General features: G+C 52.6%; 2 protein-coding genes across 6 annotated transcripts; one reads left to right on the top strand and one right to left on the bottom strand.

The window, feature by feature from the left end:
- Positions 1 to 21,585: 21,585 nt before the first annotated feature.
- Bcl9l (BCL9 like) lies at positions 21,586 to 51,234 on the top strand. Of its 5 annotated transcripts, XM_075966193.1 has the most exons (10): positions 21,586 to 22,620; positions 28,445 to 28,501; positions 38,059 to 38,160; positions 39,385 to 39,770; positions 40,381 to 40,500; positions 44,683 to 44,893; positions 45,083 to 45,167; positions 45,248 to 47,537; positions 47,851 to 48,132; positions 48,371 to 51,234. In XM_075966193.1, the coding sequence occupies exons 3-10, from the start codon at positions 38,135 to 38,137 to the stop codon at positions 49,462 to 49,464; spliced, it is 4,494 nt and encodes a 1,497-aa protein (XP_075822308.1). In that variant the 5' UTR covers positions 21,586 to 22,620; positions 28,445 to 28,501; positions 38,059 to 38,134; the 3' UTR covers positions 49,465 to 51,234. The 5 variants fall into 5 exon arrangements, with proteins under 5 accessions (XP_075822308.1, XP_075822310.1, XP_075822312.1 ...); XM_075966195.1 differs by lacking the exon at positions 28,445 to 28,501; XM_075966197.1 differs by lacking the exon at positions 38,059 to 38,160 and having other exon boundaries at positions 21,587 to 22,620.
- A 228-nt stretch (positions 51,235 to 51,462) lies between these two features.
- Positions 51,463 to 65,834, bottom strand: Cxcr5 (C-X-C motif chemokine receptor 5). The gene is made up of 2 exons (XM_075966199.1): positions 65,721 to 65,834; positions 51,463 to 54,287 (listed from the first exon to the last, which is right to left on the bottom strand). The coding sequence occupies exons 1-2, from the start codon at positions 65,778 to 65,780 to the stop codon at positions 53,220 to 53,222; spliced, it is 1,128 nt and encodes a 375-aa protein (XP_075822314.1). The 5' UTR covers positions 65,781 to 65,834; the 3' UTR covers positions 51,463 to 53,219.
- Positions 65,835 to 69,195: the final 3,361 nt, after the last annotated feature.

Here is a 69,195-nt window from a genome sequence, read left to right as displayed (position 1 = left end):
AACAGGCTTCTGGGCTGGCGGGAGGGAGAAGAGGAAGAGAGGTCTGTAAGAAGAAATGGATATTCACTAGGAAAGGAGGGAGTAGATGGAGTTCCCAGACGCCATGGTGCGTTAGGGCTGGAGAGACGGCTGAGGGTGCTTGCTGCTCTTCCACAACACTGGAGCTTCCAGGGTCAGAAAGGGAAGCTTACAATGGTGTGCCACTCCAGCTCAGGGACTCCGACTGCTCCATCGGTCCTTTGAGGGCAACCATACACATTCAAGGCACACACTCACACATGCACATAAATTGAAAAATAATTTAAATCTCTTTAAAAATGAGATGTCAGAGCCTGGTGGTGGTGGCTCTTGCCTTTAATCCCAGCACTCGGGACGCAGAGACAAATTCCAGTCAGGGCTACACAGAGAAACCCTGTCTTGAAAATCAAACAAACAAACAAAACGTCAAGTTGTACCGAAGATCAGGATTGGAGAAAAAGAGCAAAAGTATCCACTGAGCCGGGTACCTTGGGGGTTCTCCCTAACCTTGGGGAAAGCGGCTTTCTACCCTGAGGAAGCAGAAACCAGACAGCCAGACTCTAGACGTGATTGGCAGGTGAGGTTCTGTCGTCAGAACAGGGCAGATGGATCTGAAGTGCTCATGCTGCTCTTGTAGAGGACCCATGTCTGGGTCTCAGCATCCTTGTGGTGGCTCACAGCTGTCTGCAACTCCAGTTCTGGGGAATCCAATGCCCTCTTCTGACTTACAAGGGTACCACGCACACGTGTGCTACACAAATATTATACACATGTCAAAAAACAAGAATAAATAGAAAGAGCCAGGCATGGTGAGTTTAATCCCAGCACTTGGGAGGCAGAGACCGGTGGCCAGCCTGGTCTACAGAGCAAGTTCTGGGGCAGTCAAGGCTACACAGAGAAACCCTCTCTTGAAAAACCAAAGAAGCAAAACAAAACAAAAAAAGTTACCAAGAAATAAGTAGCAGTAAATAGCAAGGGGAAATATTAAAACACATGCCAAAAAACATACAGAGAAGAGATGACTAGAATTGATGGAAGTCTTCTGGAAGGTGGGGAATATGGAGCTCTGCTCAGAGGTGGCAGTGCGGGTCTCTGAGTGATGTCATCTCCCTGCAGAGGGGAGATGAGGGCAGACCTGCTGAAAGTGGCGTGGGAAAGGCAGGAGATGGGAGGCCGAGGCTGAGGGACTAAGGGGGAGGGAATCCTTCCTGAAGGCCTCTGGCTTTTCTGGTGAAATGAAAAACTCAGTGGAGAGAAGAGCTTGGGGTCAAAGAAGCTTGAAGTAGCCCTTGGGGTGCAAGATTCCTAAGGCTCCAGAGAAAGGCTGCATTGGTGGAGATCACTCAACTTTTCCCAGGGTCTACTGTCTTCGGGGACACCGACTATGCTAGGCTCTCTGAAATTGAACCAACAGGATAGATAATCTCAATTAATAAATAAAGTTTTAAAAGGGAGTTCCTGTAGCCTCAGCCTCCAGGGGACCTGGGCCTGTAGACATGCACCACACGTAGCCAGGGATCCCTGTTCTTATTTTATTGTCCTTTGCAAAATAGGAATTTTTTTCTATTTTCTTTAATTTGCCAAAGAGGAAATTTAAATGGACTGGAGTGGGGGGAGTCTGGGAGGACTTCCTGGAGGAAACAGGAAGGAAGTAGAGAGCTAAAAGTGTAGGAATTAGCAGAGAGAACTCGGAGAGAGGAGTGGAGGGAGGGAGGAGATTGCTGCAGGCTGAGAACCCACAGATTCAAAGTTAGAGAATGGAATCTGGAAAAATCGCTGAAGAAGTAGCTGAGGCCAGATGAGATTTTGACTCTTTAAGAGTTGGTCTCCTCCTTCCTTGTCCTCCTCCTCCTCCCTCTCCTTCTCCTTCCTTCTCTTCTTCCTCTTCCTCCTGCTTTTTTCCAGATCTGGGAATTGAACCCAGGGGCTTCCCCCACGTTGGGCAAGCACTCTCCTGCTGAGCACCTCTCAGGGCCAGGAGTTTTAGTTTCTACCCTAAGTATAAAATCCCCTTTGAGAATTTTAAAATTGAGAGTGTGATGATCAGGTTTGTGTGTTTTTGTTTGTTTTCAAGACAGGGTTTCTCTACGTAGCAGCCCTGACTTTCCCAGAACTCACTCAGTAAACTAGGTTGGCCTTGAACTCGCAAAGTGCTGCCTCTGCCTCCCAAGTGCTGGAATTAAAGGTGTGCACCACCACCACCACCCGCTTCAGGCTTGTGTTTTACAAAAATGCCTGTAGTGAAGCAGCTGAGGTGGACGAGCAGCTTGGAGAGATAGTTCGAGGCTGCTGAGATCACATTCTAGACAGAAACTGATAGGAAAAGGGTTGGGTGGGGGCAAAATGACAGAGCCTGGAGTCAGTGAGGCTAGGACAGCTTTGGAAGGTGGAGATCAGGGTTAGGGATGTCTTCCTGTGCTGACTTGGACAACCACACCAAGGGCAGAGCTTTTACTAGTCCAGAGAGGTCGAGGCGAATGTTTCTGTTTTAAACTTGCTACTTGAGATGCCTGAAGATATCGAGGTACATAGCAGGTGGGTGGTTGTGCGATCTACGGTGCAGGTGGGGCAGTCTGTCAGTACAGGGGTGGCCAGCGGAAGCCTTGGGGAGTGTGTGCAGAAGAGCAGAGCCCGAGGAGCCTTGACATCTGTGAATGAAGGAAGAGCGAGGCTTGCAAAGGAGCTTGAGAAGCTTCCTTAAAATACAAAAGAGCAAGAAGAATTGTCCTCCCAGGTGCTCAAAGAGGAAAGCCCGCAGAGCCAACAAGTAGTAGCCGGCAAAGCAGAGAGATGAGCAATCTGTTCCTGGCTTTGGCAAGGAGGAGCCGCTGGGAAGCTCTTCAGACCCAGACTGTAGGTGCTAGGGCTGACAATGTGGCTCAATCATAGGGCGTTTGCCTAACATGCACAGTGCCCTGTGTTCCATCCTTGGCAGTGCAGGGCAACAGTAGCTTGTGAGACATGTGAATGAGAAGATGGGCAAGACGATAAACGGTGTATGGAGATGGGTCCAGGACTCCATAAAAGACCAAGAAGAAGGACAGGATCAGAGGAAGATCAGAGAGGGATCTTCTTTCCTAAGCTTTATCACCTAGTTCCTAAAACCTTCAGGGCTCCTTCTGGGCCCCTGCGGTGGTTTGAATGAGAATGGTAGGCTTGTATATTTGAATGCTAGGAGGTGTGACCTCATTGGAGAAGGCCTGTCCTTACTGGAGGAGGTATGTCCCAGGGGGTCAGCTTTGAGGGTTCAAAAAACCCATGCCAGCCCCAGTCTCTTTCTCTGCCTCCAGCCTGAGGATCAGATATAAGTTCTTAGCTACTGCTTCAGCACTGCCTGCGGCCATGTTTCCCACCGTGATAGTCCTGGCTCGCCCTCTGATACTGTAAGCAAGCCCCCATGGTGTCTCTTCACGGCAATAAAACAGTGACCAAGAAGACACCACTATAGGCACCTCTAATGGGCACAGGGAAGGACACCCAGGAGCCTTCCTGGGATGTGGGTTGAGTGTGGAGAAGGCCTAAATGCCACACAGAAGAAGGAAGCAGATCCTGGAGATCTCAGCTAGAGGGGTAGGTGCAGGATCTCCAGCCAAGTGGCCAAGAGACCCAAGAACTGCCACTTTCTTTTTTCTTTTCTCTTTTTTCTTTTCTTTCTTCCTTTTTGGTATGAGTGTTCTGTCTGCATGTATGCCTGCATGCCAGAAGAGGGCATCAGATCCCACTATAGATGGTTGTGAGTCACCTTGTGTCGGGATCCGATGTTAGCCTGGACCTTCAATTATTTCTCTTGACCAGACCCAACATAAACTATCTCTCTCTGGACCAGTGTGGAGGAGACAGGAATAAAGACATGACTCACATGGTTTCATCGGGAAGGAGATTCTCAGTGGTCCCTCATGTTGTCCTGAGTTCACATGCTGAAGAATTCCTCTTGTTTATTCTCCAAACAGTCTTCATACCAAAACTTAATTTAGGGGAAATACATTAGCATTTTGTCTCCAAGGTAACCAAGTAAATGGCTTTTTGTCACATACACAACTACCTGTCATGTAGGCTTGAATCAGCATCTCTATCAGGCATTCTCCAAATTACAAAGAAAGAAGCAACAATGTCCTGACCCTTTGTAAGGGCAGTGACAGCCTGCCTGCAGGGCTACCTGACCACCTCAGGTGGGGTCTATGGCTTTAGAGCCTGGATACCACATCATATAGAAATATGGGCCTAAACCTTGTGATTGCTGGGAACTGAACTCACGACTTCTGGAAGAGCAGCTGATGTTCTTAACCACTGAGCATCTCTCCAGCTCCCCCCACCCCAATTGCCATTTTTTTTAAAAGATTTATTTATTATGTAAATAACATTCTGCCTCCATGTTCACCTGCGTGCCAGAAGAGGGCACCATATCTCATTACAGATGGTTGTGAGCCACCATGTGGTTGCTGGGAATTGAACTCAGAACCTCTGGAAGAGCAGCCAGTGCTCTTAACCACTGAGCCATCTCTCCAGCCCCCCCCAATTGCCATTTTTAACCCCTCTTGAAGTCTATCCATATCTGAGCTCCTGACACCGCCAGTAGGGACTTTCGAGTGTAGCCCCAGCCAGTCCACAGCTCTGGCAGTCAAAGATTGACCCCAGGAAGAAGAACAAAGAGTGATGGCAAGGGTCAACAATGCTTTGAATCCTCTTCCATCCTTCTTAAGTAGGTGGGTAGGTTTGGCAAGGCTGCCCAGGCCAAAGCCTGGTGCTGGCCTCTCACCTCCCCAGGCCCTGCTGATATGCACACCAGATGCCGGTGCCCTTTGCAAAGCTGTCGTTTGTACAGAAGTCCTAAGGATGGGGAAAGAGGGACACTATCCCTCCTCTCCCGCCATCCCCGCCATCACTTGTACTAAGGACCTGCAGGCACACAGCCCATCCCCAGTCACTCTTGCTGCTGTTTGAACCAGCACACTGGAGGCTGCTGTTTCCCCAGTTCAGGCTCTGAGTTCTCAGGACTGCTAGAAATAGCCTGGCCTCTGTGCTTCCCACTGCCATCTTCCTGCTCCAGGAGTTTCTCAACCCTAGCCCTTCCTCTTTGTTTCTCCAAGGCTGCTCTCAGAAGTACCCTGGGCCTCCCACTGAGTCCAGAATGCTGAGCCTCCCTGTCTGTGCTCAGGAACGGAGGCAGGCAGGGCGGTGGGCGGTGGTGGTGGTGCACGCCTTTAATCCCACTACTCAGGAGGCAGAAGCAGGCGGATCTCTCTGAGTTCTCGGCCAGGCTGTTCCAGGACAGGCTCCAATGCTACCAAGAAACCCTGTCTTCAAACAAACAAAAGGAGTGGAGGCAGAACCTCCAAACTAGCGTGTCCTCAGATCAGCTTCCAGAGTGTGCAGGCTGCCTTAAGGGCAAGCTGAAGAGTGAGAAGCAGGCTCCCAGTTAAGCAGAGGGCCGGGAGGAGCAGAGGGTCCAGCCCTCCGGTGCTACCTTCCAGCTCTGACCTTGAACTCCGTGACTGCCTCAGAACCCTGGCTGTGACTTCACTTCACAGATGGGGGGGGGGGATGAAAAAGGACAGGAGGCTCGGGGAGCCCACACAGTGCTCGGCAAATAGTAGGGTGCTTAAAACAAGTTCTCCTTCCTCCTCGTTGGGGCTCTGAAGGAAGGGGGAGGCCAGGGACACCTGGACGTAAGACTGCAGCTGTATTCTTTCTCCACGCTAGTGCTTGGGGCCCCTTCACCGCTGTGTTTGTCTGGCCTGGGAAACGTGTTCCTCGTGGGCTGAAGGAAGTCTATTAGTGAGGGCCTGATAACAAGAGGACTGCCTCTGGGACCCCCACCCCAGCACATACAAGATCCCCTAAAATTCATAATCCGATTTATATTCCTATTCCCTCCGCTGGACCTGTCACCATGGCAACAGTTTTCTCAGTTGCACTTCAGCAGCTTCTCAGCAAATCTTTTTTTTTTCTGCCTCCCAATTCAATCTCTCTTTTCTCATCCTCTATTGGTCTGCTCTTCTGAGGGTTCAGGGTCCTCCCCTTTCCATCTCTCAGCTGCTCCAGGTCCCTCTGGTCTTCCCTCGTGCAGATCTCTTTCTAGGGCTTCACTCCCATCTTCCCCTCCTCAAGTCTAAAGCTGTAGCCACCAGCTGAGGTCTGTTGGTTAGACCAGGACAGAGAAGGGCATCTCAGAGGGACAGAGTTTGGATCGCAATGGGTTCTGGGAGAGCTCTGCTGCAGTGGTCTGCACTTCTTTTTTTTTATTTTTTAGTTTTTCGAGACAGGGTTTCTCTGTGGCTTTGGAGCCTGTCCTGGAACTAGCTCTGTAGACCAGGCTGGTCTCGCATTTACAGAGAACCGCCTGCCTCTGCCTCCCGAGTGCTGGGATTAAAGGCGTGTGCCACCACCGCCCGGCTGGTCTGCACTTCTCTGACCAAAAAGAAGGGAATGGGGGTCTGGGCAGGGGTGGTTTCGAGACAGGGTTTCTCTGTGTAACAACCCTGGCTGTCCTGGAACTCCCTTTGTAGACCAGGCTGGCCTCGAACTCAGTGAGATCCGCCTGCTTCTGCCTCCCAAGTAATCGGATTAAAGGCGTCTGGCACCACCGCCCACCTCAATCTTCTTTTGAGTGTGTCCTGCATGATATTCTCCCTGATTGACCCTTGGAGACACTCAGCCAATGTCTTCCAGTCAACACCAGTATGGGGTCCAGCCTCCAAGACTAACCTGGTTCTGACTTCTCTCTCCTCAAAGTTCAATTAAGTCTCTTCATGCCTTCACTAGTCATCTCCACAGGAGGGGGTGGGTCCTATTATCGTGTCCTAATGCAGTCACCCTAAATATGAACTGCCCTCTGGATTGCCCTGTTGCTGTTGAGTGTATAAACCTCATTATCCCTCTACGGCTTGAGGCTAGCCTGGGCTATGTGAGGCCCTGACTGAGGAGGGGTATAGTATCTCATTTCTCAGGTACAAAGTTAGAGGAACGCTACCTGTGACGTCATTTCCGGCAGCAGCTTTCCTCGGGAGGGCGCTCGTGTCTGCCCCTTGCTGTGGCAGCCCCCCGCCCCCCCTCCCCCCGCCAGGCAACCCTAGATCAAGCATCCCACGGCGCATTTTGCATACTCACTGAAGGTCCCAGTGGCAATCACCCTTGAAAAGCCAAACCTCTCTCACACACACCTTCCGCCCCTTTCTCCTGACCTCTCTGTTTCCTTTATTATTTATTGAGCAGCTACTGTGTTTCACTCACTTTACACACGACACCGACACCTTGGTTCATCGTCAGAATGTTTGATCAGAGAGTTATTATCCCCTTTTTCAAGAAGACGCCGGCACTCAGAGTGGTTAATTCACCCAAGCTAGTCAGCCAAAAGCTGGCGCTCAAATCCAGACTTGGAGCTCTCCAAAATTAGTGCGTTATTTTTTATTTTTTAATTTTTTGCTACACTGCACTGTCCTCATATGGCTCTTCCAGCTCAAGAGGCTTCGGAGCCTTTCTGGTTCCTTGTGATCTGGTTGGACCCTGAGGCTCCTCTGATCCAGCCCCTCCCCCCTCAGCGTTCTCAAGTATGAACTAAAGTGATGTGAACTGGTGTGAACTTGAACCTTCGTGTTCTGCCTGTCTGTGATCATCTCTAGCAACTAAAATTTTTTTTTGCCCCCTCCCCAGTCAAGGACCTCATGTAGCCCAGGCTGGCCTCAAATTTCTTCAGTATGGAGAATAACCTTGAACTCCTGAATCTCCTGCGTCCACCTCCCACAGTGCTGGCGTTACAAGTGTGCCCCGCCATGCCTGGCCAAAAATCTTTATTAACGGGTTATATCATATAGTATCCCCTTTCTCAGACACAAGGAAGGAAAAATAAACACCAAGATACAGGGTAAGGATCCAAACATCATCTCCAGGTGTGGACTGGTGCGTAAGCCTAGCGAGATGCTAGCTCCACAGTGGGGCGGGCAGAACACAGAAGCAGTTCTGGTATAAGAGAACCAGGGTCCTGAAGGAATCATCAGCACAATATGGAAGCTGAAGTCAGATTCCATTTATTTATTTAGACAGGGTCTGATGTACCCAAGACATTGACCTTTAAAAAAGTGTTTATTATCGTCTTGTGTGTGTATGACCTGCGAATGTGAGGGTCTGAGGACAGCTCGGTAGGGTTGCTTCTCTCCTCCCTTTTTTGGGTTCCAAGAATTGAGTTCAGGTCATTAGAGTTGAGAGGGAGCCTTTTACTGATGGGCTGCTTCTGTGACCCAGCTCTAAACTTCTGATTCTCCTGCCTCAGCACTTGGGGGCTGGGTTATTGAGGGTACCACCATCCTCAGTTGTGATTTTTGTTTTTTAACAGGGTCTCTCTTTGTAGCCTTGTCTGGCCTGTAGACGAGCCTAGCCTTGAACTCACGCAGAGATCTGCCTGCCTCTGCCTCTTGCGCAGAGATTAAATGTAAGCAACACTCGAGCTTGACTACTCTGCTTAGTTTTATGCCTTGCTGGGGATCATGAATGCTAAATAGAAAAGAAAGAAGAGACCAACTCCACAAAATGTCCTCTGACGCCCCCCCCCACATGACATTTGTTCTTGCATACACACACAGACACACACACTCAGTAAAAAAAAATTCAGGGCTGGGCGGTGGTGGCACACGCCTTTAATCCCAGCACTTGGGAGGCAGGGGCAGGCGGATCTCTGTGAGTTCGAGTCCAGCCTGGTCTACAGAGCGAGTGCCAGGACAGACTTTCGAGAAACAGACAGGGTTTCTCAAAAAACAAAAGAAAAAATTAAGACAGGATTTTTCTGTGTAGTCTTGATTTTCCTGGAATTCTACTATGCCTGGCATAAGTAGAATTTTTAATTTTTTTAAATATTTATTTATTATGTATACAATATTCTGTCTGTGTGTCTGCCTGCAGGCCAGCAGAGGGCATCAGATCTCATTTCAGATGGTTGTAAGCCATCATGTGGTTGCTGGGAATTGAACTCAGGACCTTTGGAAGAACAGGCAATGCTCTTAACCGCTGAGCCATCTCTCCAGCCCCTAGAATTTTTAAATTAAAAACAAGTGGGTCGGTGATGGCTCACACCTTTAATCCCAGCGTTGAGAGGCAGGGACAGGCAGATTTCTGAGTTTGAGGCCAGCCCACTCTACAGAGTGAGTTCCAGGACAGCTAGTGCTACAAAAGAGAAACCATCTCAAAAACAAGATTTAAAAAAATTAGGCTTTAGTTCACTGTGGTGATCTATACTTTTAATCTTGATACTTGAGAGGCAGAATCAGGTGGATCTGTGTGAGTTCAAAGCCAGCCTGGTCTACATAGTGAGTTCTAGGAGCTAGAGAGATGGGTCTGTGGTTAAGAGCACTTGTTGCTCTTCCAGAAGACCTGGGTTTGGTTCCCAGCACCCACACAGTGACTCACAAAGTTCAAGGGGATCCAATACTCTCTTCCGACTCTGGAAATTTTGTACAGGTGATGCACATGCATACACACACTCACACACATAAAAGAAAAATAAATGTAAGGAAAAAGCCTTTGCATAGTGAATTCCAGGCCTGAAAGGGCTATATAGAAAGACCCCTCTCTTGAAAAAAAAAAAAGCCAGTTATGGGGTTCATGCTTTTTTTTTTTCAATACAGAGTTTCTCTGTATAGCCCTGGCTGGCCTAGAACTTAGAACTCACAGGGATCCACTTGCCTCTGCCTTCTTTTGTTTTTTCTTTTTCTTTTTCTTTCTTTTTTTTTTTTTTTTGGTTTTTCGAGATAGGGTTTCTCTGTGGCTTTGGAGTGTTTTGTTTTTTCGAGACAAAGCTTCTTTGTAGCTTTGGAGCCCATCCTGGAACTATCTCTGTAGACCAGGCTGGCCTAGAACTCACAGAGATCCGCCTGCCTCTGCCTCCCGAGTGCTGGGATTAAAGGTGTGCGCTACCACTGCCTGGCTCGCCTCTGCCTTCTGAGTGCTGGGATTAAAGGTGTGCGCTACCACTGCCTGGCTCGCCTCTGCCTTCTGAGTGCTGGGATTAAAGGTGTGCGCTACCACTGCCTGGCTCGCCTCTGCCTTCTGAGTGCTGGGATTAAAGATGTGTGCCACCACTCAGCTGATACATGCTTTTAGTGTCAGGGCTAGAGACAGGCAATCTTTGGGTTCACTTGCCAGCCCAGCCCATGAGAAGTTCTTTGTCCAAACATAAGGCAAGGGGCTGGGGGGACTGTTCAAGGGTAAGAGCACTATTGCTCTTGCCGAGGATCTAGGTTTGGTTTTCAGCACCCAGATGGTGCCTGACTACAGTTCTAGGGACTCTGATGCCCTCTTCTGGCCTCTGGGGCACCACACAGGCAAACTCTCATATACATTGAAGTTTTTTAAGGCCAGGGGATGGTGGTGCACATCTTTACTTCCAGCACTCAGGAGGCAAAGGCGGGTGGATCTCTGAGTTCATGACCGGCCTGGTCTACAGAGTGAGTTCCAGGACAGCCAGGGCTACACAGAGAAACCTTGTCTTGAAAAACCACAAAGGTAGGCTGGAGAGATGGCTCAGTGGTTAAGAGTGCTGCCTGCTTTTCTAAAGGTCCTGAGTTCAATTCCCAGAAACCACGCGGTGGCTTACAACCATCTGTAATGAGATCTGGTGCTCCCTTCTGGCCTGTAGGCAGGCATGCAGGCAGAGTACTATATACATAATAAATAGATCTTTTAAAAAAAACCACAAAGATAAATATTTTAAAAAGGCAGACCCCTATCCACACACTAAGGAGTTGAAGGTCATCTTGTCATGTTCAGCTGATACTATGGTCGCTGCCAGCCTAGGGTGCATGAGGTTTTGTCTCAGAGGGGGTTGGGGCAGAAGGGTTGGTTATTGCTAAAGCTCAGATATGTGAAGGGCTATAAAGGGCTTCCATTGTATGACTCACAGGGTAGAGCACCTGTTGTGAAGCTCAGATCCATGGGGATCACTGAGAGACAGGAGTTCAGCTCAGAGGAGGGAAGAGCAGACACATGTAGTGGACAGGGCTGCCTTGGAGGCATAAGCTCCCTGTTTCTGGAGCTGTACAAGATGGTTCTGGAACACTGCTTGCCAGAGATGTTGCAGGAAGTGCGCTAACAGATTTGAACTAGGCAGCTGGTCTTTGAGATCCAGATCTGTGATTGCTCCTGGCTTTGCTGCCTGTCCTTCCTGCCTCTCACCCAGCCCTCAGTGCTCCCTTAAACCTACCTGACCACATTCCAGACCAGGTCTGTTTCTTCCTTCTCCTTCAGGTCTGAGGATAGCACACACACACACACCCACCCCCCATCCCACTACCTATTGCATAAATGTCTCATTTTATTTAGTGTCTTTTGTTGCTCGGTCATTGTCCCTAGCTTACCTCGAGGACAGGTACCTAAGTTACCTGTTTCTGGATTAAAAAAAAAAGTACTGATCAGCCAGGTGTAGTGGTGCATACCTGTACATCTAAATACTCTGGGAACAGAGGCAGGAATATCTCAGATTCAAGGCCAGCCAGGGCTACATAGCAAGACCCAATCCCCAAAAATAAAAACCAAAGGCCAGGTGGTGGTGGCACGTGAATCCCAGCACTTGGAAAGCAGAGGCAGGTGGATGTCCGAATTTGAGGCCAGCCTGGTCTTCGTAGAGAGATCCAGGATGATGAGGGCTACACAGAGAGACTCTGTCTGTAATCAACAACAAAACTTTATCTCTGATGCTCCCAGGCTGCCTGATTTGCTCCCAACCAAGATAATTTTATTTCTCATTCTGTAGGAACTCTTGTCATGGCTTGCTCTTTAGGGCTTTGTAGCACAGCAGCGAGAAGGCAGGAGGCAAGAGTTTGGACAAGGCAGGCAGTGGAAAGTAACTTTGTTTCAGAATGGGGGGGAAGAAAAAAGGAAAACAAGAAAACAGACAAGCTGCTGGAGGCCTCTGGGTGTGAAGTGCTGGGGAAGGCTGCGAGGTGGGGCAGAGAGGTAGAGGAATTGAACAGGTCTGGCTGTGAGTTGCGACGTGATGGCCACCCAGCCATTCAGCCCAACTGGAGTTCTTTTGTTAATTTGTTTTTATTTTTTGCATATGAGTGTTTTGCCTGCATGTATGACTGCCACCACTTTGTGTGCAGTGCCCACAGGGACCAGCAGAGGACGTCAGATCCTCCGGGACAGCAGTTACTGGTGACTGTGAGCTGCCATCTGGTTGCTGAGAATCCAACAGGGGTTCTCTGAAACAGCCGGTGCTCATAACCAGCAAGCCTACTCTCCAGCCCCCAAAACTGGAATTCTTTTCTGCAATTGTTAATATTTGAATTGTGAGGGCCCCACATATATTTGGTTCATATATCCGATAATTTTCACAGACCAAGCATGGGCCAGAGTGTAGGTGCCCCCGTAAGCAGACCGTTGTTCTTACAGATACTGCAAACATGACCCTGAGGCTGTGAGACCCTGTAGGAAGATTTCTAGAAATGTCAGCTCATTCCTTTGCCTAGTGCAGTATGGTTTTGTTGATGACGTTGTTGTTGTTAAAGCCATGGTGTCATTTCCAGGTCAGCTAGGGCTGTACACAGAGAAACCCTGTCTCCAAAAACCAAAAGAAAATTCACAAACAACAAAACCGCTAAAATAACAACAAAAGCCAAAACACAACAACAACAAAACCCACAAAAAAACCAAAACAAAACAGGGTGCCATATAACCCAGGCTGATTCTGATTGAGGCTGCAATCCCAGCATTCAGGGATTAGAGGTGTGTCCCCATGCCTGACCTCTTAGAACCACTCTCTAACCTGGGATTGTGAGTTACCAATGCCCTAGGAGTTAGAACTGGTAATGGGCTGGGTAGTGGTGGCACACGCCTTTAACCCCAGCACTCAGGAGACAGAGACAGACAGTTCAAGGCCAGCCTGGTCTGCAGAGTGAGTTCCAGGACAGGCTCCAAAACTACACAGAGAAACCCTGTCTCTACCCCCCCCCCAAAAAAAAAGCTGGTTAACAGTCTTGATGGATCTTCATGAGGCCTGGGGAAGGGTGTTCGTCTGACATCTGATGTCACATGTCACAGAGCTCTTTGGGTCTGGCTGGGACTCAGACTCTGCCTGGCCCAGCGCTTTTTTTTTTTTTTACAATCCAGTGAATATAGAATGAACTAGAGCGCTATACGCATATAAATAGAGACATGACAAGGGGGGAGGGGTCTGGGAGCCCTGAGCACCCCACACTCTGGGAAAGATCCAGATAAGGAAGCCAAGACTGCCATTCCAGCTCAGAAAGCTCCACGGGGGAAAGGAGCCAGGCACAGGAAGGAATCCAATGGAAAGTTGGAAGCGAGCACCGCCATGGTGTCGTGGAAAGAGTCTGGACAGGGTTCTAGAAGGCCTGGTCACCTCCCAGCTATCTCTTGCCAGCCACGTGACTTTGCATAAGTCTGTCAGCACCCTCTGAACCCTCTCTTCCAAGTGACCGTTCCATGGGGCTGCACAGAAGAGCAAATTAAGCAGTGTGTACGCATAGTCTGCGAGCGCTCCCTGCTCTCAGCACAACCTTCAGAAAGGCTCCAGCCCTTAACACGAGGATTAAATGGCAGGAATTTTGTCTCCAAGACGCAATGCTGGCAAAACAGTTGGGCAGCAGGCCAAGAGAGGAGGAAAGTGGCTACAGCTTTTTCTGGGCCCCTGCCTCTCTGACAGCGTCTCTTGGGTTATTCGTTTAGCTGTGTTGGGGATTGAATTTAGAACCCTGAACATGCAAGACTGGCCCTCTCTACCCTTGCATCATCCCACCAGCCCTTCTCCTGGCCTTAAGAATGTCTTAGTAAAGTCAGGTGGTAGTAGCACACGCCTTTAATCCCAGTATTCGGAAGGCAGAGGCAGGTAGATCTCCAAATTTGAGGCCATCCTGGTTCCAGGACAGCCAGGGCTGCACAGAGAAAACTTGTCTCAGGAAGAAAAAATGCCCTTGTAGTCTGAGCTCTTGTGAAATGGGAGAATTGTTTGACACTGAGAGTTTGATATGAACAATACACAGTGAGACCTTCCCTCAGCAAAGACTCTTGCACTGACCGGATGAAGTGGTTTTCCCCTTCACCAGTCTGTTAGTAGTTGGGGTGGTGGTACAAACCTGTATTACCAACACTGTCAGGCTTGGTTGTTAGTAGTTGTTAGTAAGTCTGTTAGTAGTTGGGGTGGTGGTACAAACCTGTATTACCAACACTGTCAGGCTTGGTTGTTAGTAGTTGTTAGTAAGTCTGTTAGTAGTTGGGGTGGTGGGGCAAACCTGTATTACTAACACTGTCAGGCTTGGTTGGCCGGGAGGGGTGTAGAGTTGGTTTGAAGCCAGCCTAAGCTACTAAGCTACATAGACCCTCTCTCAAAGCAAATAGCCCGGGGCTGGAGAGATGACTCAGCAGTTAAGAGTGCTGGTTCCTCTTCCAGAGGACTCCGGTTCAGTTTCCAGTACCTACTGGCAGCTCACACTGTCTGTAACTCCAATTCCTGGGGATTTGACACCTTCATAACAAAGCATATAAAATAAATTATAAAGGAAAAAAGAAGCTACAGCCAGGTGTGATAGGCCACGCCCATAACTGCAGCATTTTGGAAGCTAACACAGAGGGACTGCCGAAAGCTTGGGGCCAGCCTGGGCTACATAGTGAATACCAGGTCAGTCAGGCCTACACAACAAGGCCTCTTTTCCCAAAACAACAGATGAAACCAAGGAATAGCCAAGTCAACCTAAGCCTGTTACTGTAGTGATATTTCCTTTGTATTTTAATAAGTAAGGCTTGCTTGAAGATCAGAGAGTAAAACAGCCCCACTGGCCAGCCTTACAGACCAGGCAGGGGTGACAGACACCTTTAATCTGAGCAGCCACACTACTTTGTCATAAAAATTGGGTGGTGGTGGTGCAGGCCTTTAATTCCAGCCCTAGAGAGGAATATAAAATGAGAGGAGACAGCTCTCAGCTAATCTCATTCTGAGAATTCTTGGAGGCAGGATCGCCATTTCGAAACTGAGGTAGAAGTGAGAGCCAGGGCTGGCTGTTTTGCTTTTCTGACCTTGAGGCTGAACCCCAATTTCTGTCTCTGGGTTTTTATTAATCATGCTACATGTTACTGAACTGCTTTTTTCAGGGCGATGAGGTACTTATGGGCCTGTGGAGATGGCTCAGCACTTACGAGGAGTGGCTGCTCTTTTGGGTTCAATTTCCACCCAGTACCCACATGGCAGTTCACTATCTGAACTCCAGTTCCAGGAGATCTGATGCCCTCTTCTGGTGTCTTTGGCACTACACACAAAATAGTGCACAGATATACATGTAGACACACCAGTATGTCTAAGAACAAATACAATTTCAAAAAAAAAAGATACACTTGAAAATAATTCACCCAATTCTTTTTCTTCTATTAAAAGTTTTTTTTTTAATGGAATGTATCAATGTATCAGATGTGGTGGCATACAACTTTACTGCTAACACTTGGGAGGCAGAGGCAGGCAGTTCTCTGAGTTCAAGGCTAGCCTGATCTACAAAGTGAGTTCCAGGACAGCCAGGGCTACACAGAAAAACCCTGTCTTTGAAAACCAAAAAAAGAATCCCTTTAAGAATTTGCATGTCAGCGGGGCAGTGGTGGCTCACACCTTTAATCCCAGAACTTGGGAGGCAGAGGCAGGTGGAACTCTCTGTGAGTTTGAGGCCAACCTGGTTTGGCCTACAGAGCAAATTCCAGGACAGCTGTAACTGTTACACAGAGAAACCCTGTCTCAAAAAACCAAAACCAAACCAAAACAAAAACAAAATTTGCATATATCCTTGTGTGTGTGGGTGCTTTCTAATCTCTGTATCTTTCCCTTTTTTTTCTTTTGTTTTGCTTTGTATATACGCTGCCAAAGTGAGCACTAAAACATTTATTTATTTATGGGGGTGCCTATCTCCGCCGTGTGTGTCTGAGAACAGTTAGACTTGACTCTCTCCTCCTACCATGTGGGTCCCTGGGACTGAAGTCGGGTAGGCTTGGCAGCAGATACCTTTACCCACTGAGCCATCTCAGTAGCCCTCTTGGTTTTTAACATTGGAAGAAATAAGCCTAGAAAATGATCAGGGCAGAGTCCCCCTATTCTGGTCTTTCAGGCCGAGTCTTCTTTCCTTGGGAGAATATTTCCTTGGAGAACACAGAGAGAGGTCTCGGAACTCTCTCCAGTTATGTGGAAGCAATCTCCTGCTGCACTCTCTAGGGTTCCAGCAAGGTGTGCACTGTCTCCCTAGGATAACAGAAGTCTAGGTACTGCCTCCTTTCACGTTTAACTCAGGAACAGTATCTTCAACCCAAGCTTCCTTCTCACAGGAACTGCCTGTCCCTAGCAAGACTGTTGGCTATGTGAGGCAAGGACCATACTGTGTTACCAACACAAATCTAGTGTCCGGGCCAGTATTTGGAACATAGGAGGTCTTCAGTATTTACTGAATGACTAAGAAGCAGAGTTGGTCAGAGGAACGCTGAGAGAAAAGGGAGAGTTGGTTATCAAAGCTCATGAGGAGAGCTGGGTATGGTGGGAAAGGTCTGAACCCACCCACTTTGCAGGTTAAAGGGAGGGAGGTGCCAATTGGCTAGCTTGGGCAACTTAGAGAGACCGGCTTCAAATTTTTAAAAGGACTAAGAAAGAAGAGGGCTAGGGAACTGAGGTCAGAGGTAGAGTGTTGCCTAGCACCAAGAGAACCCAGGTTCAGTAGCTGGCAATACAAACAGCCCGCTCTCAGAACTATTTCCGCAAAAAGGGATTTTAGCTAGAAGGTAATGGGAACTAAAGGGAGGAAGAAAGAAGAAAGCAGGATGATCGAAATAGAGGATCTAGCTGGGGGTGGTGCACACACCTTTAATCCAGCAGAGGTAGAGGCAGAGGCAGGTGCATCTCTGGGAGTTTGAGGCCAGCCTGGTCTACAGAGTGACCAGGACAGCTAGGGTCATTACAGAAAAAGACACCCTGTCTCGAAAATCAAAAACAACAAACACAAACAAACAAACAAAAGTCATTGACTTTCCTGACCTGGGAGGCTTATGCTGGGTTTAGGAGGAAGCAGGGCAGAGCTGCTAGAACCCTTCCGTCAAAGTGGGCAAATTCAGGAGAGACACAACTTGGCTAGAAGGGAGCCCAGGGGAAGGGAAGTTGGGGAGCTTTGAATCTGGCGCTGGGTTTGCATTTGATGCTGAGCCTGGGGGGGGTCTGCGAAAGACTGGGGCACAGGAGAGGAAGCAGCAAAGAAGAAGTCTACTGACCCCCCTCTATTAGATGGAGAACTTGGGAGGAGAGGCCTCCGACTTCTGCTCTGTAGCGCCGCCCTTGAGTTAGGCGAATTCTACCATGCGAATCTGGAAGGGGCTGAAACCGCCGGCTGAGTGGGGACAGCAGGGCTAAGATCGTGGTGGTGGCTTCTTCCACACCTCAAGCGAACTCTCTAGCCAGTCTACAGCATCTCCAGTGAAGTTAGTTTTTGCTAGTGGGTGTCAAGCCAGATCCAACCACAAGGGGGCAGAAAAAAGCAACCCTTAAGGTCAGTACCTATCTCTATCCCGCTCCCACCTACTCTCACCTGAGGCCAAGATGGGCGGTGCCTCACCTGGTTCTCACCTAGAGTTCCGTTAACCCCTTCCTGCCTAGTCTGAGTACTTTCCCCAGGCAGTTATTCTTATCGGAATTGGGGGCCAATTTTGATCGGAGGTAGGGTGTCCAGCCGGGGGTGGGGAGGCCAGGGTGTAGGTGAAGTCAGGGTTTCCAGGAGCTCAGGCCCTTGTCCTTGTCCTAGCTGGAGCCTGGGGAGGCTAAAATTCTCTGCCTCAGATAGGTAGGTGACCTCTCAGAGCAGTGAAAGCCCTGCAGGTCACAAGAGAGGCAAAGGAAGTGGTCACTGGCGCTGGAACTCCCGGGACAAGCTTTAGTGGAGACTGCTCAAGCAACTTCAAAATCCAGACTTCCGCCTCCATGCAGCCATCAATCTGTCAAGGGACTTCAATGGGGGGGGGGGGGTAAGACCACGAGTAAAGGGAAGATAACAGACGACGGGAGCCGGAGGTAGGCAGTTAAAACCAGGTTCGAGAGCGGACAGGATTCGGCAGCTCTCAGGTGTATCCGACTTTGCGCGTTGTTCCTCCAGTTACTGGCAGCCTTTCAGGGCTCAGATCAGCCGAGTTCCGGGATTGCGTTCCGGGCCTTAAAGTGTTAAATTGTGAGTGGGGTCCGGAGTCCCTCCCTCCCTCCTTTGCGAATCAAGTGTCACCACCTCCAAGTCCACCAGGCTGGCACGCTAGGAGTTAAGTCTGCCCGCAATCTGCAAGACTGGAGCCAGAGAGGGGAGGAGGGGGACGGGGGTGGGGGAGCAAGGAGATGGGGGAAGCAGACTGCAGGGAGACAGCGCCAGGAGCCCCCTCCCTAGGGACCTGGCCCCTGGGCCCCCAGCCCCAAAAGGGGCCCTGCCCTCTCCAGGGTCGCGCTCTCTTCCCCCGCCCTGCCTGTCCCCCCCACCCCCCGCCCTCCAGCTTTGTGTCCCCAGGAGGGTGGGCTGCAGGATTTCCAGCCAAGCCTTGGCTGCCTGCTCAGTTTTTCCAAACCCTCCAGTCGGAGAAGGCGGGAGCCCTGTCAGGATAAAAGTCCCTCCCCCCTGCCCCTGCCGGCCCCCTCGCCCAGCCTGGAGTTTCCTGCCCCCGCAGCTTTTCCAAACTCCTTTCCCTTTCCGACCCTGGCCCCCGCGCCCCCTAGCCCCACCTCCATTGGTTCCCAAGTTCCAAGTTCAGGTTGGAGGGGGTCAGGTGGACTCCACAGTCTTAGAGAGGCGCTGGTAAAGCCTCGCTCGGCCAGCAGACCCTGAGATCTGCTGGGCGCCTGCCTGACTCCCAGCCTGGGCCCGCCCCAGCCTGGGACTCGGCCTCTTGGCCACCAGGGAAGGTGGTTCTTGGGGTCTCCCGCTCCCGGAAGGAGGCGGTGCTGGGGACGTCGGGACAGCTGGGCGGTAAGGTCGGTGCGGCAGATGCCAGGCCCTAAGGCAGGCTTCGAGGAGGGGCAGTGTTCCCAGCGCTGGCACAGCTCTGTCCAGAAAGTCTATTATATAATAATCACCATCTATCAGGAAGCCAGGCAGCTGGAGAGAGTGGGGAAGCCAGGATGCCTGCATCCGCGCCTCATCCAGGACCCAGAAAGGTGTCTCCACCAAGACAGGCACAGTGCGGGCACAGCCCAGCGATCAGATGATGGGGGGTCCAGAGGCTAGTGAGGGGCGTTGGGCAATCTGACTGCTGCCGTGAAACCCCACCCTCAGAACTCTGACGGGCAGTGCCCCGAGCCAATGATTGAAGTCACTGTGGGGTTTGCGGTTAACCCTTTCTTGGGTCCTTGCTTCAGAGTATAGCGTCCACAGAATTTCCCCTGAACCGCGCCTACCTACACGGGCTAGTGCACGCTGGACAGGAGTCCAGCATTATCTGTGAATTCTGATCACTCCAGAAACTGGAAGGTGGTTAATCTCAGATAACAGGCTTGGGCACCCTCACCCCACCGTCCAAAAGTAAATTTTATTACAAGATACGGTTGTGGGGTAGAGTTTCCAGAAATCGCCTCGGGAGCTTTGGCACAGCGACAAGGCCTCAGAAACAGGCACCTTCGTGCACTTACGTCCATGCCGCACTTTTACCGGCGACAGGGACACTCACTGGCACACCTGTGACATCTCCCGTGATGCAGCGACACGCGGAAGCACGGTGTCTCCCCTAGTTGGCCAGTAGAGGGAGCCGCTCGATTCCGGCAAAGGGCCACCCGGTCCCCTTCCAGGCCCTTCGGCTCCAGGGTTCCACCCAGAACTCGTGGCTGCCCAAAGCTGGGCTCTCTGTATTCAGACCTGGAACCTACGTTGGGGGAATGAGTCACAGCCACACCCAGGAGAGCGCTCCACTTGGCTGCTCCATGGGACATACCAAACACTCTTGGGTTTTACTATGTATTACACTAGAAACTCCTACAATCCAGCCACCATTCCCCTGACCGATTTCTGGACCTACTATGAACAGGATTGTGCCAAAGGGAATCAATCATAAGAAGGGCTGGACTTGGTGGTATATACTTTTAATCCTAGCACTTGGGAGGCAGAGACAGGTGAATCTCCGTGAGTTCGAGTCCAGCCTGTTCTACATAAAGAGTTGCAGGCTAGCCTTGACTGTATAGTGAGACCTTGTCTCAAACAAAGAAGGCCTAGAGGCTTGTCATGCAAATTTACATGATGGGAGACTGATACCCATAAATAACTGCGAGGGTCCTGTTTGTGAGCTGGTCCCCTGTCTGCGGTCAATCGTATACTCTAGGGACCCTAGAGAGAGGAGAAACCCAACTTCATTGCTCTACTCTCCTAAACTGAGGGATCACAGAGATTGGCAGCTCTGGGCTGACAAAATATTTTTATTAAAAAAAAATGGTCCCTGGCATAGTGGTCCATTCCTTTAATCCCGACATTTGGGAGGCAGAGGCAGGCAGATCTCAGCATTCAAGGCCAGCCTAGTCTGCATAGTGAGTTTAAGGACAGCCAAGGCTACAGACATTTTGTCTCAAAACAAGCAACCAAACAAAAACCAACCCAAAACATGGTCATTTGATAATGCATATCAAAGTGCTCTGTAAATTGTTATGTTATCACAATACAGTTATAGAGTTATATTCTCTCCACTTTCAGGGTTTTATTTATATTTTAGGTAGAATCTCATATTTGCCCAGTTTGAACTGAGGTTCCACCTACTGCTGAGGGCTGAGGGTGACCTTGAACTCCTGATCCTCCTGCCTTCACCTCCCACGGTGCTGAGGGGCTTCATTCAGGGCTTATGCCCCTGCCTTCCCTCTGGACCTTCGGAATCTTGTCCTGTGCCTGGCTCCTGGCACCATCAACCCATTCAGTCACTATTCACTGAAGCCCTAGTGGGCAAGAAACACAGGGACTGGGCCTCAGGAATCTTGGGCCAGCTAAATGTACAGACAGAAGAAACAAGACACAACATGGAGTCAGTCCTGGTGTGTGGCCTCGATGTGACAGGTGAGGGGGTGGGGCAGAAGAGACAGCTGGCCAGTGTCTTTTCTTGCTGAAGCAGTCAGTACCTGTCTCATTCTAGGCGAGGGGGCAGTGGGATAGGAGGAAAGTGTCCTGGGTAAGAGGACTTGAATTCTAGTCCTAGGTTCACTACTTTCTAGTTGGGCAGCTCTGAGTAAGCGCTTAAGTCGTACAAGCCTCAGTTTCCTCATCTGTGTAATGGGGCTCTAACACCTTTCCTGTAGGTTTGCGGGAACCATTGAGATAGCATTTGACGTGTGTTTAGACACTTACTGCTTAGAGCTTTTTTCCTTGCACTTGTCTCCTGTCCCATAGGACACTGCTGATGTTTGTGGGTCCTGCGAATGTATATGTGAAGCCCTCAGAGGTGAGGGAGAGTTTGAGAAGACAAAGGTTTCATTTCCTCAAACATTTTCTTAGCATCCAATTTGAACTGCTGAAGGTTTAATTGAAAAAAATTCAGTATACGTCCTCAGAGGGAGGGGGGGAATGCTCTCAGTGCATAATGGATGTGGGTGGGTACAATAAAGAGGGAAACTGTGTGTATGTGTGTGTGTGTGTCCGTCCAGGCAACTCCCACTCTTTCCAAGCCGTGCAGATAGGAGGGTAGGTTTTGTCGGCCTTCTCCATAGCCTCGGATGCTGTGGGTATTTCTCCTCCCTAGACCTCAGGAACCGGGGGAGGAGAGGTGGCTTGAAGGCCCCTTCCCCGCCCAGGGCCAACAGCCTCCTGCTAGCCGGTCGGGCGCCTTACCGAGTCAGACCACTGGGAGGCTGGGGGAGCCGGGTTGGGCGAGGAGTCGAGCGAGATGGGGGAGCTCTTATTTTGACAGGGGCCTCTCCCGGCTCTGGTATGAAGGCAGAAGGAGGCAGCCAGAGAGCCCCGATGCTTATTCAGGCTGGGGAGAGGAGCCGAGTGGAGGGGCGAGCGAGGCTCCGGCAGCGCAGGGGAGCCCGGGGAGGCGGCGGCGCTTGGCGGAGCCAGTGGCCGGACATGCCCCGGATCCGGGGCCGCTGCAGCACCGCCGCCGCCGGGAGCCAGCCGGCCGGACGCCCGCACGCCTGGGTCCCCTGGCGCCGCGCCGCCCCGGGGCTGCGACCTGGACCCTCGGCATTCGACCAACAATAAGCGCCTATACAGCCCCCTCCCCGCCTCGCGCCCGCCGTCCCCGCTGGCCTCGGGGAAAGTGAAAGGAGGAGGCGAAGGAAGGAAGGAAGGAAGGGAGGAGGAGGAGCAGGAGCGGCAGCAGCCGGAGCCGTGAGGTTTGGGCCGAGACCCCAGCCCGGAGCCCCGGCCGGGCGGTGCGCTAGCTCTCCCGCCGCTGCGGGCGCCCAGGACCATGCCCCGCGGTTGGGAGGCAGGAACCCAGGCGATCAGCGCCTCCCGGATACCTGCTCCCGGGCCGGGCTGGTATTGAGATCAAGGCGTCCAGGATCAAAAGATCACCGCCTGCCCGCCTTGTCCGTGTCTCCACTGTCCTGCTGTTGGATCCCAGTGCACCCACCGACCCTGACCTGGTTATGGCGTCCAGCTCCGGCCTGGCGTGAGGACCCCCAACCTGTGCGAGGTGAGGGTCGGGTTGGGGCAGAGGGCTAAAGTCATGCCAGGCCAGCAGGAGCGCGCCAAGCGAGATCCAGTTTAAATTGGGGAGGGGAAGCTCACTCTGATTGTCTCTTACGTTCTAGCACGCACCCCGAGCTGTTTAGGAAGCGGGGGACTCCTCTTGGGTCATTAGAGGATATTCTTAGTTCCTCAACCTGGCTGGCAGCCTCGGAGCACCAGGAGAAGGGCTTAGGGGCAGCCAGGGGACCCTACTACCTTAGCTCAGAGAACAAGGCCGGCCTTGGGCCAGCTGGAGCAGGGAACTCTGCCCTGGGGGCTTCTGGGAGATGTAGTCCCCCTCCCAGTCTCGCTAACTCTGTGGGTCCCAGCACCCCTGCACTACTCCCCTGACTCGTGGGAGCCTCCTGCGGGAAGAAGACTGGGACAGGAGTGAGAGCTGGGGTCATTCTCTGCCCCCAGGCATTGCCTCTGAGCTGTTGGTGCCTCCCCTGCCTGGGATTCGGAGTGGTGTGGGCTTGGCTGGGGGTGGGGCAGTCACACAGTTCCTTGGAGGTTTCTCTGTACTGCTTAGGGAAGGTGGCTCCTTCCTTGATCCGAAGGAGCTCCTAGGGCGGGGGTGGGGGTGGGTGGAGATTTAAGGAAGAGAAGTAAGACTCAGGCCTCCTGTACGGCTAGAGTAAGGTCCTGTCTGAGGGCTGCTGGAATTTGGATTCAGGAGACGGGATCCAGCCTTCCTTTTTCCCTCTTGGAGGCAGAGAAATAGAACATCCCACAAAGCCTGGGAGTCTAAGACTGTCTGTGGAGCAATGAAGCAAGGATTAGCTTCTGTCTGTCTGTCCAGCTTCCTTCCTTCCGGGTTTTTCTGACACCCCCTTCCTCCCTCCTCCTTCTGTCTGTCTGCTGCTTGGGGTATGTGTTCATAATTTGTCTGGGGGATCTCTGCTTCAGGAGAAAGAGTGTTGTTTTGGGGGGAGGCGCAATGTGCTTCTGAGCTCTAGAAAGGGGTCTCCCCCACCCTGATCTTTTACTCCACCTCTCTCTCTCCCACTGAGCTGCTTGGTGTTCTGTTTTCCCTGGGTATGTTGCCTGTATTGGATCTGGTACACCACCACCAATGCCAATACTTAGACTTCCTACTTCCTTCTCCTCAGCCTCTCCAGGGGTCAGTCACCTCGCAGGGGCAGGAGTTCCTCTGCTGCTGATCCCTGCTCCCCAGCATGGGCTTAACTGTCTTCTCTGGTCAAGACCATGATTTCATGGCTCCAGGGGAGGAGCGAGCTCAGTCAGCTTTCAGGCCCCACAGAGGAAGCCTCAGGACAGGCTGAGAAAGGCAGGAGGTGAGGAGCAGGGAGGCAGGACTCTGCAACCAGGAAGGAAAACACTATTTCCCTCAGGTGACCCACCTACCTGGCTTTTGAAGGACCAGGTTCTGGCTACCTCGCTACCTGGGTTTCTTTGCTCTGTTGCTCTTGCTTGGAATGAGGTGGGGGGCTCATGAAGAGGCTGGTGGTTCCCAGAGATCTGGAGTTAGAGCGTCAGTGCTGGTTCAAAGTACACATAGCACCCACGATTAGTTAGCAAGTTCCTGGTACCTGGATTATACTGAAGCCTTAAACTGAGGGGAGGGGGTGGGTTCCACTTCAGTAACCATGAAGGGCAGTAGCCGCCTGGGCAGAGACCTAGTGGGTGGCACTGTCGACTCAGCAAGGGCCAGAGTGCTTGGCACCTGCTTTAGATTAGAGGAAATGTGGTACAAAGGGGGCCGTTTGCCTTTGGTGGGGGGCTGGCTGCCTTTGGGGGAAGTGCCTGGGATGGTTCTCCAGGGAGTCCTGGAGTTCAGGGTGTGTGGTGTGTGTGTGGGGGGGGGTGAGAGCACCATGTGGCAGGCTGCAGAAGTTCTGGTGAAAGTGGAGGGAGCCATCATCCTGCAGCCTCTCAGCCAGGGAACCTTCAGATGAGTTAGTTGCTGAGGGCACCCTCACCCTGCCTCTGGCGCTGCCTCAGGCTGAGGCTCTGTCCTAGTGCCCTGGGGCAGCTCTAGGGAGCCAGAGTGTCTGTGTCCAGTCTTCCTGGGATCAAAGGAAGCCCGGTAGGAGGTGGGGGTGGGGGACTGATGTAGCCCTGGTGCCATGTTTACTTTCCTTGAGCGTCTCCATTGGCGATAGTGAGGTACCTGAGGAGCCTGGGCACCCAAGGATGACAGGGAAATGGCATCCCTTGCTTCCTTGTACCAAAGCCCTGGGCACTGCCCGGGTGCTGACCTGGTGGGGGGAGGGGACAGAGGGGGATGGCACCGTGGGAAAGTGGGCAGCCGTGGGAGCAAAGCGGTACAGGCTGGGTGCCCCAGGCTGGGAGCCTCTGCCAGGCCCGCTCTCCCTGGGGTGGGGCTGGCTGTTCCAGGGACTGGCTCAACCTGTTGAACGCCTGGCTGCTGTAGCTTGGCATCTGTGCCCCTGCTTGCCAGCCCAACAGCTGCCCACCCAGAGCCGCACTGTGCCCACTGCCCCCAGGGGCCTGAAGAAAGAGGCGTAGATTTGTCCAGCGTGCTTGGTAGGGGCTCCTTCCTGGGCTGGGCATTTCTTCCAGGCTTACTAAATCTTCCCAAGTCTGGACCTCTGAGCTCCAGAGCTGGGGCTGAAGGGCCGGGTGGTCAGGGCCAGAACCTGAGGGGACAGGTGAAGAAGCCCTGAAGCCTCAGAGCTGCTTGAGGCATATCACTTGGATGGGTGGCCCTGAAGGCAGCTTGGAGTTAGAGCCTGGAATTTCCTCTGCTGGGTGCCAGGGCCATGCCTCCAAAACCCCACCCCCAGCCTGGCCTGACCTCCCCTCTCTCCTTCCCTCCCTCTCTCTCTCTCTCTCTCCCTCCCTCCCTCCCTCTGTCTACTTTCCCTGAAGGTTGGGGGAGGGACAGTGAGGACATTCTGGCTAGCAGGGAGAGGTGACTTCCTGGGTGTGGGGGTACTCATAGGAAACTGAGGCTGTTCTCATGAAGACTCCCTGGGAGGAGATGTCCCCGAGTGAGGGGACAGTCATCCCCCACTGTTTCTTGACCCTTATTAGCTAGAAAAGCAGAGCCAAGATACTATTCTGGAGAGAAGGGGTGATCACCTTGTCCTGTGGGTAGGTAAGGGGTGTGGTGGCTTCTTATTTTCAGTCCTGAAGGGAGTGGAGGTCCTTTGGGTCTTCACTTTTCCTGTCAGTGGCAAAAGCCAGTGGGAGGCCTTTCATTTGCCCTCTGTCCAGCAGGCAGGGCCCTCCCCTCTTGGTTCTCGGCCAGTTGCTGCACCTAACATGGTAGCACTTTATGGGTCCTGATGCCCACTGACTGAACCACCTCTGTCAGGCCCTTTCCTCCTCCTTGGGCTGGTAGCTCCAAGTTGGCCTGTGTCCCCCTCCCCCTCCCTCCCCTCCCTCCCCAGCTTCAGGAATGGCCCTGAATCCAGCCTTTCCAGCATTTCGAAACCGGGATTGTTTTGAAACCCTGAGTGCTTCCCTGCCCGCCACCCCTCTGCCCCCCCCCCCCCCCCCCCCCGTCTTCTGGTTGACTTTCCGCTGTACCTTGCTCGTCATTCTCCATTTGAGTTTGTGTGCTTGCACACTTGAACACACTGCACTACTTTACTTTGTCTGCTGTGTACGTGTGTCCTGGAGTGGGTGTGTCTGTAGTTCTGTGTGACTGACTGATGTCTGGTTGTTCCCTGAGCTCTCTTGGGTTGTCTCTGACTGTGCTGCTCCTGCTTGGGTCTTAAGGAAAGTTTGGGCTATTTTTAGGAGGTGCCTTGAAAGTATGTCTGCCTGTCTCTCACTTGTGAGTGTGTGTGTGTGTGTGTGTGTGGGTTCTTCCTGAGGAGTGTGCTGGAGGTGTGCTTACAGTCTGCATCTCCTCTGATGGGAACATTGTCTGGGGGGTGTAGTCACAGGTCTCCTACAGCTCCCTGGGACGGGGAGTCCTCTGCCCTTTGATAGGGGAGGGTTTCCTGGAGTGAGGCCCAAGCTTCTGGCAGCAATGAGGCCTTGGAGAGAGTGGTGGAGCAGGGAGATGCTAGGATAAACCGTTGCCAGGGGCCGGTCCCTCTCCTTCTCCGGCCTTGTATATTCAGCAGCACCAGGCAACCCTGTGTCCTGAGGGTATGGTGGATGGCTTAGCAAGGGGCCTAGGGTCTAAGGAAACATGCTCTTTCCACCTCTAGGGTCACCTCCTTCGTGGGAGACCAGGTGCAATCAGTCACAGCTGACCTGGGAGTTTGATGGTACATTTCAGGCTCAGAAAACATCACTTCTCCACTTAACAGTTGCTTAACAAAACAAACTCAAAATTTAATCCCAAGCAAAAAGCAGAGGGGCCTGGAATCCAGGCATTTGGGGTGGACCATTGCAGCCTTGGTCCAGGGAAGTTCTTACTGCTATCTAGCTTCATTCCCTTCGACTATGGGTAAGGTTCTGCAGGAGAGCTCTGGAATGTTTTGGTTTTTTTGTTTTGTTTGTTTCTTCTGGCTAGAGCCAGACTGATGATAGTGTATATATGTTGGTTGGGATAGATAGTAGCTGGGTCGCTGATTCCTCGCTAGTACTCAGTTTGCTTTCTTAGAATCTCAGGTATAACCAAATGCTTTTCTGGAAGTCCATGCAGTGGAGGAAGATGGGTCGGGGATATTTGTATGAGTGAAGGCCTATGGAGACAGCATCGGTAGGTGGGTCCAGGGTAGTCTTTCCCTGTCCCCTCGGGTAGCCTCTGGTCCCCAGTGCAGTGGGAGGAAGGGAGGAATAGAGAGAGGCCCATGTTGGTACAGTGCTCAGTGACCTAGCAGAGGGAGGGCCTTGGCAGGGAATTTTCAGTTTGTTTCTCAATCTGTCTCTGAGACATGCATGCGGGCACGTCACTGCAGACACCTTAGGAGCTGAGTCTAGAAAAGTCAGCTGGATGGTGGAAGGGCAGGGTGGTGCAGAAGGAACCTATGGAGACAGCCTCCTCCCGATGGGCACATTGTGCGGCCTAACCCCTGTCCCTGTTAGCTGGGTGCAGCCAGAGGTCCCCTCCTAACAGTTCCATTTGAGCCAAGAATTAATGCAGGCTGCAGAGGGTTAAGTCTGGTTGGCAGGGACACCCCCACCCCCCCACCCCAGTGCAGCAAGAGAGAGGGAGGAGGGGTGGTTAGCAGCTTGCTCTAGTTGGCGTCTCTCCCAGAATTCTTCGGAAAAGAACTCCCCTTTGACCCCCAGTACAAACTGAGCCCAGCCACCAGCCTCCCTCCCTCCTGCTCTGGGAGCTTCACCCAGTGCCTGCTACTAAACTGCGAAACCTTCCTAACCCCAAGTCCCGGTACCTAGACCAGGTCCCTGGGACTCAGGGGACCAGGGTCGAGGCCAAGGAGACTACATAGGTACATAGGAACCTAAGCCCTTCTCCCTGCCACAAGTTAACCTGGGGGTGATTGGTTTCTGGAAGCTGGGATCCTTGGGCCTCATCCACCCCTCCCCCCAGGTCCTCAGGCTAGGTCGTGGGAGTCCTCCACCCCTCCCTCTCTCTGTGGGGCCAAGCTCTCAGGGAACTAACTCTGAGGTCTTCCAGTGCCTTCTCCTTCCTGCTTCCAGGACTGGGAGGGGGAGTGGCGTGGTGGGGCAGCTGGGTCAGCCCTGGCTCCTGGCCAATCCACAGAAAAGAAGGGAGGGGGCAGCTTGAGCAACTCTGAGAGACTTCCTGGAGCTGTAGGTTGTCTGTAAATTGTACATGTTTATGGCGGGGTGTTGGGGAGGGTGTTGGGGTTCTGGGAGGATCAGGGGCATAGGTTACTGGTCAGGGACTTTTAGCTGTGACCATCTCTCCACAGGGAGCCCCCATCCCAGAGCACACCCCTGAGCCTGAACCTGACACACATTACTCAGAGGTGAGCGGGTCCATGTGCTTGTGTGTTTTCTTTGGCCTTCCAATCTGCGCCTGCAGTGGCTGCATCATCTTGCTTAGCCTCCTGCTTGCCTTCTTTTGAGCTCCCTCCTCCTGGCTTTCTGCCCTAACTTCTTGCATTCTCCTCTGTGTCTGGGTGGGAAAATAGCCTTTGACTTAGAATACTGTTGGGGTGAAGGGTGTGTTGGTCAGGGAAGGGTTAAAGCTGGGTGCCAGTGAAAGTTCTAGGCCTTTTCTAAGTCTTTTTCTCTGGTGGGAGGTGGGAGATTTGAAGTCTGTCGACCGACTGGAAGGCAAGGTGGATTTTCTGGTTGTCCCAATTCCTTGTCCCCACTCCTTGGTTTTGGTTTCTACTGGTTGAGTCAAATCCAGGGTGGCCATTGGCCACTAGCCACCACTGTAGTATGGTTTCTGCTGCTGCCCTGGCTCCATAGGCACGCACACTAACAACACACACACACACACACACACACACACACACACACACACACACACACGCGCGCGCGGCTTCCCTCCTCACTCCCCTCCCTCCTCCTTACTTAGCAACAACTCTCTGAATTCACAACAAACACTCCCGTGAGCTCCAGTCTGACTAGGGAAAGAAGTCTGGGAAGGGAAGGAGGGGCAGGGAGGAGGAGCCTTTTTCCTGGACTGTCCTCTGGAGGGAGAACTTCTAGTTCCTTCACCTAATCCCACCACAACTTTCCCTGCTGGAAGCCGCAATCTTTAGGGAGGAAGTGGCCCTTCTTCCAACTTGGACCGTGAAAAAGTGGGAAGCAATGGGACAGGTGGGTTGGGAGGGGGGCTTGGACTTCAGTCTTTTCTGGAAAGTCCCACTTGACCTTTGACTCCCACCTGAGGCTGCAGGCGGGTGGGGGTGGGGGTGTAAGTGAGTGAGTAGGACTTCTCATAGCCTTGGGCATCTCAGCCGGAGCCTGTGCTGGAGCTCTGGAAACCTGCCTTGAGACCTTGCTGACTTTGTTAGGGACGTGGCTAGGTGAGGAGGTAACGGATGGGGGTGGGTGGGGCTGGGGAGGCCCGAGAACTTTGCTCTCTGAAAGCCTAGGCCTGGCTCAGCAGGGCACCTGTGCAGAGGCCACAGGGTTCAGGGCTCTCTTTGATCTCTTCCCCAGGGATGAACTGTGGCCTTTAGTGCAGGACCTGGTACCCAGCAGACCTAGAGGGAGGGTGGGAGGGTGCATGGGAAGAGGGCCAGGCCCAAAAGTGCCTTAGGTGAGGGGCCAACTCCTTGAAGCAACTACACAGGGTTACGGTTACTCTATGGAGCGTCTACACAGGGCCATGGCTATTCCATGCAGCATCTACACAGGGCCATGGCTAAGAACCCAATTGCTGGAGTGTTGAGCTTCAATCCTGGCCTTGTAATGGTGGGCTATGCATCTTGGGCAAACTACTTTAACTTTTCTTTCTTGCAAAGAGGCAATAATAAAAGGGCTTTCTAAGCCAGGCATGGCAATTCCAGGAACTGAGAGGTAGAGGCAGGAGGATCTCTTCAAATGTGAGGTCATTCTGGATTAGAGCGTGATTTCCAGTCTCAAACACACAAACAGACCAGCAAACTCCAACACCCCAGGAACGTAGGAATAAAGTATTTTCCGAGGCTGGCTATGGAGGTGGGAAGAGCCTGCCTGTAGTAGATGCAACTATTTAGTGGCTGAGGAAGGATTCCCCTGTCCTCAGGAGTTCAAGGCCAGCCTAAGTAACACAGTAAGACTTTATTGCAAATAATAAGAAAAGGCTAAACTAGGGATGTAGTTCAGCTAATAGAATGCTAGCTTATCATTCATGAAGATCTGAGTTCAAGCCTAATATCAATTGGGTGTAAACCAGGTGTGGAGGTACAGGCAAGTCCATCACTCTGATGGTAGAAGCAGGAAGATCATGGGTTTGAGGCCGTTCTTAGCTGCATAGTAAATTGTTTCTTTGCTTTTTTGTTTTGTGTTTCTCTGTAACAGCTCTGGCTATCCTGGAACTCCTCGGTAGACCAGGCTGGCCTTGAACTTAAAGAGATCCACCCACCTGCCTCTGCCTCCTGAGTGAGTGCAGGGATTAAAGGCGTGTACCACCACCACCCTGCTTGTTTTTGTATTTTGAGGCAGGACCTCGCCTTGCAGACCAGGCTGTCCTTGAACTCGCAGAGCTCTGCTTGCCTTTGCGTCTTTCTTGGGATTAAAGTCATGGGCCAACAGAGCTGGCAAGACTCTTCTTGTTGCCTCGGTTTCCCTACTGTTGGTGCTGGCTGATGCTGTGATTGCAAGTTTTGTAGTTGCCCTTAGACCTGGAAAAAGACTTGGGTTCTGAATCCCCTCCCACACCCCCATGGCCTTGCCCTTGCCCTTGCATTTCTGGGCTCAGCCCTCCTTCCTCCCTCCGGCCCTGAAGCTGTTTGTTTGCTTTAGTTTTGGAGCCCTCCTACCACCCAGCCCCTGCTGCTCTGTTCTTTCACAGGACTGAAGGAGACGCTGTCCTTAAATGGCTTCAATGGCCTCTTTCTTTCCTGGTCTCAGAGTCAGGGACCTTCCTTAGGGAGAAATATGGCAGTGTGGCACTGTGAGGTGGGTGACAGGGTTAGGCCTGCCTCCTTCTCCGAATATGGAGGGGTGAATGTGCCCAGCACCTCACAGGGAGGCAGGGAGGGCTAGCTTCAAGCCCAAAAGGAGAGTAGGGGAATATCCGTGTCCCTGATATCTAGGGTGATACCCCTGGAATCCGTCCCTAACGTCTCAGCAGGGGAGAATGTGAGTGCCAATGGGTGACCAGGATGCTCCAAGATCCTGGGGTGGGGCTGGGATGGTAGGGGCTGGAGCTTGGAGACCTCTGCCTGAGGAGCATGCAGGGCTAGATAACCCACAGAAGAAAGGACCTAAGCAGACAGGTGGCTAGGATCTTCTGGAGATTTGGAATAGCAGGGTTCCCGGGTCTGAGACCTGGGCTTGGCTAGCAGGTGCCCTCTGTGGCCTTGGACTAAGGAGGGCTGGAGTAGAGCTCCCACGCTGCCCTGCCCACCCCTGGGACTGAGAGGACTTCCCCTGGGCTTGGGAGGTGTGGGCTTATCTGCCTGTGCCACTGTGCTTAGTGCTTAGCTGTTGAGCTGGCTATGTGTCCTGTGCCCAGCCTCTGGGTCTGCTCCTTGGGCAGGCTGGGGCTATTTTGGGATCGGGCTGGGGCTCTGGGGCTGGTTTCAGATGTTCCAATGTGAACAGGAGAAAATGGGAACAGATGGCTGGAGGGTTCTGATCAGCGGGTCCTGCTGGGAACAGGATTATTTTTAGGACCTTGTTAACCCTTTTGGGCTTGTGGGGCCCCCCTGAGAGGTATAGCCCTTTCTAGTTGAGAAGACAACAGGGTTTCTTCCTTGGGCCCTTCTGCCCTCTAGAACTGCTTCTCCACTGTGCGGTCTCTCTAAGACCCTCTCTACTCTTTAAGGCGATCCATGGCCAGAGACTAAACTCACACATGTATTGCTATTAAGGGGTCAGACTGGAGGGGGTACAGGTCACACTAGAAGGGAAGTCCCCCTTCACTTACTTCCTGGGTAAGATCTGGGCCTGAGAGAGCTACAGATAGCTGCTCTCGGCATTCCTGATCTGAGTTGGAGAAAGTTGGGAAACTCGGGGATGCTCAGGGGCCATGTTAGTAGAGTGAACGAACTTCTTCACAGAGGGCAAAGAAAAGCCATGTCGCTGGGTAGCACTACAATGATGCCCATGTGCCCCACCTGCCTGAGTACTCGGTACATACCTAGATGGTGCTTCTCATTACAGATGCACCTTCATGACATGCCACATTCTTGGGTACTCTGTTAGCAAAGACTGCCCAAGGGACTTCGTCGAGGGCTAATGTGCCATAGATATTTTTAGGTGATTTCTGTGATACCTCACTTTTTGATTTTCCCTGTGAGTAAACGGAGTCTCAAAGGGATGAAGAGGTGGACTTGGCATGATGTGATTGGCACTTCGTCTGCTCAGCTGCAGAGTAGATTCTCATTCAGCCGTCTTCCCATACCTGCCAGGGTCCCAACTCCGGTCAAGGCTACAGTGGGCATCACACCTTCTCAGAGGAAGGTTTCTGGGATGGTGTGGGAAAGGAGGCCTTGGGACAGGGGACCCTGCCTGTCGCGACTCTCACAGTCCTGTAAACCCTTCTTGCCTGAGGGTGCCAGGACTGACACTAGAAACCCAGTTTGGCCTTCCTGTCTGCCTTGCAGGAGGATCACAGGCATACATCCGGTCTCATCACCCCACCCCCACCAGCCCTGGCCCAGAAGCCCCTGCTTCCTGGAGGGTCATGGCTGCCGGCATGTCAATGTAGACAGGGCTAGATGGCCATCCAGGTACTGCTGGTGCCAAGAGTTTGGGCCAGGCAGGCAAGGCAAGGGATGGAGGATGTGTCTGCCTCTGGCAGTACCTGGGGTAGAGAGCAGAGCTAGGCAGCCAGGCTTTGGGCGAGGTCCCGTCCGTGGTGTTCCGGCTGTGCCAGCAGCCTGCCCGCACTCCACTCCTCCCACAATGGCCCCATTGTTCCCAGTAGCCAGGCAGTTTGGAGGAGGTTCCTCGGCCACCCATGCCCCCCTAAATAGGGGCCAGATTAACCCCTTGGGAGACAGGACCAGGTGAAGGCCCCCAGGAAACGGCCTGGCTCACTTTTTTCCCTGTTGTATGAATGCTGGGTTGAGAAGTCATTTCCTAACCACACAGCAACAGGCCCCCTCCTGAAATCGGGGTCTTCCATCAGGGAGAAGTAGCACCTAGACCCTCTCCTACCCCCAGGCTGGTGCAGGTGCCAGGGGGCAGGAAGTGCCAGGGGGTGGCAGTGAAGCCCAGATATATTTGGGCGGTGGGGCTAATTCCAGCCACTACCGTCTGCTCTGCTGGCTCCTGCGCTCCTTTCCTTCCTGTGAAACCAGAGCTGGGTTGGGCCTAGCTCAGGATTTCGGTGGATTTAAAGAGGCAGCGCCATCTCTGCCAGCCTGGCTTCCTCTCCCCCTCCCCAGATAGGGTCTGGGTCAGAGCGATCTGGACTTTGAGCACCTCCTTTGCCCTGGGCTAACCCCTGGCCTTGGTCTGGTCAGGGTACTAGACTTCTGGCACTCCTCTCTCCCAGAGCCTTGGGCGGGTGGGGTGGGCGGGGGTGGGCTGTGGTTTCCTGTGTTGGCTGTTTGTGCCTGGCCCAGAGTGCCCGCTGCCTGCCTGGGCTTCCTGCCCTGTCTTGTTTCCTAGTGCCCCCCCACCCCTCCCCACCCCTCTCCCTAGGGGGAGGGAGTAGCTAGGGATGGGGCAGCAGTCTTTTGGGGGCACCCTACTGCCAGGGCATGATTGCTTCCTGAGGTCTGGATGCACAGGTAATGGTGGGTTGCTCTGGCACTGTCACCCCTGTTATGCCCAGATCTGTGAAGTCCCCCAAGACCAACCAGGAGATCGAGTCCCTATGTAAAAGCAAAGAGACTTTATTTTATGCAAGTTTGCAAACTCGGTCTCTCCGCATGTCCAATGTATTGGAATAAACTGATAGCCCTGAGCTCAGTTAGAGTTGGGTTTTTATAGAAGCAAAGGTGGGGGTAAGGGGTTTCTAAGGCTCAGGACCCCTGATTGGCTGACATTTGTCTAGGGGTGGCAGCTGATCCACAGTGGTCCACGAAGAGCAGAACAGAAAGAGACCCCACAGGTGCTCTGTGCAAAGATTCTGAATTGCACATTTCTGGGATCAGCAGACTTCTCCTGGTCCTGTGGGGTTTTGGATTGTTTGACCTTACCTGGGGCTATAGGTGGAGCATGCTGGCTGGAAACTCTGCTGGTAAAACCTCCCCAGCAAAACTGTTTATTTGCATGGACTCCTGGGAGGGGAGTTGTTGCTAGGAACCCAGGCCAGGGGACCCCAACCCCGTGAAGCAAGCCTGGAAGTCCCCACCTAGAGGGTCCCTAACAGAATAACACCTTGGGTCCTTCAGCAGATTTCCTTGAGCTACTCTCTAAATCCCTGACCTCTCCACCCGGCTGAGTCACCACCTCAGGGAGAGGGAGTAACTTGAGTACTGGAGGAGGGTTTCTGAGGATCAGGGGAGTCCTGACACCCAGGAGAAAGGGGAATTGGGACGATATCTGGGGAGCTGAATCTCCTTCAGCCAGAGGCCAAGAACCCTGCCCCCACGTATCTGCATGTGGGGACATGGGCTGTCCAAAACATTTCTCACTTCTTCTTTGTTGTGTTTGTTTTTGGTTTCCTTGGTCTTGCTAAGATTGTACAGAGGTCCTCTGATGAAATATTTGCTCTACTGATGACATCACTAGCCCTGAAGTAAGATGTATTTTGTGTGGTGGTGATGGTGGTGGTGGTGGTGGTGGTGGTGGGCGAGAGAGATAGCATCTCACTACAAAGCCCTGGATGGCCTGGAATTTGGTATGTAGACTGGGCTCCTCTTGAAATCACAGAAAGTCAGCCCATATCTACCCAATTGAAGACATAAACTACCATACCCAGGAATAAATGTTTATTTTGTAGAGAGACTTACAGTATGATTTACTGTAGAGTCTTATTGTAGAACTCATTGTGTAGCTTGTGCTGAACTTGAATCCATAGAAATCCTCCTGCCTCAGCTTCCTGAGCCACAGTGCCTGGCTTCTCTGAGATGGTTGTGAGCAGGGCAGAGAGGCTAGTGGGCTGGCTGACTTGGTTAAGCAGGCTCCCAGCATGGAAGCAAGCAGATTACCACTGTGTATATGAATGCCTGGCCAGCTAGGGGACAGTTGTGTTAAACAGGGGTGGCATAAAATACCTGGAGCTCCTCCTCCGGCTGGGGTTCTCACTAACCCCTAATCTGTGGCCCACAAGCGGAGGCAAGTGACCCCACTTCAGGCTTTTCGTTTCAGAATCCACTAAGTATCTGGCCTGGATCCTGTCTCAGCCTCCCAAGAACAGGGACCACAGACCCATGCTGGCCCCAGCTTCTTTGTCTTGGCACCTTTGCTCCAGGCACATTCTCATGGGCTTGCTCCTGGCCTTTCACTCAGGTGACTTGCACCTGCTCCCTGTTTGTGAGCTCTTGTCACCTTTCCACACTCTGAGAGGGTTGTGTTCTGCAAAGCTGCAGTCTTCCCTGACAGGCCTCATCTCCAGGGCCTTCTGGCCTGGTGCTGGGACGGCTCCTTGTGCATTCATTGCTGAAGCATTGCCATTATCAGCCCACCTACCTGCCAGTGTGGGACTGAGTCTAGAGAAAGTGGGGTCTTTGGGAGCCAGGGCTGACGACTCCTGTAGGGCAGACAGGGAGATGGGAAAGTCCTGACTTGTCTGTGCTTGACTCAGCTTGCCTTGCAGTTGGGTGGGAGCAGGAGGTGGAGTCCTTGGGGGGGGGCACTTTAAGATTCACTGGGGCCTCCGGAGACAACTAAGCTCCTAGCAGCCCCTCCCTGGATTAGTACAGTTTTTTATTTGTTTGTTTGTTTTGTTTTGTTTCTTTTCCCCAACTGGTAGCTTTTTAGGGAAGGTTTTGAGATAAAATCTTGCTAGGTAGTTGAGATCGTCACTAACTCATTCTAACATTGGTTGGGCTTTAACTTGTGATTGTCCTGCCTCAGCCTCCCAACTGCTGGGATTATAGGTGTGAGTCACCATGCCAAGGCCAAGTCTCCAGTTTTTGAGACCCTTAACAGAAAGTAGGAGATGTCCTTTTCCCTGGCCATTCCCATCCCTCTTGATAGGCTCTGGGGCGCAAATGGGAAAAGCCCACCGATTTGATTTAGGCTGAGATGAACAGTCATGGCTCCACTGGGAATGGGGGTTCTCGGTTGCCCATGCTGTCATGGGACCCAAGAGAAAACAGCTTTCTTTTCCCAGACCTCAGTTCCTCTTTGTGAAACTGGGTAGATAGCTCTAAGAATCAACCAGGCATGGAGGTGAGAGCGGAAGCTGCGTGTCCATCATTCACCTGTCTGGTTTTCCCCAGGAGTCCCCAGTGATTCCTGCTTCTGATCTTCCCTGCTTGTGTTGTGGTATGCGTGTGCCTGTGTGTGTCCTGGGGTGTGTGTGACAGCTGCAAGCTAGGCCCTGGACTTTGGAACCTTCTTTTCCAGGTACAGAAGTGGAGTGGGGAAGGCCAATGTTCCACAGGGGTTAAGTTAAGGTTAGACGTCCACAGTGTACCTTGTCGGGCCCCCTTACTTGGAGGTCCCGGCCTACCTTCTCGCAGCTGAGCAGGGAACAGGCGTGTGCACGGGTGTGTCTAGCTGGACCTGTCAGGGGGAAACCTCCCCTTCCCTCCCCCACCTTTTACCGGGATCGCTGCTGGGGGCGGGGAAAGGGGACAGAGCAGGGGGTGGTTGGGTGAGGCGTCTGTATTTGTGTAGGTCAGCTTGTTGGTGTATCTATGGCTCTCTGTGCATTCTTTGTGACTGTCGGGCTCAACTTTCTATGGCTCCCCTGTGTCTGGGTCTCAGTCTTCACATCTGCTCAATGAGTCTGCCGGCTCTCACTCCTCTGGGCTGCCGGCTGTCTGTATGCCCCAGGCTGCCCGGCGGCTCCCGCTGGTTCGCACTGCTCAGTCCCTCGGGCACACCTCCGCCAGCTGGCCATGAGCATCTCTAGTTTCCTGGGCTCCGTGCGTGTCTTTGTCTCCCTGTCCACGTGTGAGCTGTAAGTGTGCGTGAGTCAGAGTTAGGGTGCTTGTGGGTCTCTTGTGCCCCAGCTTTGCGCGCCCAGTCTGCCCGGCCGGCTAGTTCCCAGTCAGTCCTTAGGGGACTTGTCTGTGTGTCTGTCCGCACGCCCTCCAGTGGGCCTGTGAGATCCACGCTGCAGCCCTGCCTGCCTCCCTCACCCTCGCTCGCTGCCTCGCTGGCTCTCTCGCTCCCTGCTCGCTCTGTCTCTACACTCTGGCTCTGCCGAAGGGGGGCGGGGTGGGGGTGCAAGGGAGGGGGGGAGGGGAGGCTCCTGCATTCTTGCGGTCTGGGAGGAATCTGAGCCAGCGTTACTGGTCTCCAGAAGAGCCCAGCTGCAGCCCCGGGGCCCCGCCAGGCCTCTTGCTGCCCGCCCGGGCCTGCCGGGATGGGCACGGGCTAGGCCTGGAGCTGGGGGCGGGGCAGGGCAGTGCCCCCACCCCGGCCCCTAGAAGGCTGCAGCGCCCGGGGACAGGGCGCAGTGTTGGGGCGGGGCGTGAGGGATTCCCGAATCCTGGGTAAGGGGCGTGTCTGGGAGCGGGAGTCCCCCAGTGGGCCAGAGCAGACCTCGCACAGCCACCCCAAGCGTCACTTTTGCGACCTAGCCTATTAGTGAATTCTGACTCTGCAGCCCTCGGGAGGGGGAGGTGTCCAGGGTGAGGGGCTTGCTAGATACTGCAAGCTCCTTGAGGACAAGGTGCGGGAGGGATGAGGACTGGACTGGTCTTTAGGATAGAGAAGTCTTCTCTTTCCACGCCTACTCTACCCTATCCAGTTCCGTAGTCCCGGGGCTGTTGGGTTCTCCCTTCCCTCCCCTTCATACACCCCCTCCTTAAGTCACAAGTTTTCTCTTTGGGGCTTGTTGCTGCAGTCCCTGCTCCAGTACCGAGTACCTGTCTGGGCCCTGGGCACGCACAGGGGCCGTAGCCCCACTGTGTGTGGGAGCCATGAGGATCCTGGCTAACAAGACAAGGTGTGTGGGTGTCACGGAGGGTGGGATACGTGTGTCTGGAGAGCGGGGAAGGGAAGGGCCCATGGTGATGGGGCCAAGCTGTGAAGCTTTGCCGGTTTGGAGAGAAGTCCCCTGGGCACCTGGCTTCCTGGCCACCAGTGGGCTGAAGGGAGGTAGAGTGGGGACATCTGGGCCCAGGCAGGAGCTGGTTGCCAGCCTTAGCGCCTGGGCCCAGGGGGCAGAGGAGACTGGCAGCTAGCTATGCCTGATGCCTCTGGTCCCTTCTATTTCTTCCCTCCTAAAACCGTTAGAGCAGACCCCCCACACTAGTATTGGGGTGTGAGGAGGATGCCCTCCAGCCTCAGTCTAGTTGGGTGTAGGAGCTGGAGTGGGGGCGGTGCCTGCCTCCCTCCTCCTCAGGAGAAGCGGGCAGACAGGGCCAGGCGGCAGCAGGACAGCAGGGCTGAAATAAATCTGAGCTGGTGTGGAATGAGGGGGGATAAATATCCTCTCCCGTGATGTGATCTTTCCAGCGGCTATTAATAGGTCTCCGGGGAGGGGGAGGCGGTGGGGGGAGCGGGCTGGAGCTTAAAGGGCCCGCAGCCTAGGCTGCAGGAATCCTTGGCTTCAAGCAGGACTCCTCTGCTTGACATCCCCCTCCCCTCCCCCCTTCTGTCCCTGCCTGCCGACAGGGTCTACTGGCCCACCCTCTTCAGGCCTCGCCCCCCCCCCCAGGCTCTGGGGAGTCTTCTGGACCAGTGGGTACCACTCTCAATTGTGCTGTTCCCTACTCCCCTAGGGACTAGGACTGGGGCTTGAGCAGTGACTCACAGGTCCTGTGGCCCTTCTCTGAGAGTTGTTAGGACACAGCATAGTTGAGGTTTGGGGCCTTGGAAGGAGTCTTAAACCCTAGAAGGTGCTAAGAATGCATCAGACGCTGGAGAGACCAGGCTGCTAGGGAAGCTGGTGGTGTGGAGGCTGAAGGTAGGCAGATCCTACCAACTCAGAGCCCCAGTTTCCCTTTGATTGGGCCTAGGAAATAAGGAGCATCCTCCATCTCCGCTCCCCTAAGGGGACAGAGCTCTGCTCTTATCTGAGGATCACACCGAGACAGGGAATAGCAGGTGGTCTCCAGATAGCACCTAGCCACCCCCTACACCATTAGCTGAGGCTAGGGAGCTAAAGTCCAGTCATGCCTACCTCCTTGTAGGATTAACCTGTTCTGTCTCTCCTCCCTTCTCCCAGGTTACCCCACCCCAGGAGGCGAGAAGCTCCAGGGAGTCCGCCGCTGTCCCCTCGCGGCCACTGTCCCCCTGCCCCAGCCAAGCCAATGCACCCAGAAAATAAATTGACCAATCATGGCAAGACAGGGAATGGAGGGGCCCAATCCCAGCACCAGAATGTGAACCAAGGACCCACCTGCAACCTGGGCTCCAAGGGCGTGGGGGCGGGGAGCCATGGGGCCAAGGCCAACCAGATCTCACCTAGCAACTCAAGTCTGAAGAACCCCCAGGCAGGGGTACCTCCTTTCAGCTCACTCAAGGGCAAGGTGAAGCGAGAGAGGAGTGTGTCTGTAGACTCTGGAGAGCAGCGGGAGGCTGGGACTCCATCCCTCGACTCAGAGGCCAAAGGTACGACATCCTCTCATCTATAGACTTTAGCATCACCAAGACCCCAACTGGTCCAGACCATCTGTTGATTAATCCCATCCTGCGCAGCCATCCAACCTGGATTGTTCTTGCCCCTTTCTTCCTCTTATCTCTATCCCATCAGTCAACCAGTTCATTCCAGAGTAGGGTGGAAGGGCTGGACCACAGAGTGATTGGACTTCTGGTGTCGGCATCCTCAGCCTTCCCACCATGGCCCCTACATTGGGAGAGGGAGGTGTCCTGAGTGAATAGCAACCCCCCCCCCCAAGCCTTTTGGGAACAGACACTGGGGCCTGAAAGAGTCACAGTGGCTCCTCCCTGCCCCCCCCCCAGCCCTAATTAGAACCAGTTGTGGTTGGGATTATGCTCTACTTGGTATGGGGGGGAGGGGAGACAGGCAGCCAGGGTTGGAGAAAGAAATCAGAAACAAATGGTGGTGTGGTGGGGGCCAAGGACTGGCAAAGTGCCCACCGTGGTCTGGGCAGTGCCCTTTAGGGTGGGGCACTCTGGAGAATGGTCTGGGAGGGCCTCTGCCTGTGGAAGGACAGGACATCTTGGCACTCACTCTTCTTGCTGTCTTCTGCCCGGGCAGAGGTGGCACCCCGCAGTAAACGGAGGTGTGTGCTTGAGCGGAAGCAGCCGTACAGCGGGGACGAATGGTGCTCCGGGCCAGACAGCGAGGAGGACGACAAGCCCATCGGGGCCGCCCACAGTGAGTCCCCTTGGTTCTGTGCCTCGTGGGGCCCTCCAAGGATGCTGCCCTAAGGGAACCTCCTGACCTAGGGCTTTAGGGGATTGTGAGAGAAGTGGTAAGGACCAGGCTCCCGGGCTCCTCTTCAGTTCTACTTTAGACTGTTTTGCTACCTCCATTGCGGTAGCCCAGTCCCTGCGTTCCAGGTCTCTCCTGCCCTTCCCTTCCCCTCCCCTCTTCTCTCTTCCTTTCCCCTTCTCTCCTCAGTCTGGTCCACTCCGCAAGGTTTCTCAGGTGGTCGGTGGTCTCTTTCCTGGACAACTCACTACTTTTCTAACAGATTTCATGGCCTATGCTGCCACCTACTGGTCAATGGAGGATGGGCAGGGAAGGTCCTGGCTGGGTTCAGCTTGGCTTTGCAAAGCCTGGTTGTGAGCCCACACTGGTTCCTTTCTCCAGCCTCTGAATGACTCTCAGAAAGTGCTCAGGGTGCATTGCCAGGACAAGTAGGTGTGAATTGATATCCATTTCTCTCTCTCCTTTTTTTTTTTTAAGAGACATGGCTTCTTTGTGTAGTCCTGGCTGTCTTAGAACATACTCTGTAGACCATGCTGGTCTGAAACTCACAGAGATTCACCTTTCTCTGCCTCCAGAGTGCTGGGATCAAAGGCGTGCACCGCCACCACCTGGCTCTCGTTCTTTAATCCATCCTTCTGTACTGGAGATGGAAGACATCTGTGTCCTTGGTGTTTTCCCTCAAACTTATATCTGTTTTGAGAGAAGAGATAGCTTAATGCATAAGACACTATCCAGAGAAGCTTAAATTGTGGGCTGTTATGATGTTTGTTGGAGACAGGATCTCAGTGTGTAGCCCTGGCTGGCCTAGAACTCAACAATCATCCACCTCTGTTTCCCCAGGACTGGGATTAAAGGCGTCTGGCGTTGCCATGCCTGGTTAGAGTGTGGGCTTTCGAAGGCAGGAATCAGGAAAGGAGGAAGAATGTGCTAGCTGCTGTGTTTAGTCCTTTGAGGAAGGGGTTGTCATGACTGTCACAGAGGACACAGTCAGCAAATGGGGACTGAGTGGACCCTACTGGGAGTGGCCAATAAGAAGCCTCCACAGCTGACTGGGACTGCAGAGGCTCCCGTGGGGCTCACTAGTGCTCCTCCGTCTCTGTCTGAACACTTGAATGGTAGAGTCTTTCGCTGTTTCCTGGGACAGGAACCTTCCTGTTACCCTGAATTTGTTTCTGTAACATTAGACTGTGTCAGTATAGAAACTCTGAAAGATACAGAGAGATAAAAAGAAGATCCCATGACCAGCCTCTTTTAAATAGACTGCCATTCAGCTGAGACCAGGTCTCGTGTAGTACAGGCTAACCTCAAGTTTGCTATGTAGATAAGGCTGGCCTATACCTCCCAAGTGCTGGGATTATAGTCTTTTGACACCACGCCATCCAACAGCGTTTAACTGCGCAATTGAATTCTTTGAGGAGAGGCCGAACGATGTAGGTGAGCATAGCACAGGCTCAGAGACCAGGCTGCTTCCCCCCGGGGATGCACTTGTTATCTGTATAAACTTGGGAAAGGATTCCTGCTTTCTCATCTATAAAAACGATCTTGTCTGTATAGATTTGATACAAGGAGAAAGAGAGTTCAAGCATGCAACACACTTTGAACAGCATTAGTTTGTACTGCTGTGATGGTACCAGAAGGTTCCTTCTTGTGGTAAATTCTGCCTCCCCCTCCATAGCTTCCAGAGCCTATCTTATGTTGTAGTTTATATATTCTTCTTCCAAGGCAGTGCTCAAGGTCAGCTTACTATTGGTGTGGGGCTCACGGCAAAACTGTTATGGGGTGGACCAGTGAGGAGCTCATACAAGGACAGCTGCCTCTGAACTCAGGTGGCTGCTGCCTTATCTGGAAGTGCTGTCACTTGGCACTGCAGTCTGGGGGCTTTGGCTTGAGAGTGGATCTCCCCCTAACCTAAACCCACTGGTGACCAGTAGTGGATCGTATCTATATGGGAATGGAGAGTCAGAGCAAATTTTGTCTTGGTGCTAAGGGTGGCTTGGCTATTCTGGGAATGTTCCCAGTATGTCAGCCTGGGATATTGTGAAATGCGTGTTTGGTCTCACCTTGTTCCTGCCATACTACTCTAAAATCCTGGGAAGCTCCTCGCTGATAAGTGTTCTTTTGCATATGTTATATTGACTGGTGTGGCTGCCAGCCTGAGGTAGCTTCAAGGTGGAGCTGATGACTGAAAGATCAAAGCAGGATTAGAGGTTTGGGACTTTCAGTCCCACACTCCAACCTGTGTGTGAGGGAGTGGGCCTGAAGGTTCAGTTGGTGACCTGTGGCCAATGGTTTAAATAGGACTAATGACGAATCTGTAAAAGGTCCAGAAAGAAGGCTGGGAAGAAGTCTTCCTGAGTAAACACTTGCCTTGCAAGAATCTGTGTTGAGATTCCCCAGAAGCTGGCTGCAAACTGGGCGTGGTGGCCTACACCTTAATTCCAGCACGGTGGTGAAGCCGGTGGATCTCTGTGAGTTCAAGGTCAACTAGTTTACCAAGCCTGTTCTAGGACTGCCTAGGTGAAACCCTGTCTCAAAAACCAACAAACAAATACCAACCAAAACAAAAAAGAAAACTAGGTCGTGGTGGTGCAGGCCTTTAATCTGAGCACTGGGAAGGCAGAGGCAGGTGGATCTCTGAGTTGGAAGCCAGCCTGGTCTACAGAGCGAGTTCCAGGACAGCCAGGGCTACACAGAGAAACCCTGTCTCAAAAAACTGAGAAAAGAAAAACAGAAAGCTTTTGCGTCGAGCTGTAATCCCAGTGATGACAACATAGGACGTCCAGGCAGGCAGGCTTTCTGGACTCACTGGCAAGCTAGAGTGGTGTGCATGAGTTCCAGGCCAGTGTTGGCCTCTGTATGTGTTCTGTGCCCTTAAACTATGTGTGTACATTCCTGCTTCTGCCCCCACATTCACACACACACACACACACACACACACACACACACACACACACACACACACACATCCCTGTAACCCAAAAACACCTTCATACATTTTTCCGAGAGCTGACTTGTGTGGGTTTCTGAGTAGTGGCGTGCTCAGAGAGGGCACAGAAACAAATGCTTCTCACCTGCCTTACAAACTTCGTTCATCTCACCTGTCTTCATTTGTAGCATCTTAATTTATGAGTGTGTGTGTGTGTGTGTACACTCCATGCTGCACGACTGGGGTGGGTAGTTCCCTCCTTCCACCATGTGTGTCATGGGTCCCGGCGGGGAGGGGTCGTCAGGTCTGGCAGCAGGTTCCTCTACCTACTGAGCCCTCTCAGGCTCCTGTACTGTCCTTTGGTAAACTCATAAACAGCAGTAAGGCATTTCCTCCAGCTGCTCTAACATCTAGTTGAATCTGAGGGGTGAATCCCAGAAACCCCAGTTTACAGGCAGACCGGCCCTGAGCTTGGCATTGGCTTCCGGAAGATGGGCAGTGCTGTGTTCCCAAGCCCCTCAGCCTATGGGAGAGACAAATGTCAGGCCGCCCTGTGGGGCCCGCTGCTGCAGGGATTGCTGATGGCTGTGGATGGGGACACACTCCCTGTGTGATTCTTGTGACCAGCCTCAGTCTGTGAGAGCAGGAGGGACTTATTCCGTACTGCCTTTCTGGCTCTGTGACGGACGGTTTGCCTGTGGCCCAGTGACTATGTTTCTTTGACCTGTCCCCGGCAGGCACAGGGGAGCTGAGTAGTGTTTCCATTTTGTAGGAGAAGAAACTGAGACAAATGCTATGTCTTGTAGAGTCACAGCCAGTGAGTGGGTGGTGGGGTAGGATGAAAAGTTGTCGGTCGTTTGCATCACCGTTCTGCGGCTTCCCTGCCTTCTTGCCAGGTCACTGGACAGTATATTCACACACACACACACACACACACACACACACACACCCACCCACAGTGGGAGTGCTCCAGAGCAGAGCTAAACAGAGCTTTGATGTGTGTGCCATGTTCTCCCTCTCCTTCTCTACATGGTCATCATTCTGGCCATCTTGGGCAAAGACTGTAGGGCAAGTCAGTGTTGAGGCAGATTGTGGGGACACATGGCCCTTTGGGTGTGGACTGTGGGGTAGGAATGCTCGCGGGTTCTTCTTCCCACACCTGGGCCGCTCACTTGCTGTCCTTTTCTCTCTGCTTGCAGATTGTAATGTAGCAGATGCAGCCATGGCGGCCCCACAGCTGGGTCCTGGCCAAACTGCCCAACTGCCCCTCAGTGAAAGCAGTGCACCAGGCCCCCCACATGGCCCCCCACCAGGGCTTCGACCAGACGTCCCTGGGGGCGGGGGTGGGGGTGTCCCAGGAAAGCCTCCGTCACAGTTCGTGTATGTCTTCACTACTCACCTGGCCAACACGTAAGGCTTCCGGAGAGACGGGGGGGTGGGGAAGGGGGGGTGGGATGGAGAAGGGGGGTGAGTGTGGGGGGGCCGGGGGCTTGGCCCATCCGTGCCCAGTCTGAGCACGTGCAGGGGGCAAGGTGGGCGAGTGAGGGGAGGTTCTCTTCTGTCCATCTCTGAACCACTTGTGATTGCTTCCCCATGCAGGGCTGCAGAGGCCGTGCTACAAGGCCGGGCAGAGTCCATCCTCACCTACCACCAGCAGAATGTGCCCCGGGCCAAGCTGGATCAGGTGAGTGTGATTCCCTGCCTGGCTCTAAGATAGGTTAAGATGTCCCCTCATCTTAATTCTTTACCTCTGTTCTCCTGCAGGCCCCGAAAGTGCCACCCACCCCAGAGCCACTGCCCCTGAATACACCTTCAGCAGGTACACCACAGTCCCAGCCACCTCCATTGCCACCACCACCTTCAGCCCCGGGCAGTGCCCCTCCTGCTCTGCCTCCAGAGGGACCTCCTGAAGATACCAGTCAGGACCTGGCCCCGAACTCCGTGGGAGCTGCTAGCACAGGTGGTGGGACTGGGGGCACCCACCCTAACACGCCGACGGCAGCCACTGCTAACAACCCCCTGCCTCCTGGAGGAGACACTGGCAGTGCCCCTGGCTCAGCCCTCTTGGGGGAGGGCACCCCCACAGGAAATGGGCAGCGGAACCTGGTGGGCTCCGAGGGCCTGTCCAAAGAGCAGCTGGAGCACCGTGAGCGCTCTCTCCAGACGCTGCGAGACATTGAGAGGCTGCTGCTCCGCAGTGGGGAGACTGAGCCCTTCCTCAAGGGGCCCCCTGGAGGAGCCAGCGAGGGGGGCCCACCAGCACAAGCTCCCTCTGCCGCTCAGCAGCCTCCCTCCGCCCCTCCCAGTGGGCTGAAGAAGTACGAGGAGCCCTTGCAGTCCATGATCTCACAGACACAGAGTCTAGGAGGCCCCCCACTGGAGCATGAAGTGCCCGGGCACCCCCAGGGTGGGGACATGGGCCAGCACATGAACATGATGATGCAGAGGCTGGGCCAGGACAGCCTGACACCTGAGCAGGTGGCCTGGCGCAAACTCCAGGAAGAGTACTATGAGGAGAAGCGGCGGAAAGAGGAGCAGATTGGATTGCATGGGGGCCGCCCTCTGCAGGACATGGTGGGCATGGGGGGCATGATGGGGAGGGGGCCCCCACCTCCTTACCACAGCAAACCTGGGGATCAGTGGCCACCTGGAATGGGCGCCCAACTCCGAGGACCTATGGATGTCCAGGATCCCATGCAACTCCGAGCCGGACCTCCCTTCCCTGGCCCCCGTTTCCCAGGCAACCAGATGCAAAGGGTGCCTGGATTTGGGAGTATACAGAGTATGCCCATGGAGGTACCCATGAATGCCATGCAGAGACCTGTAAGACCAGGCATGGGCTGGACTGAAGACTTGCCCCCTATTGGGGGACCCAGCAATTTTGCCCAGAATGCCGTGCCCTATCCAGGTGGGCAGGGTGAGGCAGAGCGATTCATGGCCCCGCGTGTCCGGGAGGAACTGTTGAGGCACCAGTTGCTGGAAAAGCGGACAATGAGCATGCAGCGCCCCCTGGGCATGGCAGGGAGTGGCATGGGGCAGAGCATGGAAATGGAGCGGATGATGCAGACACATCGACAGATGGATCCTACCATGTTCCCGGGGCAGATGACTGGTGGGGATGGCCTGGCTGGCACGCCCATGGGCATAGAGTTTGGTGGAGGCCGGGGCCTCCTGAGCCCTCCCATGGGACAGTCAGGGCTGAGGGAGGTGGACCCACCTATGGGGCCAGGCAACCTCAACATGAACATGAACGTGAATATGAACATGAACATGAACCTGAATGTACAGATGACGCCCCAGCAGCAGATGCTGATGTCACAGAAGATGCGAGGCCCCGGGGACATGATGGGGCCTCAGGGTCTCAGTCCTGAGGAGATGGCTCGTGTTCGGGCTCAGAATAGCGGCGGCATGATGGGGGGTCCACAGAAGATGCTTATGCCCTCACAGTTCCCCAACCAGGGCCAGCAGGGATTTTCTGGGGGTCAGGGACCCTACCAAGCCATGCCCCAGGACATGGGCAACACTCAAGACATGTTCAGCCCTGATCAGAGTTCAATGCCCATGGGCTCTGTGGGCACCACCCGGCTCAGCCATATGCCTCTGCCCCCTGCATCCAATCCTCCTCCTGGGTCTGTGCATTCAGCCCCCAATAGGGGGCTGGGCAGACGGCCTTCAGACCTCACCATCAGTATTAATCAGATGGGTTCACCGGGTATGGGGCATCTGAAGTCACCCACCCTTAGCCAGGTGCACTCACCTTTGGTCACCTCACCCTCTGCCAACCTCAAGTCACCCCAGACTCCCTCACAGATGGTGCCCTTGCCTTCTGCCAACCCGCCAGGACCTCTCAAGTCACCCCAGGTCCTCAGTTCTTCCCTCAGTGTGCGGTCACCTACTGGCTCACCCAGCAGACTCAAGTCTCCCTCCATGGCGGTGCCTTCTCCAGGCTGGGTCGCCTCTCCCAAGACAGCCATGCCTAGCCCTGGGGTCTCCCAGAATAAGCAGCCGCCTCTCAACATAAACTCTTCCTCTACCCTGGGCAACATGGAACAGGGTGAGTCATTTGGGTGGACTTGGGTTGGAGCCTTTGTGGGGGTGGATAGGGGCTGTAGTGGCAGCTGTGCTGACATAGCTCCAGGCACATCTGGGCATCTTGAAGGGTCCCACTTGGGACTTGGATCTCCCCACTACAGGAATTACTTAAAGTGATCCCAGTGAGTCTGTGTTCAGTGAGGCATGCATGTTCCTGAAGTGAGGTAGACATTTGGAAGGAATTGGCCTTTCCTTAGACTCTCTGAGTATGAGTGGCCGAATTCAGCCTCCCTTCCCCAGTGACCCCTGCTCTCTCTGTCTCTCCACTTCTGTAGGTACCCTCCCGCCAAGCGGCCCTCGGAACAGCTCCTCAGCGCCTCCTGCCAACCCTCCCAGCGGCCTCATGAACCCCAGCCTACCGTTCACATCCTCCCCAGACCCCACACCTTCCCAGAACCCTCTGTCACTGATGATGTCTCAGATGTCCAAGTATGCCATGCCCAGCTCTACCCCGCTATACCACAATGCCATCAAGACCATCGCCACCTCAGACGATGAGCTGCTACCTGATCGACCCCTGCTACCCCCACCCCCACCACCGCAGGGCTCTGGACCAGGTATGAGGAGGCAAACCTTCCAGGAGAGGCTACGGTGGGTTTGTCTAACAGTTGTCCCTGTGGACATGCTGGCAAGCTTCCACAGTCTCTAGTCATGGGGGTGGTGTAAACTCTGGGGCCCTGTTCCAATCGCTATCATCCCTTCCTGAAACCTGGACTAGAACACATTTGTGGGAGGGGGAGGCACCTTCCCGAGCTGGGTGGGCACAGCCTCTAATGTTCTCTTCTTTCCCCACAGGCATCAGCAATAACCAGCCCAATCAGATGCACCTGAACTCTGCTGCTGCCCAGAGCCCCATGGGCATGAACTTGCCAGGCCAGCAGCCCCTGTCCCACGAGCCCCCACCTACTATGTTGCCCTCCCCTACCCCTCTGGGGTCCAACATTCCACTGCACCCCAATGCACAGGGGACAGGGGGCCCTTCTCAGAACTCAATGATGATGGCCCCGGGAGGCCCAGACTCCTTAAATACCCCTTGTGGCCCTGTGCCCAGCTCCTCCCAGATGATGCCCTTTCCTCCTCGGCTACAGCAGCCCCATGGTGCCATGGCCCCCACTGGGGGTGGGGGCGGGGGGCCTGGCCTACAGCAGCACTACCCCTCAGGCATGCCCCTGCCCCCGGAGGACCTGCCCAACCAGCCACCTGGTCCCATACCCCCCCAGCAGCACCTGATGGGTAAAGGCATGGCTGGCCGCATGGGCGATGCGTACCCACCTGGGGTGCTCCCCGGAGTGGCATCTGTACTGAACGACCCAGAACTGAGTGAGGTGATCCGGCCCACCCCTACCGGCATTCCTGAGTTCGACTTGTCCAGGATCATCCCCTCTGAGAAGCCAAGCAGCACCCTCCAGTACTTCCCCAAGAGCGAGAACCAGCCCCCCAAGGCCCAGCCCCCCAACCTGCATCTCATGAACCTGCAGAACATGATGGCGGAGCAGACCCCCTCTCGGCCCCCCAACCTCCAGGGCCAACAGGGGGTTCAGCGGGGGCTCAGCATGTCCATGTGCCACCCTGGACAGATGTCCTTGCTGGGCAGGACAGGTGTGCCCCCACAGCAGGGCATGGTGCCCCACGGCCTGCACCAAGGGGTCATGTCCCCACCACAAGGCCTCATGACCCAGCAGAATTTTATGCTGATGAAGCAACGGGGTGTGGGGGGCGAGGTCTATACCCAGCCTCCCCACATGTTATCCCCACAGGGCTCGCTCATGGGCCCCCCACCCCAGCAGAACCTCATGGTGTCCCACCCTCTGCGGCAGCGCAGTGTGTCTCTGGACAGCCAAATGGGCTACCTCCCAGCGCCGGGCGGCATGGCCAATCTACCCTTCTAGCAGGCCCCTCAAGGGGCTGGGGCTGGGGATAATGAGAATACGTTGACTTTAAGAAGTTTTTTTCCTCCAGTGTTGGAATGGATGGCCTGGGTCCAGGGGTAGGGTGGAGGGGTGGGAGGGGGCTCGTGTGGGGAGTGGCATTTGTGGAAACCTGATGTGCTGGCAGCTTGCGGGAGAGGCAAGAGTCGGGTGGGGAGTTGGAATTGGGTTTGACCAGGACGGCCCCTCCCCCACCCTTCCTGTTCCTGTGGGGCTTCTATTTCCCTCTGTCTTCCTACTCCCCGTTTTCAGCTATGTTTTGGGGGCCCTTGGGGAGAGAGGAAGGAGAGGAGGGGTCTTCCATCTTCTGTCCCTTTGGAACTGTCACCTCATTGGTGCTCCAGGTCCACTGTCCCCTCCCAGTTTCTCTGCTTTCCCCCGCCCCCTGTCTTCATTTCCTCTCCTGCTGACATGGCTGACCTCCTCTCCCACGCCCCCTGCAGGCAGCTGGCCAGGTGGGCAGGTGCCAGCGGAGCTGTAAATAGAGCTGCGCTTTAGTGCCGGTTTGTGCGTGTGCCGTATTTCTGTGTTTTGATAGAAGTCACACACAAAAAAGAAAAAATTAAAAAAAAAAACCCACAAGGAAAAAAAAAAACCTTCCCCTTCCTCCAAATGATCGCTCCCACCATTCGCCTGGACCCAGAGACCTAGAGTCCTCTGCACCCTCCATATGCCCCACCCATCAACTGAGGTCAGACCATCTAGGCTAGGCTTCCGTTTGGTGAGCCTGGGAGGACTGAGGCCTCCTCCCTCCCCCTGCTTTGGCCGCCTGTCTGCTGCTGAGTGAATTCCGGAGAGCAGGGGTGCACTTGAGCGTGTGTTTACCCACACCAGTGACATAGGGCCCCTGCCCGGGTGCCTCTGCTGCTACATCTTAGCCAGAACTTGAAGCCCTTTGTCCCCTGGGCAGGTGTGGCCCCTTTGACTGGAGCTATGGAGGGGTTAGCACGTGTGACTGCGGCCTATGACTTAAGTGGCCTCGGGCCAGGTAACCCCACAGGGCACAGACTCTTCTAGAAACCACCACTTGCTTCTCACCAAAGAAGGAAGGGACAGAGTTTGGCTGAGTCAGTCAGTCTCCCTCCAACCTCCACCCCTAGCATGGAGTGAGGAAAGGCAGTATCGGGGACAACATCCTGCTGCCTGTCCACTCTGGCAAGGTCTTTCTGCCCAGGGTTCAGGGCCATGTACCAGATCTGTCTCTGCCTGCCTAGGCACAGCCACTGCCTCCCTGTTACTTCCCAGGAGAGCCCCTCACCCACCGCTGGTCAGACTGAAGCCATACAGGAATGGGTGTTTTATCTCCCGTGGCCCCAGGAGTAAAATACTTCTCCTTTCCTCATTTCCTTTTTCCTGCCTTTAAGGTGGCGGGCAGCTCCTTGGCCAAGGCCTTCCTGCCCTGCCTCCAGGGCCAAGGGCCATTCTAGACAGGGTGACTTTTACCGGGACCCTGTCCCCAGCCTTCCTGACCTGCAGGGCCTGGTTTTGCCTTGGCAGCTGTAATACAAAGGGAATTTGTGTCCACTTCTCCCAGTCTGGTGCTGTCCATTGTCAGCCGGGTCAGGCACCGCTCCCCTCCAGAGCTGGCTGCAGGCCCCTGGCTTCCCTCGCCCCTCCCAGGGACCAGAGCCAGGGTCTCTGTTGAGAGGTGGGTGGAAACCTGTCCTCCTTCCTGCCAGACACTCTGCCCTCCCTGCTTCCATCTGGGCCTTGTGCCCCCCACCCATGTTCCTAGCCTATCCAAATGGTCTAATTGCCCTGCTCTGAGGAGAGAGCACAGGCCACAAAGGGCCCATTGTCCCCTTCTGGTGTCCTTGTCTCCCACCTCTACCACTAGCTTCCCAAGGTGATCTCCACAGGCCAGCCTTCTCCTCTCCATCCATGGCCATACCCCAGCCATTTTGTACCATTATATAAATATATATATATAAATATAAATATATAAATACAATATGTGAAGACATCTTCTTGGTTTTTATTTTGAAACACTTTTTAGGCTTGCTCTGGGGGTCTTTGTGCTGCCTGTACTGTATTGACCTGTTTTATAGGTGCCTTTTTATTAAAAAGAAAATTCAAAAATGTAATCTCTTGCCTTTTTGTTTCTGTGTCTGGTTTCTCTGCTGCCGAACTGGCTGTCGGATTCTGGGAACAGAAAAGGGAATCCCAAGATGTCTCCAGTTTGCAGTGAGGGTACAGTCTCTGCAACTATAGAACTGATTTCCCTAGTGGGGTTCCCCAGAGAGCTTGTCTGACTGGCTTGAGTGGTACCCAGCAACCCAGCTTCCCCCAACCCCCCTTCTCTCTTAAATCAGTGGCCTGGAGGAAGAGGAGCTCAGAATTGCCTGCTAGGCTTCCCCTAAGCAGGTGTGGAGCAGCTTCCTCTGGTTCCATTTAAGTAGTACCCTCCCAGGGGCACTGCACCTCCTTCCTGGGGCTCGGGGACTTCCCTGCTCCGGTTGGCTTCTCACACTGCCCTCCCCCTGCCCTCCTCCCTCTCCCGCCTTAGAAGACAAGGATCTGTTTCCATTTTCTTTTTTCCCCCATTTTATTCATTTATTTATCTATTTATTTTTGTTTTTTGAGACAGGGTTTCTCTGTATAACAGCCCTAACTGTCCTGGAACTCGCTCTGTAGACCTCAAACTCACAGAGATCTCCTACCTCTGCCTTCTGAGTGCTGGAATTAAAGGTATGTGCCACCAGGCCCGGTCAGTCTTCATTTTCTTAGCTAAACGCCCCCTCTTCTGAGGCTAGAGCCCCTTTGCTCTTTCACTTTCCCTGGGTCCTGAGGATTACAGCAGGAGAGAGAAATTGGTTGGCCTCCTTCCCCATCAGTGCCCCCAAACCACTAGGGCCCTGGATCTTATCTCCCTGCCAGTCGGGAAGTTTTGGTCTCTGGGCAGAGAAGACAGCTGGGTTTCAGTTTTACTTGCTCCTCTTTGGAGCCTGGAGCCAAAGTGTCTTTCCATTTCTCCACTGGACTGCTTGCCTGCTGGCTTGTCCCTCTACTCTTCTTAGGACACTGGCTAGTCTCCGGGGCCTTCTGGAGTCTGTCCTTGGTCTGTAGTCCAAGATCCAGTAACATGGGGCCAACCCAATGCTGGTTTGGTTGGAGCGAGACAGCTGCCTAAAGTAGATCAGTCTCAGCTTCCTGTTTGCTCAAGAGAACAGCAGGGTTGAAGGGCTGGCACAAAGCTTGTGTCTTGGAGACAGGCACGGTAAGGGCATGCTCTGCTACCAGCTGGCTATTCCTCGGTGGAACAGAAGTGGTGGGGAGCTGTGGCATGCGGCAACCTTTTAGATGCTGGAGTGCATTGTGGGAGGAGATCCTGAGGTCCATGACCAGAGGGAGATGAGACTGTAGGCACCGCCGGCCAAGTGGTTTTCCCTATGGCCGGGGAGAAGTAAAGCTGAGTCTCACATTTGGCTGGTTAGGATGAGAGGTACGTGGAGTGCTCTTAGCCAAGGTGATGCAGACAGTCCAGAGAGCCCTTGCTCTGCCTTTGGGTTGCTTTTGCCTCCCAGGGTTCTCGGTTAGCCTGAGGGCTGGCAAAAGAGCTTAGGGACATTCTAGAGAGAGTTCTCTAGCTGTCCCCTCTGGGGACATGGCCCAAACAAACTCTTAGAACCCCCGGGTTTTGTTGACCAGGTTTCTAGCATCACTCCAGGCTACCAAGGCAAACAGAAACGGAAAGGGGGTTGTGGAAGTTCTGGCATCTAGAAGGTGGTGAGAGAGGTGGCATTCTCTGACTCAGAGAGACTGCTCTTGCGCCAGCTGGGGAAAACTTGGCAAAGGGAGGCTGGGCCAGCACAGCCCAACTTCGTCAGAAGCCGAGACAAGTCATTGCGGAACTTGACACCAGCGAAGGTGTAGAGCATGGGATTGAGACAGCAGTGGGCCAGGCCCAGGAATTCACACACAGTGATGGCCACAGAGAGATAGCCACTCAGTTCACAGCTGCTGTCTACAGCCTTCAGTCTCTCCAGTGTGTCTAGGAAAATGACAACGTGGTAAGGTGACCAGCAAAGAAAGAAAATACTTGTCACTAGGATGGCCACCCTGACTGCTTTCTGCCGCTGAGGGCGCCGCTGGGCCTGACAGAGTCTGTGTATCACCCCCACGTAACACCAGCCCATCACCAGCATTGGTAGCAAGAAGCCCCCAATGTGGTAGAGGAAACGGGAGGTGAACCAGGCTTTGGTTTCAGCTTCGTTCTCTTGAGAGAAGCTGCACTGTGGCAGGGAGTCATTGTTATGAGGTTGGCCGACCTTGGCAAAGAGGACTTCTGGCAAGGCAAACAGGAAGCCGGCCAGCCAAATGGTGGCGCAGGTGATGTGGATGGAGAAGAGGCGGCGGCGGCGGTAGGCGTGGACAGCGTGGACGATGGCCAGGTAACGGTCTACGGCTATGCAGGCCAGCAGCAGGCTGCTGCAGTAGAAATTGATTTTGTGCAGCGCGATCACAACTTTGCAGAGCACGGTCCCTAGGACCCAGCCCACAGAGCCCTCAGCCACTGCAAAAGGCAGGATAAAGACCAGGAGGAGGTCAGCTACCGCCAGATGGAACAGGAAGGTCTCGGTCGAGCTTCGAGTGTGCCGGTGCCGCTCCAGGATCACGAGCACCAGGATGTTTCCCATCATCCCCAGGAGGAAGATGAGGCTGTAGGCCACAGGCATGAAGATCGCCTTGAAGGAGGTCAGGAGGGGTCCCTCCACTGTGGAACAGAACTGACTTTCCTGTGAGGGGATCTCCGTGCTGCTATTGTAGATGGCCCATTCCTTGTACTGCAAAGACAAAGAGAAAGAAAAATAAGAAATGATAGCCCTGTCCTTTCTCTCTGAGAGGAAACTCTCTGGGATGTTTCCTGTCCTAGGCTAACTGCTTCTTGTCTGCATTATTCCATTTCCCCTTGGTGTATCCTTGAACAGATCTCGCCATCTTTTCCTTCGTCCCTCCCTCCCTCCCTCCCTCCCTTCCTCCCTCCCTCCCTCCCTCCCTCCCTCCCTCCCTCCCTCCCTCCCTTCCATTATTATTCTTAGACAGGATTTCCCTATTTATTCCCTAGGGATATATGTGGAATTTACTGTGTAGACCAGGTTGGCCTCAGATTTGGGTGGTTCTTCTGCCTCTGACTGCTGAGTGCTTGAGGTATGATCTTTCTCTTTCTCTTTTTCTGTAATCTTACTCCTATTTTACAGATGTCTCCTGCTTAAGAGGAGGCTTGATTGAAGGCACATTTGCCTGCCTCCAGAGCCACTACCTCTGCCACTGAGCAACACTACCTAAGCGTCCCTGCAAAACCTGCTGGGGGCGGGGCAGAGACCGAGTTTCCAATTATTTCCCAACCAGAGAGCAAACTCCCTAGGCGCAGGAATCCAGCAGAGGCAAAAAAAAAAAAAAAAAAAAAAAAGAGTCACAGACAGGGAGACCAGGCGCAGGGAAGGAAGGGAGCCTGTTCTGAGTGGAAAAGAAGGGGGCGTGCCTGTTACGTCTCTGGAACTTGCTACCTCCACATCCTCCCCGCCCTCTGTCGCCGCCCTCCATCAGCCGGGCTCTCAGGTTGTTTGCCTGCTAACCACAAAGGAAGACCGGGTGCCTGTTTTCATCCCTTTCACTCACAGCTGCTCTGCACCTGCTGTTCCTCACCTCCCCTCTCTGTTCTTCCTGCCTTCCCCTCTTCGACCTCCTCCCGGGGCCGATGTAAAACCAATTACACCCACCCAACAATGGGTTCAAAAGATAGTGATGGAACAAACGATGAGCCCCAGGGAGGCCAGAGACAGTGGGTGGTCAGTCCCCTAGGCTGGGGAAATTCATACTGAGCCTCTTTCAGGAGAGTGGGTCTCCTGCAAGCAGTGAAGGCTTCACCCGTTACCTCAGAGCTTTCTTGCCACCCAGGCACCCTAATTGTAGGTCACACACTCACTTCCATGGGTAAACCTATTCCTCATCTTGGTCTTTTGGTCTCTGGAGCAGGTGGTTCTTTAAGAAGGAATGGGGACACGTGGTACAATGGTGATGCTATCCACCACCCTCTTCAGTGTCTCCTTCTCCTGCCATTACCTCAGCACCACCTTCATCTGATCTCTCTATTAATCCTTTTTTTTAAAAAAAATATTACCAGGCGGTGGTGACAGATACCTTTAATCTCAGCACTAGGGAGGCAGAGGCAGGCAGAGGCAGGCAGATCTCTATGAGCTTGAGGCTGGCCTGGTCTACAAGAACTAGTTCCAGGACAGGCTCCAAAGCTACAGAAAAACCCTGTCTCAAAAAATAAATAAATAAAAATTTTATTTTGTGTACGGGTATTTTGCCTGCATGTATGTATATGTAGCATGTGTGTGCCTGGTGCCCTTAGAGGTCAGAAGAGGGCATTGGCTCCCCTGACACGAGTTATAAATGGTGTGACTCACCATGGGGGTGCTGGGAACTGATCCCCTGTCCTCTGCAAGAGCAGCCAGTGCTCTTAACCACACAGCCATCTCTGCAACCCTCCAGGTCCTTTTCTTGTTGGTTTGTTTGTTTTTGTGTTTCAAGACAGGATTTTTCTATAGCTTTGGAACCTGTCTTGGAACTAGCTCTTGTAGACCAGGCTGACCTCAAATTCACTGAGATTCGCCCGCCTCTGCCTCCCAAATGCTGGGATTAAAGGACAATTAGGGTTGTTACACGGAGAAACCCTGTCTTAACCCCCCCAAAAGTTGTCTTTTTGTCTTTGTCTATTTTTCCTAATTTCATATTCAATAATAAAGTCATTTATAAAAAGCCATTTTTGTGATAATGTCTGTCAGCAAAAAGATGGGTCAAGTCAAGCTTCACACAGCAGAATGTAGCATGTACTTGGGAGAAAATTAAGTTTACGGTGTGTCTGTTCTCTTAGGGAAAGACTTTGAACACACATGGCTCAATTTCAGAACCAATGACAGGGCATCCATACAGCACAAAGGTCACAGAAGTACCTGGGGCTAGGATTCCCAGCTCCTCTCCTTGCCTTTAATCTAGAGAGCTTCACTTTTGACTTCATGGTTTAAACAAACAAACAAACAAACCATAGAGCTCGGCTAGGCATGGTGACATATGCATTGGGGAGACAGGAGAGAGGATCAGGAGATCAAGGGTGCTTTCATATACATTAGTTCCAGGCTAGCCTGTGCTGCTTGGGTCCCTATAACAAACAAACAAGGCTGTCCATTTCTGGAATAGAGCACTTGCCTCCCAGGGACAAAACCAGAGTATGAGGAAAACGGCCCTACACTCACTAGGATATAGTGGTCCTGTGAAATGGGGTCTGGATGCCCCAAAGAGAAGCCTTACATTCCTCTAAAAAGGGCTGAGGGTGTTTCTCAGAGGCAGGATGCTTACCTAGCATATACAGATCCCTGATTTTGAGCCTTAGCCCTGCAAAAATAAAAATAAAAGTTTCCAAAATGTCTACTCCTTTGATGTGTCAAACTGTATCAGGTACCCTACTCCTAAGGGATGCATTCTACCAGCTGCCTGCCCGCAACAACCCAGACAGCTTCCTGACACCTTCGCCAAGTTCTTCCTTGTTCAAGTCTGCCTCTCTAAGCCCCTGGCCTTCCTTCGGGGTCCAAGTCAACCAACCCCATCATCCTCCATCCTTCCTAGCCCCTTTTGCTAGGAATCCCTGGCTGCCTAGGGCTCAGGGGGAACTCACATCTCCTTTGCATCTTTCTGTAAATCCTGCCTCTGGGGTCTAACTTAGGTTCCCTGTCCCTAGAGGGAGTTGTTTCCAATAGAACAGTGGGACAGAATAGTCGAAAACAGTCTTTGACTCTGACTCTGCTATAGGAGGTGGAGGGGACACTGTGGGGTGAGCGGTCCTTGTGCAGACAGATGGTGGAGATGTGATGAAGGCCTGGGACAGGGAGGCATCTGGATGCCACTCACCCTGACAGCTGCTGAAGCTGGCCACTCCCCTGTCCAGGGAAGCGTGTGGGTCTAGCTGGTCTGGATGATGACTGTTCAAGTTTTCACCTTACAAAGCCTCTAGGCTGATCAACTCATTGTTCATTCGAAGTTCAATCAGTGGGACATTTCCATGGGGGCAGGTTTAGGGGGTGAGTGCCTACCTCTTCCTCCCTGCCAAGACGTATTGTTTTGGCAGAGTCTTCAGAGGAGGAGAACATGGGAGGAAGCTGGTTTGGTACCTATCAAAGGGAGGCGTCAAACAGATGATTTGGAGCTCAAGAGTGTTAAAGCCACTTCCTACCACGCGTGCGCGGGCGCTCCTCTCCTCTAGACCATGGAGAGAAACCATAAGGTTAGGTTGCCTCTGGCCTGGTGGAAAGACAGAGAATGAGATACCCACAACACAGTGGGGCACATACTGTCAAAGGGAGCTGCCTGGTTCCTGCTCAGGGAGAGCACAGGGCCATCCTTTGCTATAGAAGTGGCAGAAAGCCTCATGTGTACCCCACTGTGACGGCAGCACACACACTACACAAATGTGCCCAGAGGGACCACAATGCCAGGCTTCCCAGGCAAGCACCCAACAGAGCACAGACAGCTTACAAGCTATGGGGACACACGCCCCATCAGAAAACATGCTGCCTGGAACAAAGGCAGGTGTGAGTTGACAGGAACGCACTGAGAACTCCGGGGCAGGAGGATGCCTAGCTGGTTCTGGTGTTAGGGATGGGGTAGGCAGAAGAGGTCAAGAGATGCCAAGTGCTTCACCCATGATGGGATCCACAGATGGTCCTCTTTCTACCATCTCTAAGCAAAGATGCTGCTTTGCTGCCTTGAGCCCTCTAGCAGGCAGTTCTGCTAGGGCAGCCGCTCTCAACCTGTGGGTCGAGACCCCTTGGGAAATGGAACAGTCTTTACATAGGGGTCACATATTAGATATCCTGCATATCAGGTATTTACATTACAACTCTTAACAGTAGCGAAATTCCAGTGATGAGGTAGCAATGAAAATAATTTTATGGTTGGGGTCACCACAACATGAGGGATTGTATTAAAGGGTGGTAGCATTAGGAAGGTTGAGAACTGCTGTGCTAGGGTTTACCGACAGGATTTCTCTGAGAGCAGGTAGGGGGACATTCCTCAAGGCTCCACGCTGGATTTTCCTAGCACCCAACCCTGCTTTGGATGGGGCATGACTGGGAACATTTTTTTTTTTTTTTGAGACAGGATTTCTCTGTAGTTTTGGAGCCTGTCCTGGAACTAGCTCTTGTAGACCAGACACACACACACACACTCACACACACACACACACACACACTTGTCTTGGGCAATAGATCATGGGTCAAAAGACTTGAAGTTTGTTGGCTGACAGACGGGTCACCAGTGAAAAGGCCGGCAGAAGGCTGTCCTTGTCCTCTAGATGAGGGGAGAGAAGCTTTCCCCAGGTTGGTTACTTCTGTTTGGAAAACCCTGGCCTGGAAAAGCATTTCCTGGTGCTAGGAAGGTGGGACACACAAAGAGAAGCCTGAAGTCCTTGAACTGTCTTCAAGGATAGGGAAGGGCCCTGGGTTGGGAGGACAGGCAGGGCTGGACTCTGACGTGAGCCTCATGTGTAGACCAGGAGAAATGAACAGTCCAGCCAAAGGAGGGACAGCTCTGTAAGCAAGACTGTTCAGCAATGGGATGTCTTTGAGTTCAAGCGCAAGGGGAAAATTCCTGCCTCAGGAAAGAGGCTGGACCACTTCTGCCGCTCACCAATGCTCTGGTAGTCAGTCAAGCCCTGCCATTCACCACCCCAGCAGGCTCCACTTCTCTAGCCTGCCCTGCAGCTGGTGAACGCCCCAGGCTACCCCAGTTCCTAGCCCTGAGGAGCCAGCAGACCTTCCTGCCCAGGACTCCTCTCAGGCCCAGCTCTGGCACTCCAAGGCCTGCACCGTGCTGTCCTTGAGCTCCGTCCACACGCACAAGCTGAGTTGTATGGTTTTTTTTTTTTGCAGTTCCAGGGACGAACCTAGGGCATTTCTCAAGCTAGATGAGTGTTTTACCACTGAACTGCATCTCCATTCGCTGCCCCTCACTGCCTTTGCACTTGCTGTTTTGTTGTGTGTGTAACAGATGATTGTGTGTGTGCGTCGTGTACATGTGTGCATCTGCCATGTATGGATGCGTGTTCTCAGGGGCTAGAAGAAGGCATCCGACTGGATATGGGTGTGTGAGAGATTGTGTATTTGTGATTTTGTGTGTGTGTGTGTGTGCAGGACACACAGGTCCATCTGCCTTGTACGAGTGCGTGTTATCAGAGGCTAGAAGAAGGCATCCGACTGGATATGGGTGTGTGAGAGAGATTGTGTATTTGTGACTGTGTGTGTGTGTGTGTGTGTGTGTGTGTGTGCAGGACACACAGGTCCATCTGCCTTGTACGAGTGCGTGTTATCAGAGGCTAGAAGAAGGCATCCGACTGGATATGGGTGTGTGAGAGAGATTGTGTATTTGTGATTTTGTGTGTGTGTGTGTGTGTGTGTGTGCAGGACACACAGGTCCATCTGCCTTGTACGAGTGCGTGTTATCAGAGGCTAGAAGAAGGCATCCGACTGGATATGGGTGTGTGAGAGAGATTGTGTATTTGTGACTGTGTGTGTGTGTGTGTGTGCAGGACACACAGGTCCATCTGCCTTGTACGAGTGCGTGTTATCAGAGGCTAGAAGAAGGCATCCGACTGGATATGGGTGTGTGAGAGAGATTGTGTATTTGTGACTGTGTGTGTGTGTGTGTGTGTGTGTGTGTGCAGGACACACAGGTCCATCTGCCTTGTATGAGTGCGTGTTATCAGAGGCTAGAAGAAGGCATCCGAATGGATATGGGTGTGTGAGAGAGATTGTGTATTTGTGACTGTGTGTGTGTGTGTGTGTGTGTGTGTGTGTGTGTGTGTGTGCAGGACACACAGGTCCATCTGCCTTGTACGAGTGCGTGTTATCAGAGGCTAGAAGAAGGCATCCGAATGGATATGGGTGCTGGAAAGCAAACTTGGAAGAACAGCAAGTGCTCTTACTCGCTGAGCCGAGTCTCTCCAGCCCCCAAGTTTTTAGTTTTTTGAGATAGGATATCATGTGTAGCCCAGGCTAGCCTTGAACTCAAGCTAACCTTGGACACAGGATCCTCCTGCCTCAGTCTCTTGGGTTCTTGGATTACGGCCATCATGCTCGGTTCTGGGGGAGATACTAAGCAACCCCTACCTCTCATCTTTAGACTTCATGTGAGTTCACCTCGTGAGCCTGCACTGTGAAGACAAGTTCAGTCAAGGACCATGCCCCTGCATCCCTTAGGAACCTCTTAAAACCACCTCCTGGCCAGGCGGTGGTGGCGCTCGCCTTTAATCCCAGCACTCAGGAGGCAGAGGCAGGCGGATCTCTGTGAGTTCGAGACCAGCCTGGTCTACAAGAGCTAGTTCCAGGATAGGCTCCAAAACCACAGAGAAACCCTGTCTCAAAAAACCAAAAAAAAAAAAAAAAAACAAAAAACAAAAAAAAAAACACCTCCTGAGTTAGCACTTGCTTTAAATGTTTTTTTGTTTTTTTTTTTCCGAGACAGGGTTTCTCCGTAGCTTTTGGTTCCTGTCCTGGAACTAGCTCTTGTAGACCAGGCTGGCCTCGAACTCACAGAGATCCGCCTGCCTCTGCCTCCCGAGTGCTGGGATTAAAGGCTTGCGCCACCACCACCCAGCTAAAAATAAATTTTTTATATTTATTTGTGTGCATGCACATGTAAGGAGAGCAGAGACCATCCTGGGGAGCTGGTTCTCTCTTCTCACCTTGTGAGACACAGGACTGAACCCAGGTCGTCAGGCTTGGAAGCAAAAACTTTACCCATTGAGCCATTTTGCTGGCTTTTCCAATATAGTATTGATTTGAAGTATTCTGCCTTTCATTCCCAAGAGAAAACTCATTCTTGTGCTCTGACTCTGTGTTCTAAATACATGGTGGCTCTTTATGTATCTACCAAAGGAATGGAACCAGACAGACTGTCCCTTGGGAGGGCACGCGTTCCTAACACAGTCTCTGCAATCAGTCTGAGCGACAGAACCTAGACAGATCCCTCCTGATGCAATCCCTCCCAGACTGGCCTCAGGTTTCCCCTCATTTCTGATTCTTCCATCCTCCCCTCCCCAGTTGAGGCTTCCTCTACCGGGGCTTCTGTGGGACTTTTCACGTGGTCAGAATGAGGGGACCCTCCCTCCCCTTCCCTCAGGTAAAGCCCAGAAACAGCCTGAGCAAGTTTTGGTTCCTCTTTTTCATTCCGTGGTGAAATGAGACAGTTGCGTGTGGACAGACTGTGATGGTGATGCTCTGGTCACACTGAGTTTATGGCTCGTAGAGATCGTCTGTGGGGTAGGGCCAGGGAAACTAAACACTGGAGCTAGGACTTGTGTTGTGGCGGCCCCACCTCCTGAGGGTTGGAGATCTACATCATCACTAGCCTGTGTGGGTGCCCAACCAAGGCCCTGCTTCCAGGCATGCCCAAAGACCTCTGTTTGGAGGTGTGGAACGAAACAGCCCACAGTGGTTCTCCTAGGCCGACTCTCCTCCAGGTCCACAGAGACCCCTGAGTAATAGGGTAACTTCCTGTCACATCTACTCTGGGCACCAGGGTCTTCCTTCCTGGGTCTTAGCCGTCTAGAAGTTTTGTTCAGATCTTGCACTCATAAGGATTAATGGCCCGCCTTAAGCTAGCAGGTATTCACGAGGTCAAAGGTGATCATTGAATTTCAGAGAACAAAGGGGGCTTGTGTGATGCCTCAATGGGTGGGGCTTGTTATACAAGCCTGATGACCTGAGTTTGACCCCCAGAATCCAAGGTGAAAGGAGAGAAGGAATTCTCAAATGATCTCCTCTGACCTTCACACAGAAATCATGTCAAACATGTGTCCTCATACAATACACACTAATAATAATAATAATAATAAATTCATTAATATAAAAGGTGGGCAGGGAATAGTGTAGTATACCTTTAATCTCTTGGGAAGCAGCAGCAGGCAGATCTCTGTGAGTTCAAGGCCAGCCTGGGCTACCTAACAAGTTCCTGGACAGGTCGGACTACAAAGAGATCCTTTCTCAAAATTAATTCATTAACTAAATTAATTAAAAATAATAAAAAAGAGAGGCTGGCGAGAGAGCTCAGTGGGTAAAGGCACCTGCCACCAAGCCTGAACACTGGAGTTCAATCCTTGGGATAGACATACTGGGAAGAAAGAACTAAATCCCACAAGTGCATGTGCACACGCAGGCACGTGCATACACACACACTATAAATAAACAAATGTAAAAAAAATGTAAATAGGTCAAAGGGATGGGCGTTGCTTGACTTGTCAAGATCCCTGTTTCAAAACCCAAAGTTGGAGTGTAGAGCCTAGAGATCTGGGAAAGTAGGCCAGTAATCATTTGGGTCAAGGGCAAGGAGTGGGGAGCAGGAAATAAAATCAGTGGGAGAAACTCTGCAGACTCCCCAGAAAAATGGCTAGTTAAGACCTCAACTTCCTACCACAAGGCAGAAAATGCTCCTTGGGAGAGCCAGGGATGCATGAGGTCTTGGTTTCCAATTCAGTATAAGAAACAAACTGAGTAAAAGAGAAACCCACAATTTTATTGAGAAGCCACTAATGCAAGACTCTTCTGCCTCTGTGCTGCCATCCAGGACACCTGCACCGTGGCAGAGTGGGCAGTGTGCCAAGGTTAGTTAGGACCTTTCGGGTGGGCAGGGCCAAAGCGGAGGTTCTGTGTTCCAGAGTGTCAGCTACCCCCGAGGAGAGCACACGGGAAGCAGGTGAAGGCAGGGTGTGCCTGATTGAAGGGACCCAGGGCCAGGATTGTCTTAGGATTCCCAGCTAGACCCTATTTAGATCCTAGCTGAAGTCCAGGCACATAGCTGAGGGCCTTTGCTTTGATATGTGTCATGGAGAAGTTGCTAGGCTTCTTTCCTCAGAACGTAGGTTTGCTGCATGTCGTAAACCCTCTCTGCTGTCCCTCTGCCCCCTGCCACCACCTGTCTCTAGTAGGTCACACAGTGAGATGCGGTGTGCAGTTAGGGGAAACTCTTGAGGTTTCTCAGAAGCCAGAGACGGCCAGGTCTCCAGGTGGTTACAAAGGCATCCAACTGGGTCAGGGCCCATGGTCAGCTTGATGCTGTGGGCAGAAGATACCAACTAACCGAATCAGGGGCAGCCAGTGGTAGGGATGAGGGCGAGGGTGGGAACATGCTGCCTTGTCAAACATTTCGGCTTTAAATCTGATCTAGGGTCTGGCCTAGATCCTGGTTGGACTCAGCTGGCATCATGAAGGTGCCACTTGGGCAGTCATGGGGATTTCGCACTTGGAAGGAAGTCAGAATTGGTTTAATGCTTTCTGTTGTCATCTTGAATTTTTTCCGATTTGTTCCTTGTTTGAAACAGGGTCTCTCTGTGTAGCCACCTGGGCTCAAATTCACAGTCCTCTTGCCTGAATCTTTTGAGTGCTGGGATTACAGCTGTGGGCTACTATGCCCACCTTTGGCTTTTTTCATTCTTTTTCAACAAGTGGCTTTATATTTTGCTTTTGCATTGGACCTGCAAACCACAGCATGTCCTGAACAAACATGGCTAGATCTGAACCAGGGCTGGACTGTGGAGGACGTAAAGTCTTAAAGGAGCATCCCCCAGCAAGCCTGGGGCACTGTGGATAAGTGATAGAGCAGACCCCAGATGCTGGAGCTGGGAGAGTTGGGGGAGCACCTCAAGGTGTGCTCAGGGTAGGAGATCTGATAGGACCCAGGGCCGGGAGCATTCATGGCCTAGCCCAGAAGCAGCTCTAAGAGATTAAGACCACGATGAAGTCTCCAAGTCTGCTGCTGCCCACACCCCAAAGCCCTGGGGCCTTTTGCTTGAGCTGTTCCCTTTGGTAGCACCGTGGCACCCAAGTCAGGTGAACCTCTATGCTTCCCTGGAGACTCTTGGGTGGATACCAGAGAGTGGTGCTGGGCATCACTTTTGTTTTAACTCCTACCTAAGAAACTCTTCTGAGACCACCTGATCTGTGGAGACAACAGATCTTTCCTAGAGGCTACAGCACGCTCCAAGACACTTTTAGGAGGAACGCAGCTTAGCATCCCCTGCTGCATGACTCTGGCCACTGGGATCCTCTTTCTGGCTACCATCTGTTCACACACTTCATCTATACTTTTGTCTAAAAGCTTCTAGCCAGGGATTCGTTCCTCCCTCTTGCTTAGACCATAAACTATTTGAGGGCAAAGATTAGGTTCTCAAACTTCTTCATCCAATACAGAAAGTTGTACTTTGATGACAAAACCATATGGCAAGATAACAAATATATATATATATATATATTTGAGACAAGGTCTCATATGTTCTAGGCTAGCTCCAAACTCGTTATGTAGCTGAGGACGATCTTGAACTTCTGATCCTCCTGCCTCCATCTTTCTCATGCTAGGATTATAGGCATGTACCACCATACTTAGAGTATGTGCGCTGGGGATGAAACCCAGTTTCATGCACGCTTGCACACATTCTACACATTGACTGATGGGCTAGCAGTGCTGGCATTCTGACATTAAGAAAGCTTCCAGCCAGGCGGTGGTGGCGCACACCTTTAATCCCAGCACTCAGGAGGCAGAGGCAGGCGGATCTCTGTGAGTTTGAGGCCAGCCTGGTCTACAGAGCTAGTTCCAGGACTGACTCCAAAGCCACAGAGAAACCCTGTCTCGAAAAACAACAACAACAAAAAAACCCACCCCCCCAAAAAATATCCCCCCCCAAAAAAAACAAAAAGAAAAAAAAAAGAAAGAGAAAAAAGAAAGCTTCTAGCTGGGTGTGGACTCATGCCTTTAAACCCAGCACTTGGGCAGGAGGATCTCTGTAAGTTCAAGGCTAACCTGGTCTACAGAATGAGTTCCAGGACAGCCAGGGATACACAGAGAAACCCTGTCTTGAAAGACAGAGAGAAGAAGAGAGAACTTCTGAAATGCTTTGCCATTCTAACCCAAAGAGACAAAGAGAGGACTCTCCATTGAAGAACCAAGAGGGGATGCGGAACCTTATTCTCTGCCTGCCCTCTCCCTCTGGTATCTGTTAATGGTACCACATAGTAGACAATAAAAGTCTAAAAGCACAGGCACCTGTACATTGGCCTGTGTCCTACAACCCTCGCAGAGGGACTCCCAAGCTGTGCCCTCTCCCTTGACACAGAATATCAAAAATCCCAAGCAGGACCTGGACAGCAGGGCACCTCCTGTCTACTCACCAGGTCCTCCAAGTTGTTATAGGTGCTGAAGTCTGTGTCCAGGGTTAGTGGGTAGTTCATAGCTGCAGTCCTGCGTCACCAGACTGCTCACACCACACTGATGCTGAGAAGCTCTGTGCTGGTGCCTATGGAGAGGTGGCAGGCGTCAGCTGCAAATTTAAACAAATGAGCTGCATGCTGTCTCCTGGGGCTGTGGAGGGCTTGCCAGCCTCTCAACTCATCATTTTTTTTTTCCACTGGGTCTTTTCTGTTTTGTGTGTGTGTGTGTGTATGTGTGTTTTTCCTTTCTTTTTTCTTTCTTTAAAGAAAAAGGGAAACTCCCCCACAGCATCAGCACTAGTCAAGCTTTTCAGCATCTTTCCTGGCAGCTGTGGTCTGAAGTGGGCCAGGGGTCTGAGGTGAAGGGCGGCCTTTCACTCCTGCTCACTGGCTCTCTATGAGGGAGGCACACAGACTTGGGAAACTCCTTACAGAAAGGGACAAGAAAAGAGTGTTTCTAGCCACCTCTAGGTCTTCACTTTTCTCGTCATGGGGGTGACCGACCATACCAGTTCGCCCAGAACCAAAAGGAAGTCCCCTGTCCTGGGAAACCCCTCAGTCCTAGGCAAGCCAAGGCACTTGATCAACCTGTTACTGCCATCCATTGGCCCAGCCAGGAAGGAGTACCCCCTCCCCTTACCTTTTCAGCTCAAGTATGGAAGAGATAAGCTAGAAGTTTTCAAGGGGAACAACCCTAAAATAATACTAGAAGACCAAGAAATGAAATTACCAAATGAAAACACAACATAAACAGAGCTACGGAGCCAGCTCAGAAATAACGATGTTCCGCCCACAAACAAGCTTGTAGACAGTCTGGCTAGAAAGGACCTAGACTACCCCTCCCTCCAATTTTACACAAGAGGAGAGAGAGAGAGAGAGAGAGAGAGAGAGAGAGAGAGAGAGAGAGAGAGAGAGAGAGACTTATCCAGGATCCTATAACACATCCATGGCAGCCATCTTGCATCCAAGGGTCCTGACTCAATATTTATCATTCTCTGATCCCCAAGGCAGCTGGTTTACAGACTCACAGCAGCACCTGCTCTTCCTCCTGCTCTGTCCTGTTACCCTGAATGTCACTTCTTTCATGAAGACCTGTGGCAGACATTGATCCATTTCCCCTCCAGGTGGGTTTTTCTTCCACGGCGGTCTCGTTTCCTGACTTGGTCCACAATAGTGTAGGACTGGACCCAAAGGCGCCTACATATGGTATACTGGCGTGTTTTGTTTAGGTTTTGTGTGGGTATGTCTGTGTGTGTTTTGTTTTGCTCTGCCCCAACTTTGTAACCATCCTCCCCTTCCAAGCCCAATCCCTACCACTGTGTGGCAGGCTGTTTCTCTACTCTGCTGTTGCCATCACCCTGCCCCCCACCCCAGGTAAATCACCTTTCAAGGGGATCCTATTCTGACCAGGGTTTTCCTTCACCATCTCCAGAGCCCAGTCTCCCCTTTTCCAGCCTGCACACCTTGGTTATAGTCCCCACCCTGTCCGCAACATAAAAAACATCTTCCTGAAGGTTTAAAGTGGAAAGACTTTTAAGCTCCATTTGGACCGTCTCAGTCTCTCCCCTCTTGTTCCCTACCAATAGAAACTGCTCTTTAAAAAATTATTGAGTTTTTATTTATTTTAGTATGTGTGTGTGTGTGTGTATGTGCAAATGTGTGTGTGTTCTTGTGCATGCGTATGTGGGAGAGAGCGAGCGAGCACCTGAGGAGGCCAGAGGACAGCTTGTGAGGGTTGGTTCTCTCCTTCCACAGTGTGGGACTTGGGGATCAAACTCAGGTGGCCAGACTTCTTGGCGACAAGTGTCTATCTGCTGAGCCATCTTGCTGGCCCCAAAACCTTCCCTTGAGGAAGAAGATGGCCAGGACAAGGGGCTGGAGCTCTTGGCTGGTACTTCTAGTCCAGTATCCTTCTGTGACACTGTCTCAGCGCCTCCTGGGTCTGGAAATGACTAAACAGTATTTGTTCTTCCAACGCTACCCCACATCGTCTTGCTCCTCCAGCCTGTACGCAGGGTAACTTTTGCTGCCTTGAACGCTCTGCACAGAAAAAAAATACAGAACATGAGACTCTCCTAGGCATGGAAAAAGGCTTTGAAAGACAAGCCAGTCACCCCTCACTCTACTCCTACCCCCAGGGAATGCAAGAATAGAAGTCACTGCATCTTCATCAAACAACCAGCCACGGGGTGAGAAAGTCACTTTATGAAAATGCTTCTTCAGATGTAAGGGTGAATTTCTGTCACCGTAGCGCTTGTGTGTGTGTGTGTGTGTGTGTGTGTGTGTGAGGGGGGTAAGGCAGAAGGACTGTGAGTTTGAGGCTAAAGTGGACTATGTGGTTAGACCCATCCAAAAAAATGAAAAAAAAAAGTAGAAGAAAAAGAAGAAGAAGAGGGAGGGATCTTGTTTCAGAGTGGGAAGGTTTTAGTATTTAGGGTTAGAAACTGACTCTTCACACTGAGTCAAAAGGTATCTTTTTGCGATGTCCCAGCGGTCCCAGGGCCTCACACAGGACCATGCAGAATGTCTCCCAAGTGACCTCTGCCTACAGACATCATGTGCTTGTGAGTCTCCTGTTTCGCAAACCCATATTCTAATGTCTTCAACTAGTTTTCAAAGAACTGATTTCTGGGTTCCTTATCAGTCTGATTTTTGACCTCTGGGTGATTTCCGGTCAGTAGTCCAGGAAGTCTGTGGCTAAGATAAACTCTAGGAAACTGAGTTTCCTTGTTAAACGTATCTAGTTGCAATTAGCATGACCATTCCTGTGGGCTCCTTTTCCTCTTAGTGGGTTTCATGCCGATGGTTCTAACCTATCATTTGATTTTATAACGGGAAACTTGTTGCCTGTGGACGTGATGACAACATAGAAAAGCCATCCTTGGGTGTAGCCACGTCTTGATAGGAGCTCTTAGCAGGACAAAGCCAAAGCCAGCATCCTGCTTCATATCACTGGACACCTCAAAGCTCTGAGAAGACGTCATAGAATAGGACCCAAGCTGGGAGTCCTATTAGAGAGGGGCATGATGGAGGGAGTGACGATGAGGATGGAGGGCTGCATTAAAAATTGTGTGGATCCTGGCCGTGGTGGCGCACGCCTTTAATCCCAGCAATTGAGAGGCAGAGATGGGCAGATCTCTGTGCATTTGAGGCCAGCCTGGTCTACAGAGCTCCAAGTCTATACAAAAAAAAAAACAAAACAAAACAAACAAAAAAAAACCTCTGTCTCGAAAAACAAAACAACAACATAAACAAAACCAAAACAAAACAAGACTTGATTCCCATAGTGGGCCACCATTAAGAGGCAGTAGAAGGGAAAAGATGTGGCTCTGTTGGTGAAGGGAGCGCTTGTGGAGAAGCATGAAGCCCTCCCTAGCTTCTGTCCCCAGCGCTGTAAACTGGGAGTGGTGGCACATGGCTCTCAGCCTAGTACTTA

Source organism: Microtus pennsylvanicus, chromosome 3 (genome assembly GCF_037038515.1).
Source record: "Microtus pennsylvanicus isolate mMicPen1 chromosome 3, mMicPen1.hap1, whole genome shotgun sequence".
Classification (NCBI taxonomy): Eukaryota; Metazoa; Chordata; class Mammalia; order Rodentia; family Cricetidae; genus Microtus; species Microtus pennsylvanicus.
Note: the sequence above shows the minus strand (reverse complement) of the source record. Positions and strands in the feature narration are given on the sequence as shown.

Coding starts and splice junctions, on each gene's coding strand:
- Bcl9l (XM_075966195.1), top strand. CDS start 38,135: ATGAGGATCCTGGCTAACAAGACAAG. Junction 38,161..39,384: donor ATCCTGGCTAACAAGACAAG/GTGTGTGGGTGT, acceptor CCCTTCTCCCAG/GTTACCCCACCCCAGGAGGC. Junction 39,771..40,380: donor CCTCGACTCAGAGGCCAAAG/GTACGACATCCT, acceptor CTGCCCGGGCAG/AGGTGGCACCCCGCAGTAAA.
- Cxcr5 (XM_075966199.1), bottom strand. CDS start 65,780: ATGAACTACCCACTAACCCTGGACACAGACTTCAGCACCTATAACAAC. Junction 54,288..65,720: donor ATAACAACTTGGAGGACCTG/GTGAGTAGACAG, acceptor TTGTCTTTGCAG/TACAAGGAATGGGCCATCTA.